Source organism: Hyla sarda, chromosome 5 (assembly GCF_029499605.1).
Source record: "Hyla sarda isolate aHylSar1 chromosome 5, aHylSar1.hap1, whole genome shotgun sequence".
Classification (NCBI taxonomy): Eukaryota; Metazoa; Chordata; class Amphibia; order Anura; family Hylidae; genus Hyla; species Hyla sarda.
Genome location: NC_079193.1, coordinates 329,046,799 through 329,118,887, shown reverse-complemented (window position 1 = coordinate 329,118,887; position 72,089 = coordinate 329,046,799). Strand labels below are relative to the sequence as shown.

At 40.3% G+C, this 72,089-nt stretch overlaps 1 protein-coding gene across 2 annotated transcripts; it reads right to left on the bottom strand.

Annotated features, from left to right (window-relative positions):
* Positions 1-59,767: 59,767 nt before the first annotated feature.
* Positions 59,768-71,019, bottom strand: OSR2 (odd-skipped related transciption factor 2). 2 transcript variants are annotated; one of them, XM_056518607.1, is made up of 4 exons: positions 70,690-71,019; positions 64,207-64,953; positions 62,229-62,328; positions 59,768-60,292 (listed from the first exon to the last, which is right to left on the bottom strand). In XM_056518607.1, exons 2-4 carry the CDS (start codon positions 64,860-64,862, stop codon positions 60,110-60,112), a joined length of 939 nt encoding a protein of 312 aa, XP_056374582.1. In that variant the 5' UTR covers positions 64,863-64,953; positions 70,690-71,019; the 3' UTR covers positions 59,768-60,109. The 2 variants fall into 2 exon arrangements, with proteins under 2 accessions (XP_056374582.1, XP_056374583.1); XM_056518608.1 differs by having other exon boundaries at positions 59,768-60,210.
* Between the last annotated feature and the right edge of the window lie 1,070 nt (positions 71,020-72,089).

Genomic DNA, 72,089 nt, shown 5'->3' with positions numbered 1-72,089 from the left:
CTACACATGAAGGAATAGCAGCTGTTAGGGAAGAATTATTAAAAGACTCTACACTTTGAAACTCGAAAATTGCCTTTATAGTCGATCTGCTGGAGATTATCCAACAAAAATAATTTTTTAGGTTTGGGAAAGATTTTTATTTACAGATACAGGGGACCTCGATGGGGTCCCCTGTTGCACCAAGTGTAGCAAATATTTTTATGCATAAATTTGAGGAAGCATTCGTACATTCAAGTAAATATGTACTTAAATGGACTTGATACGTGGATTATGTATTTTTGTTATGGGCAGGTTCAGTGGAACAGCTAGGTGAATATGTATAGTTACTTAATAGTCGAGTTCACAATGGAGGTACATCACCAGCTGATCCACTATTTAGATGTCGAGATATATAAAAATGGTGCAAAATTGGAGTCTACATTATACAAAAAAAACAAGCAGATAGAAACAATGTACTTTTGAGACAAAGCCATCATGCACCACAAACATTTAATGGGATTCCGAAAGGACAGTTCATAAGAGCAAGACGAATATGTAGTAACGATGAAAAATATGTGAGAAATAAAGAAATATTGATACAGAAATTTGTAGAATGAGGGTATGAGGAAAAGATAATAAGAAAAGTAGGAGAGGAAGTTCAAAAAATACCCAGAGAGAAATTAAGACAGCGGAAATATAAAAATAAAAAAGGAAATGAAGAGAAGAATTTTTCTTTCATATCTACATGTCACACACAATTAATTAGGAAGACAGTAAATAAATATTGGGGTCTGTTGCGTGCTGACCCCAAATATGGAAAAATGTTTGAAAAATTGCCGAGATTTATATACAAAAAAGTTAAATCATTAACCAATTATTGGTCCGGGCAGATATGAAAGAAAAAAGAAAAACTAAACAGTCATTTTTGTGTACAAAAAAGAAAGGTACCTTTTTGTGTTTGAGTTGTCAAAACTGTAACAGCTTCATAAAAACTGATGCAATTTGCCATCCTCTCATGGGCATGAAAATTCCAATAAAAGGCTGTTACAGTTGCAACTCGAAACACGTAGTTTACATGTTAAAATGTCCCTGTGGGCATGTATATGTAAGGCAGACAATGAGGAATGTGAAATGCCGGATTAACGAACATCGGTGCGCAATCCGGAACATGAAAAGTAATGAAGATCAAAGTCACAGGGAAATCTATCTAGTATCCTTAGGAACTGTCCAGAGCAGCATATTTTTGCTATGGGGATTTTCTCCTGCTCAGTTCCTGACATGGACAGAGGTGTCAGCAGAGATCACTGTGGCTTGTGACAAAAAATCCCAAAAGAAAAGAACTTCCTCTAGTAGTAGTATACAGCCGCTAATAAGTACTGGAAGGATTAAGAATTTTTTATAGAAGTAATTTACTAATCTGTTTAACCCCTTAAGGACCAAGGACGTATGAGTACGTCCTTGGTCCCGCTCCCGTGATATAACGCGGGGTCCCACGGTGACTCCGCATCATATCACGGCGGGCCCGGCGTCATAGTGAAGCTGGGACCCGCCTCTAATAGTGCGTGGCACTGATCGCGGTGCCGCACGCTATTAACCCTTTACTCGCGCGCTCAAAGCTGAGCCACGCGGCTAAAAGTGAAAGTAAAAAGTGCCGGTTAGGTCAGGTAGCTGTTTGGGATCGCCGCGGCATCCCGAACAGCTGTTCTACAGGAGGAAGGTCTCTTACCTTCCTTCCTGCAGTCTGATCGCCGATTGAATGCTTCAAGCCTGAGATCCAGGCTTGAACAATCGCCGAAAACCTTGATCAATGCATCCCTATGGAGATGCATTGAACACAGTTAAAGATCAGTAAATACAATGTTATAGCCCCCTATGGGGGCTATAATATTGCAAAAGAAAAGTGTAAAAAAATCATTAACCCTTTCAATTATCCCTTCCCCTAATAAAAGTTTGAATCACCCGGCATTTCCAATAATAAAAAAAAAACAGTGTAAATAAAAATAAACATATGTGGTATCGTCGTGTGCAAAAATGTCCGATTTAAAAAAATATACCGGTAATTAAACCGCACGGTCAATGGCGTACGCGCAAAAAAATTCCAAAGTACAAAATTGCTTATTTTCAATAGCTTAGGTCACTTTTTACATCATGAAAAGATGAATAAAAAGCGATCAAAAAGTCAGATCAATGCAAACTGAACACGGAAAAAAAAAAAAGTTATAGGGGTCAGAAGATGACAATTTTAAACGTATACATTTTCCTGCATGTAGTTATGATTTTTTTCTGAAGCAATACAAAATCAAACCTATACAAGTAGGGCATCATTTTAACCGTATGGACCTAGAGAATAAGGATAAGGTGTCATTTTTACCGAAAAATGTACTACGTAGAAACGGAAACGGTATTTTTTCAATTTTGTCGCACAATTATTTTTTTTCCCGTTTCGCCGTAGATTTTTGGGTAAAATGACTGATATCATTACAAAGAAGAATTAGTGGTGCAAAAAATAAGCCATAATACAGATTTTTAGGTACAAAATTTTAATAGTTATGAAAGAGTAAAAACCGAAAAACGTCCGGTCCTTAAGGGGTTAACTTTCTGGCATCAGTTGTTTAAAAAAAAAAGAGTTTTCCACCTAAATACCCCTTTAACCTGTTGGGGACCACGGGCGTATGAATACGGCCTTGCATCCTGGTACTTAAGGACCTTACGCCTGTGGAAGTTTCGATCCCCGCTGCCAGCCGGACAGGGATCAGAACGGGATGCCTGCTGAAATCATGAGACCCCCCCCGTCAATTCAGATCGGCAATCGTCTCTGATGACCTGATAGCCCGGAAAATAGGGGTGATCGGAGCTGTCAGAGACAGCCCCGATCACCCTGAAGGATAGGAGCGAGGTGGCGAGGTGCCCCCTCCTCCAATCCCCTGCGTTTGGCCAATTGGCGAATCACAGGGCAGAGGCACGGGGGGGGGGAACGTTCATTTCTCCTGCTCTGCCCGCCCCTGGATGTCAGGGCAGAGCAGAGGAAGATGGCAGTGATGTGCGGGGGCCGTTGCGGGAACCGGGCTCACGTGGCGACTGAGGACCAGGGACTGGCGGCTGACAGGAGGCAGCAGGCAAGTGGAGGCGGCAGCAGCGGTTTCCCAGATACAGCTGTGAAGATTGCCGTAAAGTGATCTTCACTGCTGTATCTACAAGTTTCAAAACTACAACTCCCAGCATGCCCAGACAGCCTTTGGCTGTCTGGGCATGCTGGGAGTTGTAGTTTTGCAACATCTGGAGGTCCACAGTTTGGAGACCACTGTCCTTCCAGATGTTGCAAAACTACCACTCTCAGCATGCCCAGACTGGCCAGGCATGCTGGGAGTTGTAGTTCTGTAACATCTGGCCCTTCAGATGTTGCAGAACTACAACTCCCAGCATGGTTGGACAGTCTCGGCATGCTGGGATTTGTAGTTTTGCAACATCTGGATGGGCACAGTTTGGAGACGACTATACAGTGGTGTCCAAACTGTAGCGCTCCAGATGTCAATTCAAAGCATGCCGAGACTGTCCAGGCATGCTGGGAGTTGTAGTTCGGCAAAATCTGGCCCTTCAGACATTGCCGAACTACAACTCCCAGCATGTCTGGGCATCCTTGGAGTTCAAGTCTTGCAACATCTGGAGGGCTACAGTTTGGAGACCACTACACAGTGGTTTCCAAACTGTTCTCCCAACATGCCCTTTGGCTGTATGGGCATGCTGGGAGTTGTAGTATTGCATTGTCTTTTTCCTAACTCAGTGTTTCCCAACCTGCGTGCCTCCTGCTGTTGCAAAACTATAACTCCCAGCATGCACAGTTGTAGTTTTGCCCCACCACACCCCCCCCTCCCCCACGTGAATGTACAGGGTGCATTCACATGGGCGGGGGTTACAGCAACTTTCCTGCTTCAAGTTTGAGATACGGCAAATTTTCTGCTGCAGCGGAAACTCACTGTAAATCTCCGCCCGTGTGAATTTACCCTAAAAACACTACACTACACTAACCCTAAATAAAGAGTAAAACACTACATATGCAGTGGTCCCTCAACATATGATATTAATTGGTTCCGGGAGAACCATCATATGTTGAAACCATCAAATGTCGAGTACATAGGTCTATGTAAAAATGGTAATTGGTTCTGGGGCCTTGGAACCATTGTATGTTGAATCCATATCTCTATGGGAAATTGCTAATTGGTTCTGGGATGACCATTGTATGTGGAGTGTATGGGGAGTGTTTAACAAACCAGGGTGCCTCCAGCTGTTGCACAACTACAACTCCCAGCATGCATGTACAGCCATTGACTGTCTGGGCATGCTGGGAGTTATAGTTTTGCAAGAGCTGGAGGCACACTGATAGGGAAACATTGATGTATGGGGTGTATAGTGTGTATATGTATTGTATGTGATGTGTGACATTGCATTCAGTACTGTACAGTTCTTTAAATACCTTCAGGGGGGACAGAATGTCCTCCATTATGATCCTGACGACTACAGCTCTATAGGAAAGGAAGGGGAGGGCAGCCAGCAGCTCATTGGATGCCTGAAGCAAGATGCTGCAGGCTATTGGCTATGGCTGCACTGGGGGGGGCTTACACGGAGCTCACAGTGGAAGCCTGCGTGAGTTAGCAGGACAGCATGTGAGTAACAGGAGGCAGAACGGGGCACACGGGGCACATTAAACAACTATCTGTCCGTTGCTGAAGTTGTCTGCGCTGTCAGATAGCTGTTTGTACGATGGCCCCGACACACAGCAGCATCATATGTCGAGGCTGCCCTCAACATACGATGGGCTCTGAGAGGCCATCATATGTTGAAATGATCATATGTCGGGGCCATCATAAGTCGGGGGGTCACTGTACACTATACCCTTACACTGTGGCCCCCCCCCCCCCCCCACCCAATAAAAATAAAAAACCTCTGTATGTCAGTATTTCCAAAATGGAGCCTCCAGCTGTTTCAAAATAACAAATCCTAGTATTGCCGGACAGCCATTGACTGTCCAGGCATGTTGGGAGTTTTACAACAGCTGGAGGCACCCTGTTTGGGGGACACTGCTGTACAGTATTTTTGGTGAAAATACCTAATTTAGGCCTCAAATGCACATGGCACTCTTTCACTTCAAAGCCCTGTCGTATTTCAAGGCAACAGTTTAGGGCCACACATGGGGTATCTCCGTACTCGGGAGAAATTGCGCTCCAAATTTTGGGAGGCTTTTTCTCCTTTTACCCCTTATGAAAAGGTAAACTTGGGGTCTACACAAGCATGTTAGTGTAAAAAAAAAATTTTTTTTTTTACTCTAACATGCTGGTGTTGCCCCATTCTTTTCATTTTCATAAAAGGTAAAAGGAGAAAAAGACCACCAAAATTTGTAACACAATTTTCTCCCAAGTAGGGAAATACCCCATATGTGGACGTAAAATGCTCTGCGTTCACACAACAAGGTTCAGGAGTGAGAGAGCGCCATGTACATTTGAGGCCTAAACTGGTGATTTGCACAGGGGTGGCTGCTGGTTACAGTGGTTCTGACATAAACACAAAATAAATATATACCCACATGTGACCCCATTTTGGAAACTACACCCCTCAGGGAATATAACAAGGGGTATAGTGAGCCCTATCACCCCACAGGTGACTGACAGATTTTTAAAACAGTGGTCCATGAAAATGAAGAATGTCATTTTTCATTTGCACAGCCCACTGTTACAAAGATCTGTCAAATGCCTGTGGGGTGTAAATGCTCACTGCACCCCTTGTTACATTACTTGAGGGGTGTAGTTTCCCAAATAGTGTGCCATGTGGGGTGTTTTTGGCTGTTCTGGCACCATGGGGGCTTCCTAAATGTGACATGCCCCCCAAAAACCATTTCACCAAAATTCGCTTTCCAAAAGCCCAATGTCGATCCTTCCCTTCTGAGCCCTCTAGTGCATCCGCAGATCACTTTACATCCTATGGGGGCCATTTTCACCTATTACTCCTTGTGAAAATGAAAAATTTGGGGTAACATCAGCATTTTAGTAAAAAAAATAAAAATTTTCATTTTCACGTACAACTTCAACGCAAAGTCGTCAAACACCAGTGGGGTGTAAATGCTCACTGCACCCCTTGAGGGGTGTAGTTTCCCAAATAGTATACCATGTGGGGTGTTTTTCGCTGTTCTGGCACCATGGGGGCTTCCTAAATGAGACATGCCCCGCAAAAACCATTTCAGCAAAATTCGCTTTCCAAAAGCCCAATGTCGCTCCCTCCCTTCTGAGCCCTTTACATCCACATATGATATATTTCCTTACTGGAGAGAAATGGTGTTTCAAATTTTGGGGGACATTTTCACCTATTACCCTTTGTGAAAATGAAAAATTTGGGGTAACATCAGCATTTTAGCGAAAAAAATGTTTACATCCAACTTTATTGAAAATTCGTCAAACACCTGTGTGGTGTTAAGGCTCACTGTACCACTTGTTACGTTTCTTGAAGAGTGTAGTTTCCCAAATAGTATACCATGTGGGGTGTTTTTCGCTGTTCTGGCACCGTAGGGGCTTCCTAAATGTGACATGCCCCCCAAAAAGCATTTCAGCAGAACTTGCTCTCCAAAATCCCATTGTCGCTCCTTCTCTTCTGAGCCCTCTAATGCACCCACAAAGCACTTTACATCCACATATGAGGTGTTTCTTTACTCGAGAGAAATAGGATGACATATTTTGGTATTTTGGGGGCTTTTTCTCCTTTTACCCCTTGTAAAAATTAAAAAATATGGGTCTATAAGAACATGTTAGTGTAAAAACTGAAGATTTGGAATTTTTGCCTCCACTTTGCTGCTATTCCTGTGAAACACCTAAAGGGTTAACAAACTTTCTGAATGTCATTTTGAATACGTTGAGGGGTGCAGTTTTCATAATGGGTCCATTATGGGATATTTCTAACATAAAGACCTTCAAATTCCCTTCAAAACTGAACTGGTCCCTGAAAAATTCAGATTTTGAAATTTCCTTGAAAAATTGCTGCTGAGCTTTGAATCCCTCTGGTGTCCTCAAAAAGTAAAAACATGTCAACTTTATGATGCCAACATAAAGTAGACATATTGTATATGTGAATCAATATATCATTTATTTGGAATGTTTATTTTCCTTACAAGCAGAGAGCTTCAAAGTTATAAAAATGCTAAATGTTTTCATTTTTCATGAAATTTTTGAATTTTTCACCAAGAAATGATGCAAGTATCGACGACAATTTACCACTTACATAAAGTAGAATATGTCACGAAAAAACTATCTCTGAATCAAATTCATAAGTACAAGCATCCCTGAGTTATTAATGCTTAAAGTTACAGTGGTCAGAAGTGCAAAAAATGCTCTGGTCCTTAGGGTCGAAATAAGCTTGATCCCCAAGGGGTTAAAGATTTCAATGGGGAGGTCAAAATCTAAAACAAATTGTATTGCTACAGATTTTGTTGTGGACTTTTTATGTATTGGCTTGTTTCTATTTACATATTGCACTAAAATCTGCAGCCGCAAATCGGCAACAAATCTGCAGATTTTTGATGGATTTGCTGCTATGTTTTTAATTGCAGAAACACCAGCATTTCCATCCCGTACCCTTACTTTGTTCAGATTAAAATTAAACCAAATCTACTTTGTAACATCTAAAAGTGTTCCATTAGTAATGGTGTAACTTTACAAGGCTATTCCAACAGCAATAAAGTATACAAAGGTACTTGTATTATACTGGCCTCATTATTAGCCCTACTCCGCTGCTGTTGTGCAACTCTCATTTAGGTTGCCTTCATGCAAATATTGCCTATGTTTTCATACAAACATACAGTAAATGTATAAAAAAAATACATAGCTGGAAGTGGTCCTTGATAATTGACTTCCTCAGTATCATACTATATTATAAAATAACAACAATGTAAAAAGTATTTCTTAAGTACCCACATAATTTTGCGGAGTGTTGCATGATTGAATTTGCAGCAGTAATCTGTCGGCAATATGAAAAGCAGTAAGTAGGATTTTTGCCATAATGTTCTCAATAACATGTGCTTTAAAATTGGCTTTTGACCCAAGTCTGAAAAGCTTTTAGTTTATACAGCTATAATAAACATTAAAAATGCTTCATTTACATTTGCCGGATCAGCTACATAATAAGGAATACTTTGGCTTAGCATTTAATTCATGGTGAAAGTCTATATGCTCAGGGGTTGCACTAAGCACTAAGTTTGTGCTGTGCAAAGCCATTAGTAATGTTTTATTTAAAAAAAAATGCACATAAAATAGGTCTTTTTTAAATGGTGATGCTAAGTACCTGAGATCCTCAAAGAATTGTCAGAATCACAAAACAGGCTTAACCCCTTAAGGACATAGGGGGGAATTTATCATTGTATATGGAGCTGTTTTGTGTCTATTTTTTTGCGCAAAAATATGCACAAGTGTTTTTTTACATCTTTTTTTTTTTGCTCAAATTTTGATAGAATTCTTCATCCTTGTCTACGGTTAAGTTTACCGTAGAGGATTTTCTACTGTAGAATAAATTTACTAACTGCTGTGGGGTGCGCAGTGTAGACGCATGTACTAACGGCGGTACATGCGTCTACACTCCGCACCCCGTCGGCTCCTATGTACATTGTCATAATTCATAATCCCCGCCGCCGGAACACGGGAGCTCTGATTGGTGAATAGCTATCGACCAATCAGAGCTCCCCTCTCCCGGCAGCGGGGATTAGGAATTATGACAGCTGTATATAGAAGCCGACGGTGTGTGCAGTGTAGACGCATGTACCGCCGGCTTTATAAATGCGGATCGCAGCGGATCTCTGCAGAATGACCCGGTGCGATCTGCACCTCAGCCCCTGGACTACAACTCCCATCATGGGTAGAGTCTGTCCATGATGGGAGTAGTAGTCCTAAAAGTCCCACAGCCGGGGGGATGTGCTAGTGCCATCCCTCAGCAGCGCCGCGTTACTACAACTACTCCCATCATGGGACAGACTCTGTCCCATAATGGAAGTAGTAGTCCAAGGGCAGAGGGGCAGATCGCAGCAGATCATTCTCTGGAGATCCGCTGCGATCCGCATTTATTAACCATTCAAGCCGGCGGAACATGCATCTACACTACGCTGCCCGCGGGCTCCTATATACAGTTCTTATAATTCATAATCCCCGTCGGGAGACGGGAGCTCTGATTGGTGAATAGCTATTGACCAATCAGAGCTCCGATGTCACGGCGGCGGGGATTATGAATTATGACAGTGTTTATAGGAGCCAGCGGCAGCGCAGTGAAGCCGCATGTACCGCCGGCTTTTACAGTTAATAAATGCGGATCACAGCGGGTCTCTGCAGAATGACCCACTGCGATCTGCACCTCAGCCTCTGGACTACAACTCCCATCATGGGCAGAGTCTGTCCATGATGGGAGTAGTAGGTCTAAAAGGCCTGCAGCCGGGGGATGTACAAGTGCCCTCCCTCAGCAGCGCCGCAGTATTACAACTACTCCCATCATAGGACATACTCTATCCCATGATAGGAGTAGTAGTCCAAGGGAAGAGGGACAGATCTCTGTTCACATTATGTGTTTTGCATAATGGGAACAGAGCCTTTCTGGCAGTGTGTTCCCAAACAGGGAGACTCCAGCTGTTGCTTAACTACAGCCCCCCTTGATGGGAGTTGTAGTTTAGCAACAAATGGAGGCTCCCTGTTTAGGAACACGCCTCATTATGTGCGCTCTTCCCAGGGGAGAGCGCAAAAAATGTACTAACCCATATTTCTTGTTTTTCTTTTCTTCTCATTTCAGATACCTGAATGCGGAGGACTACGTCAAATTCGGTGGACTGCGAGGATGACCAGCGTTTTTTTCATTTCAATATTTTCAATAGAACAAAATCCCTACATCCAATTTTCCTTTTTTTTGAGGTAGAGAAGGAGTGTACGGTAGAGCGAGGGCGGCATTTCAATATTTGCACAAGATTTGTCAAAGGATTGCACAGCCTTTGTAAATTCTGAGCAAGAGTGTAAATTAGACAAGCAGTGTAAAGGGGTAGATCTGTGTCTATAATAGACAAATTAATGATAAATCTCCCCCACAGCGTTTTCCGTTTTTGCACTTTTGTTTTTTCCTCCTTACCTTTTAAAAAGCATAACCCTTTCAATTTTGCACCTAAAAATCCATATGATGGCTTATTTTTTGCGCCACCAATTCTACTTTGTAATGACCTCAGTAATTTTACCCAAAAATCTAAGGCGAAACAGAAAAAAAATCATTGTGCAACAAAATGGAAGAAAAAACGCCATTTTGTAAATTTTGGGGACTTCTGTTTCTACACAGTACATTTTTCATTAAAAATGACACCTTATCTTTATTCTGTAGGTCCATATGATTAAAATGATACCCTACTTATATAGGTACTTTGGAAAAAAATCATAACTACATTCAGGAAAATTTTTACGTTTATAATTGTCCTCTTCTGACCCCTATCATTTTTTTATTGTCCCATGTACGGGGCGGTATGAGGGCTCATTTAGCGCCGTGATCTGACATTTTTATCGGTACCATTTTTGTTTTGATCTGACTTTTTGATCACTTTTTATAAAAAAAATTTATGTTATAAAAAGTGACCAAAAATACGCTATTTTGGACTTTGGAATTTTATGGGCACATACACCATTGACCATGCAGTTTAATTAACGTTATATTTTTATAGTTCAGATATTTACGCACACAGCGATACCACATATGTTTATTTTTATTTGCACTTTTTTTTATGGGAAAAGGGGGGTGATTCAAACTTTTATTAGGGAAGGGGTTAAATGATCTTTATTAACTTTTTTGGTTCACTTTTTTTTTTGCAGTGTTATAGCTCCCATAGGGGACTATAAGACTGCACACACTGATGTTTTACACAGATCACTGCAAAGCCATAGCTTTGCATTGATCAGTGTTATCGGCGGTTGATTGCTCAAGCCTGGATTTCAGGCTTGCAGCAATCAATCGCCGTTGGGACACACAGGAGGCAGGTAAGGCACCCTCCTGCTGCGTCCTAGCTGATCGGGACATCACAATTTTATTGCGATGTCCCACTCAGCCCAACTGAGCTGCCGGGATGCTTTTACTTTCACTTTTAGACGCAGCAATCAACTTTGATTAGTTCAGACTGTTGTACCTGCGCCTTCATACATTATTATTAATGGGTCATACTAACCTTTCTGCTGTTTCAAGTGTAATGGCTGTCTAAACCCTAACTACATGCTCCCCATGTGAACACTGATGGTACGGAACACTAGTTTCCTTGGTGTATCTGCCCCACAGTCATCAAATCAAGCAATAAATTAAAGGAGAACTCCAGCCAAAACTAACTCCACAGGATAGAGGATAAGTAGCTGATCTCCAGAACAAGACCCAGCTCTCAGTGAGGAACATGTGCTGCAGATAGCACATGCTCCATATGTGGTGACCACAGGGAGTTGCAATGGATGTAGCAGGGTCTGGTGGTATTAACCCTGGGGGCAAGATGTTGTTAACCCCTTGGTGTTCGTGACGCCAGGGTGTGGTTGTTTCGGTATAAAGACCGCCGACAACCAGCCCAAAAACGGCAATCAATGAAGGAATGTCCACAGCAAGGGTTTTGAAGTAACTGGAACTTTTACTTGCCATATGCAGGAAACAGTGTTTACAATAATGCAGTTTCCTCAGAGGCAACCGGGACACAGAAAACCTCGCAGGCTTGCTTGGACTTGTAGTTATGGTGAAAATGCAGCAGGCTACTGTGCTACTAATATATATCTTTAGCTGAGTAGTAGTCACTTGAATCATGGTTTAGAAGTGGCTGCTGGACTTTAGGTTTTGGCCTAGATTAGATGAATTTGCAGTATACAGGACTTTATGCTTGCATTTAGGTCCAGGTCTCAAGAGAGTGCAGGAACAAGAGAGTGAATCTGGAGACTACAGCCCCTTATATGCTAGGGGCTGGACTAAAGCCCATTGGTCGCTGGTTGCCTGGGGTACCTGTGCCCTTAGAACTCTGGGTATGTCATGTGACTGCAGGTGCTTCCCTTAAAGTGTTTTTCTGATTTAATAAGAAACTAACTGCTGCCTGTTAAAGCTAGTAATGAGCAGCATAGGCCATATTCAACTTCGTGATATTTAGCGAATATATGGACAAATATTCGTCATATATTCGCAAATTTTGCATATTTGTTAACTTTTTTTTCCAAGCGAAATGAACTTAGCAAAATTTGCATGCACGATTATATCTTTCAACACAAGCTAAAAGAAGGGATGGATCAGTGTTCTCTGGAAGGGCCGATATTCACAAATTTTCGCATATTCGCCTTCTTTGGACCACAAGCAGGAAGCAGGGAGTGAAGATGACTTTTTATTTACACAGTTCACATGATTGTGATGTGTACTGTGAAAAAAAAAAGAATATTCCTCATAACGAATATATTTAGTTATATTCTAAATATTCGCGAAATCGCGAAGTGACGATATTCGCGATAAAAATTTGCTATTCGAATATTCGCGCTCAACACTATTTAAGGCTGTAACATTGTATCTATACTGTACTCACCGTCAATTGGTTCAGCACAGCACTCTGGTTTGCCCCAGTCCCTAGACTTACTTCCTTTATCCTCAAGAAAACATCCATTTGAAGCCAATAGGACTTTGTATTTCTGCACCAAATCTACAATTACACACTAGTTTAGCACCAATTCTGCCTTGTCTCTGGTTCATTTCAGCAGAGAGAGGATTCCTAAACAGAATTTTAAAGAGAATGGCTAATGACTCATTTACACTACAAAAATCATGCACAGAATTTTCACAATAAAAAAGGTTGGCTTTAGGATAGTCCTTTACTGCCCTCAGTTATGACTGAACACATTCATTCAACAAACAACCCCCTGGTTTAATTATTCCCTTCCTCTGTACTGTCGCAGGTGGTGGCAGTTTCTGGCACACCTGTAGGGGCCGTGTGTGTGCATGTACCGTCCCTTTAAGGATTTGTGCATGTCCCTGAATCCGATGCCTGAGCAACAAGGTATTTTCTACAAGTGAAGGTTCCTGTCAGCATTGTTCCTGTGTTCGTGACCTATACCTGTTTCCTGACTCTGTCTCAGATCAGATCCTCCTGATCCTCCTTTACTTTATTGCCCTCATGGCCTTCCTGACCAGCTGATATTTAACAGGGACCACACTGTTAAATATTTATACCGGTCATAGTTTATGACACGGTCACCATTGGAGAAATAAGTGAGCACTTACTTGTATAAAAAACATAAATTTATTGTAAGCTTCTTGATATCATGGCAGACAGAATAAAACAAGAAATCTCATGTAAAAAAAAAGTCCTTGCATTAGTAGTACAGTAAGAAGGGTAGGTATGTCCTTAGAATTGTCTCACCAGCTGAGGTTTGTGTGAGCCGGATCCATCTTGGGAAGTCCTATGGTGGGCACCTCTGTTACCATCCTTCATCAGGCTTGCTTGGTCTGGTCTGGCCTGGTGAGGCTTGGCCCTGCCTTCCTTCCTCCTTGGTTAGCTTGGCTTGGCTTCCTTCATTAGTCTTGCTTCGTTGTAGTAGTAGTAATAATAGTGATAGCAATGGTGGTGCCCCCTTGTGTTGCAGACTCTTATATACCATAACCATGGGTGTGTTTACTATGATTGAAGTGTTTCCTTTACATATGAGGGTGTGTTTATCCTAAGTAAACCTGTGTCTTCTATCCATAAATATACCTATATAGTATATATCTCCTCCTAGTGGGTTGGCTTAATGTATATATGTCTTATGGGTGTATATCTTATGTAATGGCTACATTGCTATCTGATTGGATACTTCTAACCCTTCATATATGGTAGTTCTAGTCTCAACCTTTACTACGTGACTATTCTCCAAATAGTATATACTGGCTTTCTATCTAAAGGATTTCAGCTGGCTTAACTTCTAAATGTCAGGTCAGCTATCTTGGATTGTATAACCTTGTTTCACAGATTACAATTACCCTGAACCATAGATTACATATTGTATATTAAAAATACATAATATTTTACACACACTTGCAGTAGTCACCTGGTATCTTCCCTGCAGCAGAAGCCCAGCTGTCACATCCTGGAGTGGTGAAAGGGTGAAAATCAGGGGAATTCTAAAGTGTTGACCACTAGGTGTCCTCTGTGCAATCTGCTATTCACAGCCTGTTGGTCTCTAGTAAAAGAAAAATCCAGGACAAATTACAGGAAGTGAAGTGGGGATTGCTATATGCTCTGTGCAGGAGTGAGATTGAGTCTGAGAAGGCATGGGCTGTTAACCTACAGTCTGTGAGCCAGTCTGCCTGCAGAAGATGATCCACATTGTTCCTCCAAGTTATATCACAGCTTCCCTCTCATTGCCAACCACCCATAAAGTTCCTACTGCTGTATGTCCACATGCTGCAATGTAATCTCCCCTTCTCCTTTCATTCAGCTTCTTAGCAGCAACAGTAACTGTTTAGTGCTTAGTATAACCCTTTCATAGTTGCCACTGTTGTTTCTTTTTTTTCTGCCCACATAGCTGTGATGTCCGTTTATCTGTATTTAGAATTTTTCTGCTTTGGGTCCTGTTCAGACATTATGTTCTTGTCTGAACAGTTTATGAGTTTATTCTCCTTGGTTTGGGAAGAGATAGCCTTCAGCACTGAGAGTCTACATAAGGCCTCTTCAGGTGCTGCTCTGTGCTGGTAATTACACCTATTACTCAGACCAGGTTTTCATTATTTTGCTACGTCTGTGTGTGTGCACTAATGTCTTTAGTTAGCCATGGCTCTATGTCCTAGCTATTCGTTATAGAGTTTAGTTTGCCTTGTTTTAGTACTTATGTAGGGTTTTAGTATTCTTGCATTGTTCATTTCTGCTTGGTGTTGCCTTAGTCCGTGTTCACAATGTGCATTTGTCAGTCCTGTTTCGACCCTTGTATGACCCTGGATCTCCTAGGATAGAATTATGTCCTTGTGCTAATCTGTCAATCTAGGAGTGAGTTAGTCTTGTGTCTGTAACCATGTTTGCTGGTATTTATGATTTTTGTTTTCTCCTTGGCTAGTATCCTGTTCACCCTGTGCCCGCTAGTAAGGAGCCTATTAGACTTTAGTATTGATGTCCCTCCATGATCAAAGTGGGGTGATCAGTCTGTTCCTTGTTCAGAGTCCAGTATTAACAGTGCTCTTGATTTCCTGACCCGTTTAGTGTTCTGACATTCAGTTAACCTGTTCATCCCCTGCATCTCCTGGTTTTGTCTGCTGTAAACTTATCCTCATATCTACTCTTGTTCATATTATCATATCTGAAGTTAATCTTGATCCTGGTTCTTGAAATGTTTGTAAGTATGCTATATCCCGCCTTGTATATTTGTAGCTTTGTAGTATTCCCGTCATGTACAGTTTGGTTTGTTTTGTTTGACTCTTATGTCCATGCACTTTAGCACAGTATAGGGTCCTTCCTCGTGGTTGTCGATCCATCATTAAGGGTGGATGGGCAATAGGAAGGGAGAGCGGTTATATGGACAGTTAGGGCTCTCTAGCTCCCTACCATACCCTTAAAGGGGTTATTCCAGGAAAAAACTTTTTTTTATATATCAACTGGCTCCAGAAAGTTAACAGATTTGTAAATTACTTCCATTAAAAAATCTTAATCCTTTCAGTACTTATGAGCTTCTGAAGTTGAGTTGTTCTTTTCTGTCTAAATTCTCTCTGATGACACATGTCTCGGGAACCGCCCAGTTTAGAAGAGATTTGCTATGGGGATTTGCTTCTAAACTGGGTGGTTCCCGAGACACATGTCATCAGAGAGCACTTAGACAGAAAAGAACAACTCAACTTCAGAAGCTCATAAATACTGAAAGGATTAAGTTTTTTTTTAATAGAAGTAATTTACAAATCTGTTTAACTTTCTGGAGCCAGTTGATATTTAAGAAAAAGTTTTTTCCTGGATAACCTCTTTAATGACAATAGCACTTTGAAAACCCAGTGCATGAGTACCCCTCATCCACCCACATGCCATCTAGTACTCAATTGTCTAAACTATCTGCCCAGCACGATTCCAGCCTATTCTGGCCAGTGCCATGGGATGGACTCTCAGGGGCTTAATAACAGCAGTGAGAGCACTAAAACTACCTTGTCAGCACTCTTAAGTATTAATCTATCAAAACCATGCAGGTTTATAAAAAGCTTTTGAAACAATAGGGTTTACATTCTGTAAACAATGTTACAGCTGAGCGCTTGGCAGAGTTTAAGAGCCCCATAGAGAATGAATAGAGGACTGGGAGTGCATGTGCAGTACACTCTGTTTGTTCCAGGGAACATTTCACCTCTGTTTTCATGACCGTTGGGGTTCCAACAGCCACCACTCAGATAGTTATCACCTAGTCTTTGCATTGAGGATAACTTTTGATTGTGGTATAACCCCTTTTACACAGCAAGCTATCATTTTACATCAGCATTTGAGAGAAATCATAGCTTTAAAAGCCACATGGAATAGGGTAACTAGTCATCAGGGCGGTCCCATGCAACTGCTCCTCACTCTGCCGGCCTTGAATGACATGTCTCTCACTAAGGCTGGCTTCACACCACGATTTCACCTTCCGATGCATATATACGATTTCGGAAGCTCAAATCGCCTGAAATCGTATCTGTGTGGGGACAGGTACTGACAGATATGGAGCCATTAACTACTATGGGGCTGCAGACCTGATCGTAGTCTGCTAGTGACTACGATCTGGTCCTTTTCTCAGCATGTCAGATTTTTGACATGGACTGAAAATCGTGGCAGACCACGATTTTCAGTCTGTGTACAAAAACTGACATGCTGAGAAAATGACCAGATCCCAGTCACTAGCAGACTACGATCAGGTCCGCAGCTCCATAATAGTTAATGGCTCCATATCTGTCAGTACCTGTCCCTGCACAGATATGATTTCAGGCGATTTGAGCTTCCAAAATCCTATCTATGCATTGGAAGGTCAAATTGTGGTGCGAAGCCAGCCTAAGTGTGTATAGAAGGTATAAATCAAGGTCGAAGGGGCTAGTGGTTCGGGCAGCATGAAACAACTTTCAGGTTCCCTTTAATTTTTTTATGTTATAGGTTTGGTGAGTTAAAGGAAAACGGTCATCCCGTTCACCCACACTAATACACTGGGTTATGGTGCGGGTGAACAGGAGACCGATGCAAGGTCTCTGACTAATATAACACAAGAAGACAGACGTTATCCTGCACTCACCGCAATACTGGACCAGATGCTCCTACATGGACAATACCGGTGGAGTGGCTCCCAGAACCTCTGTGGGCGCTCAGAGGCAACTGCTGGCGGTTTTGCGCATCTGTGCTTCTTCCTGACTAATATACATACCTGCAGTCTGGTGCCCGGTCTCTCTGAAGATCTTCTTCTATCTGCACTCAATTGCACGCTGGAGGCGGGATTTCAATGTTCATGGTCGCTGGTCACGTAAGTGCTCAGTAGGCACAAGAGCTCACATGACCAGCAAACATGAATATTCAAATTCAGTCGGCTGGCCCGCCTCCTGTGCGGAATTCAGTACAGATAGAAGAGGATCTTTAGAGGGACCAGGTGCCGGACTGCAGGTATGTATATTAGTCAGAGACCCTGCATCAGTCTCCTGTTTACCTGCAATAAAACCCAGTGTATTAGTGTGGGTAAACGGGATGACCGTTTTTCTTCAAGACGTAATAACAATAAAACTATTGATAATAAGGGAAATAATTCTCCAATATTTTGTGACTCTTCACTGTGTCTTAATACTTTGGTGATTTCTAATATTTGTATAATATTATCTTTTCTTCTAGTGTTACCCCCTAAAAGAACCTTTTTTCCAAATCTAGCTGCTCCTATTCCTTGCTTTTTCTAGAATGTTTTTGCAAGATCTCTGAGCTTAGTTTTTATATTCTATTAAGTGAGTTTAGAATAAATGCATACTTATAAGGAAAGCGCAATAAACACATGACATAAAAACACATTTGAAGGACTGGATTTTATGTGTTACATGTATCGTGTGCAAAGGAGTAGACTTTTATGAACTGAAAACATTACTGAAATGATCTCTAAATAAAGTACACATTCTCAAATACATCCCCAAAAGCCAAGTATTAGGGTTGTAATCCTAAGTATCCGATTATGAGGCTAGTAAATGGAGGAAAAATGTAATTTTAGAGGGGGCAATACAAAAGTGTAAAAAGCGTAATAGAGATGAATTTGACTCTGAAAAGGAAGGAGAAAGAAAAACACGGGTTTCGGTTTTATTATCCTGACCACAGAATAAGTGAGCTGTTTAACCTGAGAAACTTATGGTCCAGCTCATATCTGTCTTTTTCAGCATACCATTAAGACCTGTCAGCAACACCAACATTAAATCATTCCACCATAATAAAGAATGTGGGGTGCTGATTGAGCTATGGAAACCAGAGAGAAAGGTAAAAAATATATATGTATCAAGCCAAGTGTGGGGGAAAAGTAAACCCGGCTATAGAAACATAAAATAACAAGGTGGAAGGGAAAATGTATACGACACAGTGGTCAGCTAATATGATCCTCTAGTGTTACAGTAACAAGTGGACCCTAACCGCAAAATCTCCATAGAACACAGTAAAGTATGTATTTTGTTACCTCTCCAGCTGTCTAACAGTTGACAATGTATTAACCATTTTAGACTGGATTTTCCTTCACCACAGTTGAAGTATAACATTCACCATAAATTATAAAATAATCTAATTTCAACCAAAGAGGCAGAAAGATGCATTTCTATAATAAATTCCATTTGCTTCACGTTAGGTTCTGTTCACATAAGCAATCTTAACTTTCCCCCAGGAGTTTCGGTACATTTGTCACCAAGAACAGCATAGTCTATAGCGTTATTGTTGCTGACAAAAATACCGGAACGCAATTGGAAACTTGATTGACCTCCTCATGAGTAAATGGAATTTATGATGACCTATTGGTATCCTTCTAAAAAATTATCTTATTTGCAAGGCAATAGTAGAGGAAGTCACACATAGGATGACAGTCAGGACACACCATAAAACCATATGATACTGCCTTTCTTCTTTTCCTTCACTACAGTTTTAAAAGTTGACCGCAGAACTTATACAGTTTCTTCTCTGTTTGTCAGAGGAGGACACTGCCATTGTGCTTGCTCAGCAGCTTCCCTAAAAAGCAGAGGACACTGCAGTCTCAGAGAAACTTTTCTGAACCCTCCACATCCAGGCCTAGCCCAGTTTATGCAGAGACACGATCAGAACTCCACAGGTGTTTCCATCTTGGCACCATTATGGAGGTGGACACACACTTTTTTCAGTGTTGCTTTTAGGAATACCATGAACATTTTTAATAGACTTTTTACAAGCATTTTTTGTGCGTACATGTTTAGGTGTTTTTAAAGTCCAATAGAGAAGCCTTTGAGAAAACCAGCAGAAAAAAAAACAGAGATACCAGAGCCTGTTGCTTTAAATGAAACAAAAAACAACAGACCATGAAAAAAAATCACAAATATGTACATTTGTGGAAATGTATTAAAGGGGTATTCCAGGCAAAAACATTTTATCCCCTATCCTAAGGATAGGGGATAAGATGTCTGATCGGGGGGGGGGGGGGGGCCGCTGCCGAGACCCACCGCAATCTCCCTGTAGCACCCGCATTCTATGCGGGGACTGCGTCTCTAGTTCTGGAAACCTCCGGGTTTCCGGGACTGGGGACGTGACGTCATGCCACGCCCCCTCCATTCATGTCTATGGGAGGAGGCGTGACGGCGTGGCGTAACATGGCTACAAGCACACACAAACAATGGGAGGAGAGAGGCAAGCTGCAAGCCCCACCTAAGTTGGCTAATATAGGTGCATGGCCTCACAGGTGCTACCCTAATGCTGCCTGGAAGATATTCAAGGCGCATTAACATATGGAGTTTACACACCTCCAAGTATAAAATTTAAACAAACAACAAAAAACGTGGTCTCAAATGGCTGGAGGTGCTCAACCCCAAATGCGGTTGTGCATTTATACTGGGGGAGCAGATCCTGCCCTTGTAGTCCGTTGCTAGGGGTGATCCCCAGCATAAAAATGCATACAATGGAGGATGCCTGCAGCGGACTACAAGTGCCACAATAGAATCCTACACCAGATAGACGGTGTGGATGTGTAACAATTAGAATAATACAATACAGGAATATGGGTGCACTACTGTGGTAGATGTATACAATGACATTGGCTAATCCCTCAACACTGATGTTAAAATTGAGACATTCGCCAGTATATCCTTGTATGAAGGACATACCAGAGCCTGCACACCAATGCCAAGGTTTCTCAAATGGCGCGGGACCTAATGCTAAACCTACCTGTGCGTGATAAGCAAAACAGGGGCCAGTGGGCAAATACGGCAGCATTCGGTTACTCTGGGAGTGCACATTTTTATGGTATTGTCTTTGGCATATAAAAAAAACTCGGTACTTACTTTAGGCAAAGGTAATGCGCCAAAATTTTGGTGCATGACATTTAGGCAATGCTTTTTTAACCTAGGCCACACCTCTTTCCAGTTAGCTCAAAACTCCTTGTTAAGCGAAGCGCATTTGCTTGTTATGTTCCACAATTTTGGCACATTTAGAGGCATAATTGTGCCACAAAAAGCATAGTAAATGTAGGCCACTGTGTGAACCTTTGCTTATGGCTTTGACCAATCCCAATCCTAGGGGTAATGTGACAGGTCAATCAGCTTGTACAGAAGGATCACAGCGTCAATATTATTTAATTCCTTTATAGAGTGCCGTCGTGTTCTGCATTGCTGTACATCACTCTTTATATACAGTGACCCCCCGACATGCGATGGCCCGACATATGATCAAATAGGCATACGATGGCCTCTAAGAGGCCATCGCATGTCGATGTCAGCATCGACATACGATGCTTTTATATGTCGGGGCCATCGCATTAACTGCTATCCGAAATGCTATCCAAAATGCTTAAGCTGCTGTCGGATAGCAGTTTAAGCATCCCGGACAGGTTCACTTTCCTATTCCCGCTGCTCCGGGTCCACTTCGCGATCCTCTGGCGTCTTCTGCATCTTCTCCGGGGTCCGGGCCTCGCATTCCGGCATTGTTATTATGTCGCTGCGCACGACGTCCCGGCGCAGCAACGTAATAACGTCACCAGAAAGCGAAGCCCGGACACCGGAGAAGATGCGGAAGAAGACGGAGGATCCCGAAGAAGACGCCGGAGCAGCGGGACAGCATCGGGAGCCCCTGGGAAAACATCGGGAGTGGTGAGGACACGGTCCGGAGCGGCAGGGACAGGTGAGTATTAAATGCTTTTTTCACATTGCACGAATCCCTCAACATACGATGGATTCGAAAAACGATGGGTCGTTTGGAACGAATTACCATCATATGTTGAGGGACCACGGTATATATATATATATATATATATAAAAAGAACAAAACAAAATATTTTAGACCCGTATTGACTAGTGGAAGAACAGAGTACCCAAAGGATCCTCACAAATATGTTGGAAAGCGATACAAACACAAAGTGGGCCCCAAAACAATGTTAGTTGCTGTGATACTCTTTCATCCATACATAGTAAATAACCCTGTTACTGCTCATATCTAAAATGTATTTGTAGCCCCTCGATAGTTTTGGATCTGTTTTTGGCCATATTTTTCTAGTGATTCATGATGATTTCATATACGGAATATAAAATTCTACTAACAAGCTCCATTTAACCCCTAGGAAAACAATATTTATAGTTTATTTACAGAGCTTTGTAGCGACCAAGCAACTGTGTTCAAAAGATTTAGTTCCTTATATATTACACACATTAAATAGTAAACCAGGATTATTTAAATAAGACTTTTCTTAGTGTTGGTGTTGACTTTCAGCGACGGGAAACAAGTTTCTGTAACCTTGCTGCGAATGCCAAATCCAGCATGTGAAAATTACATTCTAGGTTATTAGATGTCTTAGAGCTGCCTGTTTTGGCACTGGAAAGTATTCCGCATCCAGCAAGAAGCTTGTTTGAAATTCAGTGGCACATCTGAAAGGGGCAGATGTCATTTATTAGAATTTCCAATTAATATTCCAGAGGAAGACTGTGTGAGTGCCAGCAAGGATTCTCAAATCATGGCTGGCCTTAAAGAATTCTTAATGTGAGGGGAACAAGTTCTTCCACTCTTTACTTCAGTAATGAACCAAAGCAAAGCATCAGGACGGCACAAGAGCTCATATTCCCACTTATAACTCCTTTGAATTTTTACAGACTTATTCCTGCAAGTGTTAGAAAAGACGCATATGGTCAGACTGGCTTCAGGAAATTGGAAAAGTCTTCACAGCCTACATACTTCATGAGCCTGGCACCAAGTGGTTTCATGAACATATTCAAGTGCTCTGATTCACCAGTGTTTGGGCAAGTGCAGGAGCAAGTCAGTCTTTTTATTTTACGTTTGGCTGGCAGAATTCTACAAAATAAAACCCTGTAAAATCCTAGAGAATGGACAAAATGTGATTAGACACTAATACTTAAAAAAAATAAACTTTTTAAATGGTTTCCCTTATGATTCATTTTACCATTGCTGATTCTGATCATGGATGACAAAGCTCTTGTACTTTATTAGACGAGGTTCATATCTTCAGTAGAGGCTCAGTTTTGGGCCTTATCACAGATTTTGCTCAAGAGGAGTAAATGGAAACCAACAGATGCCAAAAGACTTTATTATGTTAAGTTTGAGTCTGATGCCGTCATTTTACTGTACTTTATTAGGACAGAAAAAATACTGCATGCAGCTATTTTCTTTTCTTGTTATCTAAACTGTATCTGCAACGAAAGCACCAAATGAAGCCTCTAATGCAGATGTGAACTTCACCTTAAAGAGGTTATCCAGTGTTTCCTAAAAAAATTATTATGTTGCTCGGGTGGAGGGATAATAGAAAAAAACTTATACTTACCTAGCTCCAGTTTCCCACTGGTCCCCCACAGTTCCAGTTCAGCTTCATTCGATCTCCGATTTTCTACTTTCTGCTTCCAAGATAAGCACTTTTGCCGGACCTGCCAGCTCAGCCAATCACTGGCCAAGACCAGACACTGCTGAGCTTTCATTTTGTATTCTGCTTTGGTTTGTTGCTATGGGCAACACAGACAGATGTTTTTTCTTTATACAGTTTTTGCAGAAATTGCAAATGCACCAGTCGACAGATTTAGCTTGAGCTACTGTGAAAAATCTGACTTATTCATAGATGGTCTAGTCTAAGCTTACACTGTCTAAGAATTAGGCCTTTCTTGTTTATCAACCTTGATTTTTTACTTTAGTGCAGTGTGGCACATTTGTTTGTCGGAGGGTGGGGGGGATTGGGGGATTGCCTTGCCAAGAGCTCCTCAAGGGGTGTCCTTATCTTTTACTTAACTTACCTTTTTACACAGATTTTTTTAATTATTACAATGTAGCACTTTCTTAGTAAACTTGTACATAAAACCAACTTTTTATTGCTTCTTATTTATTGCATCTTTAAAAATGAAGTAACTATGCAGATGGTCTTGATTGAAAAAATCCTACTTTTTGTGTTTTGCATCTACATTTCTTAGTTTACAATCACATCTGCGTGGGAGCTCCATTCGGAAAGCTCCGTCCCAGAATCTGTTTGAATAGTTGGACCTGAGCCATCAAATCCTCAAATGCTCAAATCCTGCTAAATAAACAGAGACCACATGGAAACCCAATGGACCCTATTAATGTCAAGGGATCCATTGGGATCCATTGTACAACTGACCGTCCAGCTCTATTTTTCTGCAGTTAAAGGACTCAGACCCAGAATTGAGCCTCTAACACAGATGTGAACAAGGCCTTATGCTGACCTATGTGTCTCCATGGTAACAAGCAACAAACAAACTTCGAGTAGTCTGAGCCTTCAGCCACACAGGCCCAGATTTATTAAACTGTGTGAGAGAAAAATTTAGAGATTTTTCCACGGCAGCCAATCACAGCTCAGCTAATGAGCTCTGGTAAAGTTAAAGCTGAACTGTGATTGGTTGCTATGGGAAAATCACTTAATTTTTCTCTCTCACACAGTTTGATAAATCTGGGTCAGTACAGTACTTTCTCTATCTCCTCCTACTTTTTAACCTTTTATTGCTGGTTAAGAAGAAATAGGGAAATAATGAGCAAGACTAGACAAGGTTTTGTTTGTAGAACATTAGGGCAAAGCCTGTTGGAGTAAGTTACCCCAAATCTATAAGTTTGTCACATGTGAGGTAGTCTACAACAGCAGTAAGCTTGTGTAGATTTCTGCTGCAATTTATGCCACTTTAGAACATAAGTTATAATAAATCTGTCAGCTTGTGGGATGCCATACCCCTTAAAGGGGTACTCCGGCGCTTAGACATCTTATCCCCTATCCAAAGGATAGGGGATAAGATGCCTGATCGTGCGGGTCCCGCCGCTGGGGACCCCCGTGATCTTGCATGCCGCACTCTGTTAAAATCAGTCCCCGGAGCGTGTTCGCTCTGGTTCTGATTACTGTTGATCACGGGGCCGGAGCGTTGCGACATCACGGCTCCACCCCCATGTGCCATCACGCTCCGCCCCCTCAATGCAAGCCTTTGGGAGGGGGGGTGTCGGCCGTCACGCCCCCTACCATAGACTTGCATTGAGGGGCAGGGCATGACGTCACACAGGGGTGGAGTTGTGACGTCACGCTGTTTCGCTCGCGTGGTCGGGATCCGAAGCCTCCAGCGTTGCCAGAAGTCGTTGAGGTGGGTGCAGCAGCCGAGATCCCGGGGGTCCCCAGCAGCGGGACCCCAGTGATCAGGCATCTTATCCCCTATCCTTTGGATAGGGGATAAGATGTCTAAGCGCCGGAGTACCCCTTTAAAGAAAGTGCTGTGAGCAGTGCAATAGTCAAGAAGTTGAAAAGTGTTGCCCAGCATGGTGCACTCTGCACATGTGGCATACAAAGTTAAATAAATTCCCCCAATTTATTTATTTATTTTTAGTTTTTTAGAACTACAAAATAAATTATTAAAAAGTATTCACATATATGTTATCCTATACCAAATACAGGGACATTGAGCATAATGAAATATTATCCTCACAGATGTTTTATTAAAATGGAGCAGCTTTTACTGCAAAATGTATTGACATTATTTATTGTAAGTAATTTTATAGAATAACTCCCTGTAATTTTTACTGTGGAAATAAGAAAAATTTCCTGGCTGTAACCCATGACTGCAGGGTATTCTGTGTGATTGTTGTTATTTTATATCTTTATCAGCTATGATTTCTCTTTATAGATATTTTCTAATTCCCACATATGTATTCACATGGTTACTACTCTGTGTTTATAAATGGACTCGGTACCTCGGATTTCTTATGTTACAAATATATGAAGCTCGAGCCAAGGCTGAAGCAACAGTCTGGGGTAAGCAATGCGCATATACAATAATATACTGCTATACAGGTAATACACGGTGGACAAACAGAGCTCAACTTGTTCCACCTATATAGTGCACACATACTGGAATTCATCGATGAAGTTATGCAGGCTATTGTTTATTCTTTAGTTCAATATTGGTTCAGGCTGGGCTCACACAGTATAAAACATAAAACTGTAAAATGGCCGTGAAGTAAGTATAAAAAGCGGCAGTCCTTTTTTCATCTAATAATGTGTTCTATAAAAATCTGTGGAAAAGCAATCAATGCACACATTATATGAAAAAAAGTCAGTAATTCTATTGCTGGAATTAAGGCCATTTTGTGCACTGATGGTCGCTTTTCCATATACTACGGAGTTTAAACCACATGTGATGGCCAAAGGCACCATGATGTGCTGGTAATACCAGTAAGATTGTGAAGCCATGAGGTCTCATCTGCAGTTGACTGTCACAACATGTCAGCACACTCTTTGGATTCCCCTTAATAGGGTGTGCCCCTACACAGGGTTAGGGCTAAATTACACAGTTTGATGCCCGATATTAGCACCAATTTCATAGTTTGGTGCTCGATTAATGAGCCTTTTACACGTCTCAGTATCAGGCAGCCAGAGCTGTATACCATTGGTTGCTGGATCATCGTGTAGTCCTTTACATCTCTCATTCATAGGCCACACATGCCCTATTACACAGAAGATGTCTGGCTGACAAATGAGGATTGAATTCAATGGGAGATGTTTTTTTAAATTGCATGGTTTTCGACATGGAAAGCAGTAAGGTCTCCGCTTCAAAACCCATATGGAACTTACTCTTATGGTCCCAAACCATGGCCAACTGCTGGTCTAATAACCAAAACTGAAATCGTTCTGAAGTGATCCCTATGTGACTTTCAGTTCAGGTTAATAGATCTATGGTATGTCCGGGACTTGCGAACCGAATATGGAAGCAAAAATGTGACATTCTTGCACATGGTCTAACACTGTGTAAGGATTTCTCCCTGGGGAAGCTCTGGGATTGTCCTTGACACCGCAACAGGACACGTTACTACTTCAATCAGCAGGCAAACAACAGTTCTTTATGCAAGTCAGGTCCCTAGCCAGCTTTATTAGACAGGTTGCAGCATAAATAAAAACATAATATAGGAACAAAACAAAACCCTAGACCGTCCAGTCACTAACTAAACAATCCAACGTGCCCTGTCCATCAACTGGTGGGCTTTTCCCAGCCAGTTAAACTTATTCCTCCTGCAACCTTCTTCTCACTGTTCACACACAGTGTTTGCAACATTTTGCTGTGTGTCTCGTCCACACTTGGCTGTTGGGACCACTCACAGCTCGGGCTGTGTGTTCCTCACCAGGACCCCTGCCTCTCCCTACAGCCACCTTGCTGTCTTCTGGGGAGAGCTCAAACTATTCTGTCTGTCTTCTTTTTAAAACAAACTTCCCCTTTCTGCTACCTAATTAATTAGGCCACAGGGGGAGGTTTATCCAGGGTGAATAGGAAATGTAAAATATGTGTAGCTCACTTAGGATAAAATAAATAATGTGCTTGAGGTTAAAGGTGTTGCCTTCACCCAAAAGGCCTAATGTAATATGTAGAAATTATAAATATAAAATATTTATGTGAACCAGTCCTCAAAAGCACAGGGGAGAGAAAAAGGAAAAGACTAGTGGAGATGGGATCCAAGAAATGGTCTTTATTATATAAAAAGGATATATATGACCAATCGCCTAGCAGGGCCCTTGCTAAAGGCGAATGGAATATACTGGGTAAAAAATAGATATAATAAAAAATACAGAATATAGTAGGATTGAAATGAAATAAATATGATGGGTAAGTAGCACCAAAGAAAATTCATTAATTAAATATCTGCTGCATATATCAGGAGAAAACGTTCTCAGTCCATGTAATTCATAGGGATATTTCAATGAAAAATCCACAAGAAATGTCTAGAATGAAAAGTCACAATTAGTTTGGGTGTATCCGGAGTAACGGTATATGGTAGTGAGTGTAGCGACAATAGCTACAATAGGAAATTCATGGACAGGTAATGCAGACAATGTGGCAAACACTATCAGCGATGAAGATGTCAAGTCTCGGTGCACAGCACCACTCACCCTCCTTTGGAGTCCTCAGGTCCGGGCTGGCACGGCTGAGTCCGGCACTCTGGATATCAATGCCTGCCTGGGTGGTATGCTGGGTGAATGGCTGAATCTCCGGGGGTCCGAGTGTCCTGGGCTGGCACGGGAGGCGTCCGGCCTTGGGGAGGATGATGTTAAGGAGTAACTCTGCCGACCGGGGCTGTGAGTGGATGCAGGTAACAGGTGGTGCGGATTGCACGTATGAATAAGGTGCTAACAGCGCGCGTTCAGCAGTGGTCCCGGAATCGCGGGCATCCAGCTGTTGCAATTGGAATATGGCAGATACAGTGTATTTTGAAGTGATATACACTTATGGATAAGGTGCAGATAATGGGCTAGACGCGTTTCAAGGCCGCGTCCGCGGCTACTGAAGAAAAGGCCCGCGGCCTTGAAACGCGTCTAGCCCATTATCTGCACCTTATCCATAAGTGTATATCACTTCAAATAGACTGTATCTGCCATATTCCAATTGCAACAGCTGGATGCCCGCGATTCCGGGACCACTGCTGAACGCGCGCTGTTAGCACCTTATTCATACGTGCAATCCGCACCACCTGTTACCTGCATCCTCTCACAGCCCCGGTTGGCAGAGTTACTCCTGGACATCATCCTCCCCAAGGCCGGACGCCTCCCGTGCCAGCCCAGGACACTCGGACCCCCGGAGATTCAGCCACTCACCCAGCATACCACCCAGGCGGGCATTGATATCCAGAGTGCCGGACTCAGCCGTGCCAGCCCGGACCTGAGGACTCCAAAGGAGGGTGAGTGGTGCTGTGCACCGAGACTTGACATCTTCATCGCTGACAGTGTTTGCCACATTGTCTGCATTACCTGTCCATGAATTTCCTATTGTAGCTATTGTCGCTACACTCACTACCATATATCGTTACTCCGGACACACCCAAACTAATTGTGACTTTTCATTCTGGACATTTCTTGTGGATTTTTCATTGAAATATCCCTATGAATTACATGGACTGAGAACGTTTTCTCCTGATATATGCAGCAGATATTTAATTAATGAATTTTCTTTGGTGCTACTTACCCATCATATTTATTTCATTTCAATCCTACTATATTCTGTATTTTTTATTATATCTATTTTTTACCCAGTATATTCCATTCGCCTTTAGCAAGGGCCCTGCTAGGCGATTGGTCATATATATCCTTTTTATAAAATAAAGACCATTTCTTGGATCCCATCTCCACTAGTCTTTTCCCTTTTCTCTCCCCTGTGCTTTTGAGGACTGGTTCACATAAATATTTTATATTTATAATTTCTACATATTTATCCAGGGTGAGCTAGGGAAATACACCCTTCCCTTGCCACAGTGTCACAACTGGTATAAGTCACCACTGGGTCTATTCAATGGGAATCAATACCCCCTGATATATAGTAACTAATTAGGAGACTCCCTTGAATAATAAAAACCAGGTCACTGAAGTATACTTCACAGCATCAGTTTAGTTAGGACTTTTAATATAACATACTGTATATAGTATACTAGGGAGAGAACCTAGTCCCTGAGCCAGCAATTCCATTCCGTCACACAGAAATTTTGAAAGATTTGCAAAGATTTCCTGAATATGAGTTTTTGCTGTGAACTTTATGAGTAAACTGTCCTCACATTTACTGCACTGACAGCACAATAAGTCCCATGCTTAGAGACATTTATAGAGCTGACACACAAAAATCCAGAATAATTGGGAGTTGTTGCCACAAAATTCATGCCTCCATTCAGATGTCTTACAGACTAAGATCAGCACCTACAAAACTATTTCCTGCCATGGTGAGACCTTACCTAAGAGGCATTAACCAGATACAGTTTCTCACGAGGCGAGAGAATTACCAGTATGAACTGCCAATATATGCAAGAAAATCTGCAAAATTGTGTAAAATGCGTAAAAACTAAACTGGAAAGAATTGACTGAAATAAGAGACTCTAACAGTCTACAGAGGCAGGGATTCTGAGTACCAGCATTATATTTTGTAAAGGGTAAATGTGTAATGCCTACACCGTACCTACCCTACCTACATGTCGAATTCATAATTCTGGCATATTCTTATATAGTCCTCCTTAGTCACTAGGACCACCCTTTATAGCTGTGCCTGTACTGACTGAAAATTCATAGAGAATGAACATTTGGACCTTAAAGGGGTATTCCGGTGATTTATTTTTATTTTTTTTCATATGTACTAGCTCCAGAAAGTTAAACAGATTTGTAAATTACTTTTATAAAAAATCTTAATCTTATCAGTACTTATCAGCTGCTGAAGTCCAGTTGTTATTTTCTGTCTGACAACAGTGCTCTCTGCTGACACCTCTGTCTGTCTTAGGAACTGTCCAGAGTAGGAGCAAATCCCCATAGCAAACCTCTCCTGCTCTGGACAGTTCCTGACCCGGACAGAGATGTCAGCAGAGAGCACTGTTCTCAGACAAAAAACAGAACAACTCAACTTCAGCAACTGATACATATCTGTTTAAGGGTACGTTCACACGCTAGTAACTAGCAGCAGGTTTCCCGCTGCGGAAAATCAGCTGTGAGTTACGCTACCATTCATTTGAATGGGTCCGTGGACATTCCGCAAATCTGACACTATTGCAGACTGTCTGTGGACCCATTTAAATCAATGATAGTGTAACTCGCAGCGGGATTCCCACAGCGGGAAACCTGCTGCTAGTAATAGCGTGTGAACGCACCCTCAAGGGATATTCCAGGATTTAAAAAAAATATATATATATTTTACTATCCTACAGGGGCTGTAAAGTTAGTGTAGTTAATAATTTAGTGTCTTTACCTGTGTGTGACAGTTTTCTCACAATTCTTCTGTGATTTTTCACCCCAATATTTATTTTTAACAGCATACAAAATGACTGTTGTCTCAGATTTTTCCCAGGTTGCAATGTGGCCAAGACCTGACTCACTAGTCAGCTGATGACAGGGAGCCTGTCTACTTCAATGGGTGGAGCTATCGCTTGGAAAGAGAGATCAATCTGCAACTAATGCAACAGCTGTAGGCACCCTGATTGAAAACCACAGGTCTTTTGAATGGATGGGGTGGCTGATGTGTGGGAGGGAGGAAAATGGAATTATGGGATTTGTAGGCAAAGAAGAAAACTCAAAAAGGAAATACCAGTTCACAAAAAGCTAGCCACAGTGTTATGGTAATCTCACAACATAGCCATTTAGCCCCAAGACAAGCACAGATCCTTCCTAAGCATGTCCATCACTGTCTGCCAGGTACGTACTAAAATCACCTTATGGTGGATAACCCCTTTAACTTTCTGAAGCCAGTTGATATGAAAAAAAATTGTTTTTCTCCGGAATACCCCTTTAAAGGTATCTTCCACTTTTGGATGATATCCTGTATCTAAAAAGTCCCCTTGTCATTGAACTGATCACAAAGTGTCCTCCTGCCAGAGATCAGCTGTAATCTGTGGGGAAACTTGGCAGTAAGTGTTTAATTTCCCTAGTAAGTATTACAGAGTGTTCCTTCATATCAGTGGGTTGCCCCTGTAATGCAGGATAGGATATGCTCTCCAGAGAGGAAGACACTACACACTTTTTGTAACCTTTCTACAGTCTGGCTGTAGAAGGGTACAATAGAGTGTATTGTAGTGGATTTTCTAACAGGACAGACCCTATGTATTTATGTCATGGGGCTGGTAAGAATGTATGGAGCTGGATCCTAACTCCACCCAGTTCCATACCCAGCAGTCCCCCCAGCTGATTTCAGTAGCCAGGGGTTAGGCTAATAGCAAACATATGGCAATTAATCCTATAAATGACCGAAAGGTTGGTAGAGATCTGATGCCCTGGCAGCCAGGCTTACCAGGCTCTACCAATAGAGTGCAGATATGATGGATCAATGCAAGCCATATGTCCCATATAGTGATGGCTTATTCACATCCCCTTGGGGACTAATAAAGTGTTTTTAAAAAAAAAACACAGCAAAGGTTTTACACATATAAAGTGGGAATATTGACAGACATTTATCAAGCGATTTAGTTAAAAAAAATTACTAAAAATGTCGCACAAATGTCGCACCTGCGACTATGCGATTTTTCGTGCGACATTTTGACTGGAAAGCAAGAAAAGCAAGTTTTTCAAAACATAACTACGTAGTAATAATCTTAAAATGGACTACGGGTAGTCTGGTATTTATTAACTGCGACAGTCGCAACTGAGCAAGAAAAAGTCGCAACAAGGTTAAAAAATGACTAAATTTACTCCAGCTCAAACATGGAGCAGAAAAAGCTACTACCAAAGTAAAAAAAAATTAAAATGCTTACGTGAAAGAAAATTATCAACAGGCTGAAACCAGTTGATAAATAAGTCACACATAAGCAAAAAAAAAAAAGTAAAGAATAAAGTACTAAAAAAAAGGAATACATAAGCAAACATTGATAAATGTCCCTCAATAAGCCTAAATCAACCCCCTTTTTCCATTTTCCATATAAAAGAAAGTAAACTAAATATAAAATAACCATATTTGGTATTGCTGCATGTGGAATTGTCCACATTATTAATAAATATATAATATATACTAATATATATAAATATAAATATATATATATATATATATATATATATATATATATATATATATTGATCCCAGATGGTAATTGAAAAAAAAAGCTACTAAAAGCCAGAATTGGTTTTTTTTTTTTTTTTTGGCACATCACGTCTCAGAAAATGTATTATGAAAAGCGATCAAAAGTCCCATCTAAACACAAATAGTACTAATAAAAACTACAGATCATAACACAAAATAGGAGTCGTTATATGGTCAGTATATCCAGTATATCAGTATGTATGAGATATCCTCAAATCATGACCTGTTAGGGGTACTTGAGGACTGTTCTTGGGAAACACTGGAATAGGACAATTTTAAGCATACTTATTTTATGAACAAAAGTTAAAAAAATTTAGTGTGGTAAAATACCACAAAAACCCATATACAGTGGGGAGAACAAGTATTTCATACACTGCCGTTTTTGCAGGTTTTCCTACTTACGGGCATGTAGAGGTCTGTCATTTTTATTACAGGTACTCTTCAACTGTGAGAGACGGATAGATAGTAATCCAGGTAAAGTTCCTAAATAAAAAGTCCTTCCTCAGACTCTAAACCCACTGAGGAAGGGGCTAGTACACACTTGTCCATGCCCCGAAATGCGTTTGGCCTACCTACCCTGTCTGAACAAGGTGCTAAGGAAGGACTTTTTATTTAGGAACTTTACCTGGATTACTATCTGACCACTAATAGATTGAAAATTCTGCCACTCCTGCCGCCACACTGTTCCAACTACCTCCATCTGTGTACCCTGCCAGGTACTACTCCAGCTGCCTCCATCTGTGTACCCTGCCAGGTACTGCTCCAGCTGCCTCCATCTGTGTACCCTACCTTGTACCCTGCCAGGTACTACTCCAGCTGCCTCCATCGGTGTACCCTGCGAGGTACTATTTCATATGCCACCGCATACCACTGTGTGTGCTTCCATCTGTGTACCCTGCCAGGTACTACTTTGCATACCACCGTGTGTCTCCAGCGCTTCAAAATCACCAGTGCTCTGCAGCTGCTGGCCGCAGCAAAAACAGCTTACCAGTTACACGCGCCCGGTCTGGAGCACCTTGGCTGTATACTGTTCCCGCAGCATCGCAATATTATTTACTGTACACCGGTAATGTTTACATACATCAGCGGATCCTTTACAGAGTGGTGGATGACGATTATTCTAGGAGCGGTGAGCGGCACATAGTACCATCAGTTATTCAGATACCGCATTATTGAATATGAACTGCTATTGAATGTGAATTGCGGTCAATCACTATTGCAGTTTTATAAATATATATATATATATACATATATATATTTATATATATTTATGAATCTTTACAAACATCCATCGTACAACCTTTTTGGCTGAGGTATTTGAGGACAGGGAACTCTTATTATTTTACATTCCATTGTCATTTCACCTGAGGGTACAGGTGTACCCAGTTAACCTCGTACAATTTTTGTTGTGAGCTGTCCATCTATTTTGATAGATTTGTAAATTACTTCTATTAAAAAATCGTAATCCTTCCAGTACTTATTGTCACGATTCGGCTTCCAGGTAGTGGATCCTCTGTGTCAGCGAGGGATTGGCGTGGACCGTGCTAGTGGACCGGTTCTAAGAGGCTACTGGTGTTCACCAGAGCCCGCCGCAAAGCGGGATGGTCTTGCTGCGGCAGTAGCAACCAGGTCGTATCCACTAGCAACGGCTCTACCTCGCTGACTGCTGAGAAGGCGTGGGACAGAAGGACTAGGCAGAGGCAAGGTCAGACGTAGCAGAAGGTCGGGGGCAGGCGGCAAGATTCGTAGTCAGGATGGATAGCAGAAGTTCAGGTACACAGGCTTTGGACACACTAAACGCTTTCACTGGCACAAGGCAACAAGATCCGGCAAGGGAGTGCATGGGAGGAGATCAGATATAGCCAGGGAGCAGGAGGAAGCCAATTAAGCTAATTGGGCCAGGCACCAATCATTGGTGCACTGGCCCTTTAAGTCTCAGAGAGCTGGCGCGCGCGCGCCCTAGAGAGCGGAGCCGCGCGCGCCAGCACATGACAGCAGGGGACCGGGACGGGTAAGTGACCTGGGATGCGATTCGCGAGCGGGCGCGTCCCGCTGTGCGAATCGCATCCCCGACGGCCATGACAGTGCAGCGCTCCCGGTCAGCGGGACTGACCGGGGAGCTGCAGGGAGAAAGACGCCGTGAGCGCTCCGGGGAGGAGCGGGGACCCGGAGCGCTAGGCGTAACAGTACCCCCCCCCTTAGGTCTCCCCTTTTTTTTGTCCGGTGACTGCCTCCCCTGGGATGAGGACACCGGGAAGGAATGGATGGTTTCCTCAATAGCAGGCAGTACAGCAGGAGTAGGAATGGGGAGGGAGGGCAGAGGGTGAAGCTTGGCACGGGGCAGGGAGACACAAGGACGGGAGCCATGAGGGGACACAGAGGCTTGCCTGATGGGACTGGGAGGGGGGGAGAGGCACTTCCTGTGGCAGGCAGAGTCCCAGTTCTTGATCTCCCCGGTGGTCCAATCAAGGGTGGGGGAATGAAGCCGGAGCCATGGCAGACCGAGGAGGACCTCAGAGGTACAGTTGGGGAGAATGAAGAACTCAATCCTTTCGTGGTGGGGTCCGATAGACATCAGGAGGGGTTCTGTGCGGTAATGCACGGTGCAATCCAATCTGGCTCCGTTGACCGCGGAAATGTAGAGCGGCTTGACGAGACGGGTCACCGGGATGCGGAATTTATTAACAAAGGACTCCAAAATAAAATTCCCAGAGGCACCAGAGTCCAAGCAGGCCACGGCTGAGAAGGAGGAGTTGGCTGAAGAAGAAATCCGCACGGGCACCGTGAGACGTGGAGGAGCAGACTTGGAACCAAGAGACGCCACACCGACGTGAGCTGGGTGCGTGCGTGGAGGACGGATAGGGCAATCCACCAAGAAATGCTCGGCACTGGCACAGTAAAGACAGAGATTTTCTTCCCTACGGCGATTCCTCTCTTCCTGGGTCAGGCGAGACCTATCCACTTGCATGGCCTCCTCGGCGGGAGGCCCAGGCGTAGATTGCAACGGATACTGTGGGAGAGGTGCCCAGAGATCTAAGTCTTTTTCCTGGCGGAGCTCTTGGTGTCGCTCAGAAAAACGCATGTCAATGCGGGTAGCCAAATGGATGAGTTCTTGCAGGTTGGCAGGAATCTCTCGTGCGGCCAGCACATCCTTGATGCGACTGGATAGGCCTTTTTTAAAGGTCGCGCAGAGAGCCTCGTTATTCCATGATAACTCGGAAGCAAGAGTACGAAATTGGATGGCGTACTCGCCCACTGAAGAATCACCCTGGACCAGGTTCAACAGGGCAGTCTCGGCAGAAGAAGCTCGGGCTGGCTCCTCGAAGACACTCCGGAGTTCAGCGAAGAAGGCCTGGACTGTGGCTGTGGCAGGATCATTGCGGTCCCAGAGCGGTGTGGCCCAAGACAAGGCCTTTCCTGAGAGAAGGCTTACTACGAACGCCACCTTAGACCGTTCTGAAGGAAACAAGTCCGACAACATCTCCATATGCAGGGAACACTGAGACAAAAATCCACGGCAGAGTTTAGAGTCCCCATCAAATTTGTCCGGCAGGGACAAGCGGAGGCTAGGAGCGGCCACTCGCTGCGGAGGAGGTGCAGGAGCTGGCGGAGGAGATGGTTGCTGCTGTAGCAGAGGCAGAAGTTGCTGTAACGTGGCGGTCAACTGCGACAGCTGCTGTCCTTGTTGGGCAATTTGCTGTGATTGCTGAGCGACCACCGTGGTAAGGTCAGCGAGACTTGGCAGCGGCACCTCAGCGGGATCCATGGCCGGATCTACTGTCACGATTCGGCTTCCAGGTAGTGGATCCTCTGTGTCAGCGAGGGATTGGCGTGGACCGTGCTAGTGGACCGGTTCTAAGAGGCTACTGGTGTTCACCAGAGCCCGCCGCAAAGCGGGATGGTCTTGCTGCGGCAGTAGCAACCAGGTCGTATCCACTAGCAACGGCTCTACCTCGCTGACTGCTGAGAAGGCGTGGGACAGAAGGACTAGGCAGAGGCAAGGTCAGACGTAGCAGAAGGTCGGGGGCAGGCGGCAAGATTCGTAGTCAGGATGGATAGCAGAAGTTCAGGTACACAGGCTTTGGACACACTAAACGCTTTCACTGGCACAAGGCAACAAGATCCGGCAAGGGAGTGCATGGGAGGAGATCAGATATAGCCAGGGAGCAGGAGGAAGCCAATTAAGCTAATTGGGCCAGGCACCAATCATTGGTGCACTGGCCCTTTAAGTCTCAGAGAGCTGGCGCGCGCGCGCCCTAGAGAGCGGAGCCGCGCGCGCCAGCACATGACAGCAGGGGACCGGGACGGGTAAGTGACCTGGGATGCGATTCGCGAGCGGGCGCGTCCCGCTGTGCGAATCGCATCCCCGACGGCCATGACAGTGCAGCGCTCCCGGTCAGCGGGACTGACCGGGGAGCTGCAGGGAGAAAGACGCCGTGAGCGCTCCGGGGAGGAGCGGGGACCCGGAGCGCTAGGCGTAACACTTATCAGCTGCTCCACAGGAAGTTATTTTTTTTTAATTTCCTTTGTGCCTGATCACAGTGCTCTCTGCTGACACCTCTGTCCATTTTAGGAACTGTCCACTGTAGGATCAAATCCCCATAGAAAACCTATCCTGCTCTGGACAGTTCCTGACATGGACAGAGGTGTCAGCAGAGAGCACTGTGGTCAGACAGAAAGGAAATTCAAAAAGAAAATAATTTCCTGTGGATCATACAGCAGCTGATAAGTACTAGAAGGATTAAAAATTTTAATAGCAGTAATTTACAAATCTGTTTAACTTTTGTGCGCCATTTGATTTAAAAATAAAATGTTTTCCAGTGGAGTACAGCCCTCCTGTTCACCACTTAATACCTGTATTAACTGCACCTGTTTGAACTCATTATCTGTATGAATGACACCTGTCCACACACTCAATCAAACAGACTGCAACCTCTCCACAATGGCCAAGACCAGAGAGCTGTGTAAAGACATCAGGGATATAATTGTAGACCTTCACAAGGCTGGGATGGGCTACAGGACAATAGGCAAGCAGCTTGGTGAGAAGGAAACAACTGTTGGCGCAATTATTAGAAAATGGAAGAAGTTCAAGATGACAGTTAATCTCTCTCGGTCTGGGGTTCCATGCAAGCTCTCACCTCGTGGGGCATCAATGTTTATGAGGAAGGTGAGGGATCAGTCCAGAACTACACGGCAGGACCTGGTCAATGACCTTAACCCCTTAAGGACTCAGCCCATTTTGGCCATGAGAAATCAGCAAATTTTATTTTTACGTTTTCGTTTTTCCTCCTCAACTTCTAAAAATCATAACTTTTATATTTTCATCCACAGATGAGTATGAGGGCTTGTTTTTTGCGCCACCAGTTTTCCTTTGTAATAACATCACTCATTTTACCATAAAATGTATGGAGCAACCAAAAAAATACTATTTGTGTGGGGAAATTAAAAAGAAAACCGCAATACGATTAAAATGATACCCATGATTATATACTTTCCTATTATTGTACCGCTTTAAAAAAGAATTTAAAATTCCTCTGTTTTGCTGACCTATAACTTTTTCATTTTTCAGTATAAGCAGCGGTATGAGGGCAAATTTTTTGTACCGTGATCTGAACTTTTTATTGATACCACATTTGCATATATAAACCTTTAATACATTTTTTTTTACTTTTTTTTTTACTTTTATTTTTACACTTATAACAATAACTTGATTGCTAATACTGTTCAGTGCTATGAATATGGCATAGCACTGATCAATGTTATCGGTCATCTTCTACTCTGGTCTGCTCGATATCAGACCAGAGCAGAAGACCCATGGAGACGGACGGAGGCAGTTAAAGGGACCTCCGTCCACCATTATGGATGATCGGATCCCCACGACAGCGCTGCGAGTGATCCGATCATTTATTTTAGTGACCGCACTGCCACAGATGCCGTGACCTGTATTGATCACAGCATCTGAGGAGTTAATGGCATACATCAGCACGATTGCTTGATTGCATGATGTGCGCCGTTACCGGCGGGTCCCTAGCTATTGAAAGCAGCTGGGACCTGCCGCGCATGACCCGAGCATCGGTCCGATGCTTGACGTCATGTACAGGACGTAAATGTACGTTCTGGTGCACTAAGTACCACAGCACAAGGACGTACATTTACGTCCTGCGTTGTTAAGGGGTTAAAGAGTACCTGTCACCAAATAAAACTTTTAATATAGTGTTCCTTGTGCAAATAACAGACACTCCCATTCACTTGCTTTTACAAATATCGACATAAATATGCTTAAAATGTCATAGAAAAACGTCCACTAGGTGGCTCTGTTCTGTTCCCTGCCGTAATTAATATAGGAAGTTTGGTCTCTTCCCTACCTGGCAGGAGACCAAACTCAGGAAGTGTTTCTCTGCACTGAGCTTGAGTGACAGCTGCACAGAAAGTGAAAGCTCCACAGATTCTCACAGACTGAAACCTGCAGGACAGCCTCACTGATAGCAACACCGACTTAAATATGCACAGAGCCTGAGGTCTTCTATTCATCACAGCACTGCAACCATATGAGGGCGGAAGTAGTCCCTCAGCAGGCTTCAGTGATGTCATTCCTGCTGGGAAACGTCCACTTTCTTCTGCTGGGAGATTGCACTATGTGCGCAAGAATAAAGGTATGGTACAGAGCTTTTTAAGAGTGGGAGGGGTGTTAGGAGTAGTAATGGAACACAGCCTGAGTTAGTTTAATTTTTTTTATTTGGTGATAGGTACTTTTTAAGAGAGCTAGGACCACAGTCTCCAAGAAAACCATTAATAACACACTACGCCGTCATGGATTAAAATCCTGCATCGCAGGCAAGTTCCCCTTGCTCAAGCAAGTGCATGTCCAGGCCCATCTGAAGTTTACCAATGACTATCTGGATGATCCTTAGGAGGAATGGGAGAAAGTCATGTGGTCTAAACTCCACTCGCCGTGTTTGGAGGAAGAAGAATGAGTACAACCCCAAGAACACCATCCCAACCGTAAAGCATGGAGGGGGAAACATTACTTTGGGCCTGCTTTTCTGCAAAGCAGACAGGATGACTCTACCATATTGAAGGGAGGATGGATGGGGTCATGTATCGCAAGATCTTGGCCAACAACCTCCTTTCTTTAGTAAGAGCATTGAAGATGGGTCGTGGCTGGGTCTTCCAGAATGACAACAACCTGAAACAAACAGCCAGGGCAACTAAGGAGTGGCTCCGTAAGAAGCATCTCAAGGTCCTGGAGTAGACTAGCCAGTCTCCAGACCTGAACTCGATAGAAAATCTTTGGAGGGAGCTTAAAGCCCATATTGCCCAATGACAGCCCCAAAACCTGAAGGATCTGGAGAAGGTCTGTATGGTGGAGTGGGCCAAAATCTCTGCTGCAGTGTGTGAGAATATGTTGAAGAACTACAGTAAACATTTGATCTTTGTGATTGCAAACAAAGGTTTTTGTACTATAAATTAAGTTATGCTTTTCTCATGTATTAAATACTTAGGTCATGGAATAAAATGCAATGTGATTTTCTGGATTTTTGTTTTAGATTCCATATCTCACAGTTGAAGAGTACCTATGATAAAAATTAGAGGAATCTACATGCATTGTATTAAATACTTGTTCTTCCCACTGTAAATTGGGTATCATTGTAATTGTGTTGACCTACAGAATAAAAATAACATGTTACAGTAAAGTGCAATGTATAAAAACAAAACCTCCCAAAAGTAGCTAAATTGTGTTCTTTTTTTTTTCATAAATAATTGTTTTTGGTTTTGCCATAGATTTTATGGTAAAATATGGGATATCTTTACAAAGTACAATTGGTATTTTCACTGAGGGGTTAATGTGCTGTAATCTGCAATATTTACTGTGGAACAATTACCATTTAATGGCCAAACAATGACAAATATACAAATATATGTATATACAGTAAGACATAGAAACATATGAATATTATGTACCCAAATACGAGTACAAGGAGCAACACATTCAGATAAATATTTGTATACTTTTGGGTACTTGCAAAGGATATATATAAATATCTAAAAGTAGAGCAAATACGTCATAGCATACATCCAATGCCACGTCTGCATACAAACATTTTAGGATATATGAGATTCAGTTTAATAAATAAACAAAATGTCAATAAACAAATGTTTTACAAAATGTCCTCCATTGAGCTATGTTGAATTTTTATTTTTGAAATATGTCCAAAATTCTTTAGTGATTTTTTAAAAGATTTTTATAGCAGCATTGGAACTATTTTCTCATACGGAGCTTTAAATCTCCTGCTTTGTGGCTAAATAAAAGGAGCCTGAATTTTATTAAGAACACTTACATGAGAGACAGCATGGGATATTTTCAAATAACTAGAAGGCAATAATAGAGGATCGGAAATACTAAAGGAATTTATTTTAATGTATATTAAAGGAAAACTGTCAGCCTTTTCACTCACAGTAAAACCACTGGGTTATAATGTGGGTGAATAGGAGTCCAACGAGGGGGTCACTTACTTAACTCCTTCACGACCACGGACGTAAATGTACGTCCTGGCATGGCGGGACTCCCCGCACCAGGACGTACATTTACGCCCTGTGTATGACCGCGAGCATCGGAACGGTGCTCGCGTCATACATGGCAGGTTCTGGCTGCAAGCACTCGCGCGGATGTCCGCCATTAACCCCTAAGATGCCGTGATCAATACAGATCACGGCATCTGCGGCATTGCGGTACTTTGATTGGATGATCGGATCGCCCACAGCGCTGCCATGGTGATCCGATCATCCAGCATGGCAGCCGGAGGTCCCCTCACCTGGCTCCGGCCATCTCCCGGGGTCTTCTGCTCCGGTCTGAGATCGAGCAGACCAGAGCAGAAGATCACTGATAATACTGAGCAGTGCTGTGTCCTCTGCATAGCACTGCACAGTATTAGCAATCAAAGGATTGCTATAGATACTCCCCTATGGGGATATAAAAAGTGTAACAAAAAAAAAAGTTGAAAAATGTAAAAATAAAAAGTAAAAAAAAGTGAAACATCCCCTCCCCCAATAAAAATGAAAATTGTCTGTTTTTCCCATTTTACCCCCAAAAAGCGTAAAATATTCTTTTAAATAAACATATTTGGTATCGCCGCGTGCATAAATGTCCGAACTATCAAAATATAATGTTAATGATCCCGTATGGTGAATGGCGTAAACGTGAAAAATAAAAAAAATGTCCAAAAATGCTGCTTTTTTGTCACATTTTATTAAAAAAAAATTTATAAAAAATGATCTAAAAGTTTTATATATGCAAATGTGGTATCTAAAAAAAGTACAGATGACGGCACAAAAATTAGCTCTCATGCCGCCCTATATACGGAAAAATTGTTATAGGTGGTCAAAATAGGGCGATTTTAGATTACTGATTTTGTACAAAAAGTTTTAGATTTTTTTTAAGCGGTAAAAAAATATAAAAGTATCTAGCCATGGGTATCATTTTAATCGTATTGAGCCACAGAATAAAGAACACATATCATTTTTACCATAAATTGTACAGTGTGAAAACGAACCATTCCAACATGTGCAAAATTTTGGTTTTCATTTACATTTCCTCCCTAAAAAAAAGTTTTTGGGGGTTCGCCATCCATTTTATGGTAAAATGAGAGGTTTCATTACAAAGTACAATTGGTCACGCAAAAAACAAGCCCTTATATGAGTCTGTAGATGGAAATATAAAAGAGTTATGGATTTTAGAAGGCGAGGAGGAAAAAACGAAAACACTAACATAAAATTGGCCAGGTCCTTAAGATGAAAATGGGCTTGGTCATTAAGGGGTTAAATATGTCCAGTAGGTCCTGAGATATGTCCCCCAGAAGATCCTCCGATAAATTCAGTGAATCGGGCACAGGGGACGGGGCTTCTTTACTAAGATTTAAGATGTGGAGTCACAGACAATGTATATGTAAATTGAGTGGGCAGAGCCCCGCCTCCTACATGCAATTCACTGAATTCAGATAAATATTTGTATACTTTTGGGTACTTGCAAAGGAAATATCTAAATATCTCTAAGTAGAGCAAATATTTTTCCTTTAAAGGGGTACTCTGGTAGAAAACTTTTTTTTTAATCAACTGGTGCCAGAAAGTTAAACAGATTTGTAAATTACTTCTATTAAAAAATCTTAATCCTTCCAGTAATTATTAGCTGCTGAATACTACAGAGGAAATTCTTTTCTTTTTGGAACACAGTGCTCTCTGCTGACATCTCTGTCCATTTTAAGAACTGTCCAGAGTAGGAGAAAATCCCCATAGAAAACATATGCTGCTCTGGACAGCGAGGTATTCACAGCTCAGAGGCAACAGGATATGGTGCGACGTTTCGAGGGGCACGCCCCCTTACTCATGCGTTGAAACGTCGCGTCATATCCTGTTGCCTCTGAGCTGTGAATACCTCGCTTTGATGTAAATGTTGCATACTGCACTTTATTGAAGAAAGAGAAAAAATAAAGAAGACCGGCTGGTCATTTATACTCTACTGGAACAGTGAGTTTATCTTTTTCATGTGTATACTAGCACTGCCTTTGCGTATATAGCCCAGGAATCTTGTATACTGCATGTTTGGGAGCTAAGAGTGGAGCTCCGCACCTGGCGATTGATTGCAGCACCATAGAACTTGGCTCATCGAGATATGTCAGCAGAGAGCACTGTGCTCGTGATGTCAGCAGAGAGCTTTGTGTTCCCAAAAGAAAAGAATTTCCTATGTAGTATTCAGCAGCTAAGAAGTACTTGAAGGATTAAGATTTTTTAAGAGAAGTAATTTACAAATCTGTTTATCTTTCTGGCACCAGTTGATAAAAAAAAAAAGCTTTCCACCGGAGTACCCCTTTAAAGATTCTTCATACGTCTTTTCTTTTTAGAGTTCAATTGTATTGATCTATATAACATGACTTATTATTGCAAATTGATTTTGTATTTGTCCTGTACTGATGCAGAGTCATAGGGGGAAATTTATCAAAACCAGTGTAGAGGAAAAGTTCGCCAGTTGCCCATAGCAAGCAATCAAATCGCTTCTTTCATTTTTGAGGGACCCTGGGAATTGTAGTTTTGCAACAGCTGGAGGCACCCTGGTTGGGAAACACTGGTGTACAGAGTCAAGTGATTGCTCCAGGTCTCAGGCAACCTTGCGGCGTTGTAAACTTGCATCATGTCTATTCAGGCTGTGTATACATTTACCCAGAGTTTTACTGCCGGTCTAGTACGGGGCTGTATCAGGAATTTGTGTACTCAGAAAAACTGACACAGCTTCTTAATCAGAATCCTTATCTCTATCTATTCTCACACTCCTTCTGTTCAATGCCACACAGTCATTAAGCACTTGCGGGATTACTAGATTTAATACGTCTTACAGATCAAAGTATTTTAATGCCGTATTTATGAGTATTGTCCAGATTACATATCTGCTGGAATTCTTCTTGAAACAATGTAATTTATGTTCATTACACACCTCCTGGCTGGATAAATCACCTGTGTGCTGTAGGCAATTCTTTACATAAGGAATGCCCTTTCAAGTTATTTGTGGATTGGTGTCCTGTATCTCTAAAGAGGAAGATTCAACCCAAGAATAAAGCTGATTGTGAAATGTGGAGATTAAATAGACCTAGTATAGTAAATGGAGGTGAACAAACTATTAGGCTAGGTTCACACTGTGGAATTTCTGGGCAGAATTTCTGGCGGAGATCAAGCAAGCGGCACTAGGACCGCGCGGACTACATTGCCGTCCCCATAGATGGCAATGCATTTCTGAGCAGATCTTCCAAAAGATCCACCCAGAAATGCATTGCAGTCTATGGGGGCAGCAATTCAGTCTGCTCGGTCCTAGCGCCGCTGGCTCGATCTCTTGCAGAAATTCTGCCCAGAAATTCTGCAGTGTGAACCCAGGCTTATACTTAGGCCCTTTCACATATATCAGCTGTCTGCCATAGTTTTCCTCCACTGTGCACCTGAGGGAAACTGATGCTAGAACTGATCCTATTCATTTGAATGAGACAGTTTACAATGATCCAGAGTCTCAATTTTGATGCTGGATGGGTGGACACGCCGGACGGCACTGGACAGAGGAATGCAGCTTGCTGTGTTCCCCTGTCTGGCGTCCAGAAACAATAGACGCCGGGTGCCATGCAACTGATGACAACTGATGCACCTTGTCATCAGTTGTGGCATCAGTTGTGCCGAGATCTAAGCTGAGTCACCTATGCGGATGCCGGACATATGTGAACCCAGCCTAAGCAGGAAAGGAAAACAGACCTAAAAATAGATATACAATCAGAAAATAAAAACATTAGAAATAAAATATGTAGGTGATACATTCCCATAGTATAGTGTTTATTATAGCATATAAATGTTTACCACCTCAAGAACCATCCTGTTCTCCACTTAATAATGTAAATACAACTTGCAACAATGTAATGTATTTTTTTTTCTTTAAGGATAATTAAAAAAAATTGGCCATATTTTCTGCAGACCATTCTAAACTATACCCATATGTTTGGATCTGTCCTCCATTTAAAAAAAAAAAAAAAAGTTCTTTAACAATTTTTTTGTGTTTTTTTTTTTAAATATAAAATAGCATATACTTTATGTACTTGAACAAGCAGTCTGATCTGGAAAACACTGATATATACCTATAGATATTGATACTTATGCTGCTGTTTTAGTTTCCTGTCATTACGTGACAGGGGCCAATCTCATTGATGCTGTGGGGTCCTTTAGGTTCTAGTTAAACCTCTGTATATACTGATACATTGCACATAGTGATATATGGCTACATTGTACAAAGACTGATATACAACATATGAACACATACAAACAGGTCAGGATCAATGTTGTTCCTGTTTATAAAAATGACTTGGAAACAAGTATTAGTTTGTAAATCATTTTAGTGCTATACTTAGAGATAACAAATAACTTCTGCATTTATCATACAGAGGGTATTGAACCTATTCATTAGTTATCAGTGAAGTGTATACTAGAATTCACGATGGGATAGCGTCCTGGGAGTTGTAGATTTGCAACAGTTGGAGGCCCTTTGGTTGGGAAACATTGCATTACACATGGATTTTGTTGCATAGGGTATAGAACCTTTTCACTAGTTATGGGTAATGTGTATAATAATATTTATAAGAAAATCTGGACTCATTTATCAAGGTCCTGATTGGCCTACATTTATCATGTGACTTTCGTTGGCTAATCAAGTGGGCATTTTGTGGGTATGGTTTGGGCCTGGCATCACTGATCGATGACATATGACTTTTGCAAAATTTGCACGTTTTTTCACAATGGCCACTCCAGACGACTTCAGGTGCAGGCAGCCATGCCAGGCTAACTAACAAGTGCGCTTTATATTTGTATCTATAGTGTATGTTCAAACTAATAATTTAGGTCATATCTATCCATCCATCTCATATCTATCTGTCTATTTATCTAATATCTATGGGGGAGATTTATCAAAACCTGTCCAGAGGAAAAGTTGCTGAGTTGCCCATAGCAACCAATCAGATCGCTTCTTTCATTTTTGAAAAGGCCTCTGAACAGTGAAAGAAGTGATCTGATTGGTTGCTATGGGCAACTCAGCAACTTTTCCTCTGGACATGTTTTAATAACTCTCCTCCTATCTCATATATATCTCCTATCTATCTATCTATCATCTATTTATCTATCTATTTATCATCTATCTATCTATCTATCTATCTGTCTGTCATCTATCTATCTATCTAAACAAAAACAAGGATAGGTTGGCCAGCACATACTGATACCGAAACTACTGCATGGACCCGGCATACAGGTGCACGCTGCTAGGCTAATATACATAAACAGGAGAATACAGCAGCACACTGCTAGCACAAAGATACAGATAAAACACGAAATGCTATGTTGCTACAATGCAATCATTTATCTATCTATCATCTATCATCTATTTATTTATTTATCTATCTATCATCTATCTATCTATCATCTATTTATCTATCTATTTATCATCTATCTATCTATCTATCATCTATCTATCATCTATTTATCTATCTATTTATCATCTATCTATCTATCATCTATTTATCTATCTATCTAAAGCAGTGATACTTTTACACTTCACATGTGATAGTTTTTTTTCTCTCTTTTTATCTAGTATAAATACCTACACGATAAACGACTTTGAAGATCCCAGAACAGGGAGCAGCCATCCAAAAGCAACACAATGATGCGAGGATTGCACGAAGACCACACTTCTGGGAAACATAAGATGGCGATGACTTACATGTTGGAACTATAGGATTGTGAAGTATTTCACAAGGTGCCGACGTCTTGTAATATGTCCAAGGGATATCTCGGACATCCTGCTGTATGGCGTAAAAAGATAGAAAGTCAACACCAGACCGTGACAACATGCTCTTTCAACAACTTGTCTATTTTCATCCCAGAGATGTAGACTGTGAAAAAAGATCCAACATGGTCTGAACATGTTTATTTATATGTTTTGTATATTTAATAATATCTAAATAGAATGCATTTCTTGTTATGTTGTTTTTGCTGCAGTTTTTGTTTTAGTACAGCAGCCAGAACTGCAATAGTAACATTTAAATGAACCTCATATACAGAGCGCAGCAGTTTAGCATTGGTTTAGATCTGGAGTTTCCAACCTGTGGATCACTAGTGGTTGCAAAACTTCACCTTCCTCCATTCCTAGACAGCGAAAGGTTGTGTGACCCGTCCTCATCTAACTGTGGATATAACAATATTTTCTCTTCTCTCAGTCACAAACTGTCCCAGACAACCCATGGCTCTTCCCTATAATATCTGTTGTGTAAACAGTTTTTTTCTGGTCACACATATTTATTATCGGTTTTACCCTGTTTTTTGGGGGGGTAAATTGTTGCAAATTTTTAGACTCTACGATTAAGCAGCCGTTGGCTGTCCGTGCATGCTGGAGTTGTAGTTTTGCAACATCTGGAGGTCCGCAGGTTGGAGACCACTGCACTAGCCCATTAGTTCCCTATACCATTAAAGAAGGGAGGGCTCAATATTTGCGAATATGCGCATATGCGAAGAGCAGAGAGGCATGCAGTGATCACTGTGATGAGTACTGTGAACCAAAAAAAAGTGAATATTCGTATTTGCGAATACAGTGGTCCCTCAACATACGATGGTAATCCGTTCCAAATGAACCATCGTTTGTTGAAACCATCGTATGTTCAGGGATCCGTGCAATGCAAAGAATAGGAAGTTGTACTCACGTGTCCCCACCGCTCCGGACCGTCACCGCTCGTCACCACTGCCCTGGATGTCGCCCTCCATCGCTGTCGCCGTGTCCCTGTGGTGTCCCCGATGCTCCGGAACGTCTCTGCTGCCTGGGATCGTTGCTCTCACGTTGCCGCCATCACGTCACTACGCACGCCGCTCCAATTGGATGACGGGACAGCGTGCGCGGCGACGTAATGACGACGATGGAGAGCGCCGGCGATGGAGGGGATCCCGAAGAGGATGCTCCGGAGCCCTGAGGACAGGTGAGGGATGGTCAGCGGACCACACGGGGCACCGTAAACGGCTATCCGGTGGCAGCTGAAGCAGTCTGCGCTGCCGGATAGCCGTTTATGCGATGGCCCCGACATACAAAAGCATTGTATGTTGATGCTGCCTTTTCAGAGGCCATCGCATGTTGAAATTATGGTATGTTGGGGCCATCGTAGGTCGGGGGTCACTGTATATAGAGCTATATTCGCAATATTCGTGAATTCGCAAATATGCGATATTCGCGATTAAAATTCCAATTGCGAATATTCGCGAGCAACACTAACTGTGATCTGCAAGGATTTTTTTCAGCAGTGTGTAAGTTGATGTTTTTATTCCCAGTTTACTTGCAATGTCCTGTGCTTATCTGAACCTAGCCATAAAGTCTGTTTAAAGTTGTTCTTTTTATTTTTTTTCTTAGCTTTTATTTAGAAGAATAGCAAAACTGTAAGATTTTAGGTGGGACATATACCAACCCGTGCCAGATAATCCAATTAATCTTTATATACCATGTTGGATTCTTCAGATATTACTTCGGGTTAAATATTAAACAGGTATTCCATTCTCAAACATTTATGGCAGATCCACAGGATACACCGTAAATGCCTGATAGACGTGCGCCCTTCTCTGGGACACTTACATCTATAACAAAGCTTATCTGGCCTGCTTGTTGCAGACAAAGGTGGCCAAATCCTGAAGCACACTTTGCATACCTTCTATAGATGTTAGTGGGAGTTGCATAAACAGCCCAGCTTGTGTTGCTATCTTTTAGATATGCCATTAGTGTTTGAGATGTGAATACTCTTTTAAAGTGTACCATATCACAGAATAAACAAACAATGCTTATATATGCTACTAACTAGGTCATGCAGATGCTTTACATGTCTAGCTTCTGTATTTGGCTCAGAAATACTTCAGTTCTTCTGCCCACTCATTCTGACATCAACTGCTCAGGAAGGGGCATGTCCAAGGCAAGCACTGAGCCAGCCCTCACTCACCAAGCATTCACTTCCTCTCTGAGTCTGTTGTGCTGTGCTGGATCTCTTCATCCAATCACGGCAGGCTGCTCTGGAACCCCATCCTCTCTGTTTTTTTTTTTTTTAATTCAATGTTTTATTTTATTTCAATAAAAAACATAACAAACCAACACGCGCACCATTTTGTGCGAAGATACATAAGAAACTGACAGATAATGCAATAACACGTTCCTATCAATGGTATCAAATAGCAGCAGAGTCTAAAGTATCAAGCAGGAAGTGCAGCAATCGGTAGAGAATCAACAGAATTGCAAGGTATCAGGAAGGGAGAGTCATCCACCGTCAAAAATAAGGAGAAGGAATAAATACAGGTGATAAAACCAGCAGGGGGAGAATAGCCCACCGAAGGGGGCAAATGGGATAAACATAACAGCGGACAAGGAGTAACCAGCCAGAAGTAAGGCGAAAAGGGAGAAAGAGAGAAGCCAGGCTGGGAGACCAAAGCGTAACAGACCGGGGAAGACGACTCGGCAACACAGACTAGAGAAGTACAGGGGTATGAAGACAGAGACCAACACCTACGAGACGTACACGGAAGGGCAGAACAGAAGGGGGGACCGGGGAAGGGGGGAATACAGGGGTGAGAGGGGGGAACCAATGGAGGGGAGGGGGTAGAAGCAACCTATCATGGGGCCGTAGGGGGACACGAGGCCAAAAGAGCAGTAAATCGGGGAGAGGACTGAAATATGAGCCATTCCAGCCATGTTTGGGAGTATCTATCGTATTCCTCCGGGGTAAGGGCAAGCAAGTCCTCCATACGCTGGGTGGTAGCAATCTCCTCCAGCCAATCGCCCAAAGAGGGGGGTACGGAGGACATCCTCTCTGTTTTCATGCTGCAGTCTAAAAGGACAGGAGTGAGCACAAAGGAGTACTGGTCCCGCCATCAGTTCCTGGACTTTGTCCACAGCCTGTGTTTGGGGACGCCTACTGGTCTTTTTATATGAGACATGATTTCTATAAAAAGGAAATAACATTTTTTCATGGAGTTTATTAGAAAGGTTAATGTTTTGCCAAGATGTACGACATATAATTTCTTTTTATTCTGACAGTGCCCATTTAAGTTAAAAAGATCGGGCAGAAGATAATGGTTGATCAGGTGTTATATTAGCTCCATTCTCTTTGTTTATCTTCTTAAAGGGGTTTACAAAAACTTGGTTGCATGGAACAACAAAAGTTTCCTCAAAATGGAAATTCTGTGTTAAAATTGCTTATGTAATATTTACAGGATTGGGAATAAGTGTCAGATCGCTGGGTCCCTCCTGCGATCTCCAAGACAGGACCCTAGGTCTTTGTTATAGAAGGAGTCGTGAGTCACGAATGTATGCCATCTCTCAATTCATTCTCTATGAGAGCTGCTGAAGGTAGACAAGCATTGCACTCGGCTCTCTTTGGCAGCTCCATCCTCACCATCCTGTGGTTAAGTAATGTTAATACAAAAGTTCCCAACCAGTGTGCTTCTAGCTGCTGCAAAACTAAAACTACCAGCATGCCTTGCTGGTTGGGAAACACTGCCTTAATAGAATACAAAATGTAATAACATTCAATAAAAAAAATATATAATTACCGGTAAGGAAAAAAATTATTTATTATTAAAACAAATTATTGCACATAAATTACATAAAGACACATATTAGGTAGCCACACATCTATACAGCCATGTAAATAAAAAAATTATAATTAAAAAAAAAAAAAGTTTTGGCTGTTAAAACTCAAAAGTGCTAAAAGTGAAACGTTAAAGGGGTATTCCAGGGGGAAAAAAACTTTAGTTTTTTTTTTAGATCAACTGGCTCCAGAAAGTTAAACAGATTTGTAAATTCCTTCTATTAAAAAATCTTAATCCTTCCAATAATTATCAGCTGCTGAAGTTGAGGTGTTCTTATCTGTCTGATAACAGTGCTCTCTGCTGACATCTCTGCTTGTCTCAGGAACTGCACAGAGCAGAATAGGTTTGTTATTAGAATTTGCTTCTACTCTGGACAGCTCCCGAGACACGTGTCATCAGAGAGCACTTAGACAGAAAAGAACGACTCAACTTCAGCAGTTCACAAGTACTGAAAGGATTAAGATTTTTTTAATAGAATTAATTTACAAATCTGTTTAACTTTCTGGAGCCAATTGATATATATTTAAAAAAAAAAAAATCCTGGATAACCCCCAGGTCATAAAGGCCCTTTTAGGCCTGGTTATTATATTGGCAATGCAGAACACTCCTTCTATGAGTTTAGTAAAATTAGCCTATGTTTCCACACAAATTGTTTTTGGCATATTTTTGACTTAAAAAAAAAAAAAAAATAAATAAATAAATAAATGAATGAAAATAAAATCTCCTATTATTTTGCACCTTTATTCTGGGCTAAATAGTCACGTGAGCGGTCCTACTCAGTGATTGACAGCTCTCTATATAAAATTATACAAAGATCGTTGAATACAGTAGTAACATGCCATAGTTGTATTCATTCTAAGGAAGGGTGCCACGTGTAATACTGTCGAGTGTGCTTGTTTTAAAAAGTAACACCCTGTCTGCCTCCCCCCCCCCCCCCTTCTATGAGTCAGGACAAAATTTGGGTGACTTTAAAGGGGTACTCCCCTGGAAAACATTTTTTTTAATCAACTGGTGCCAGAAAATTAAACAGATTTGTAAATTACCTCTGTTTAAAAATCTTAATCCTTCCAGTACTTATCAGCTGCTGTATGCTCCACAGGAAGTTCTTTTCTTTTTGAATTTCCTTTCATAGTGCTCTCTGCTGACACCTCTGTCCATGTCAGGAACTATACAGAGCAGGGGAGGTTTGCTATGGAGATTTGCTCCTACCATGCACAGTTCCTGGTCAAACAGAAAATACATTTAAAAAGAACTACCTCTGTCGTATACAGCAGCTGATAAGTGCTGGAAGGATTAACATTTTTAAATAGAAGTAATTTACAAATCTGTTTAACTTTCTGGCACCAGCTGATTAAAAAAAAAAAATGTTTTCACCGGAGTACCCCTTTAAATGATAGCCATAAGTTTGAATGTCTGCCATGCAAGACTACTGTACATTTCCTCTGTAGAGATAAATAGTTTGCTGGCCACAACCATAAAAATCATCTGTTTCGAAGGGCTGAATGATCAATTGGAATCTTTATTTTGTTGTAATTATAACATATATTCAACAATCGTGAGTCATGAGCCATAATTCACTATGAGACACATACCGGGCCAAGAGCTTCAGCGCAAGATGAAATGTGTATACGATCTCCCAAAGTAATGATTAATCCCATTGTTTATAAGACACTCAGTTACTTTGAAACAATCTGCACTGACCGAAAAAAAGAAAAAAAAATACTGGAATGTTACTATAAAAATAAAAGTACAGTGTAACAGAGAGTATGTAAACCAGTGTTTCCCAACCAGGGTGCCTCCAGCTGTTGCAAAACTACAACTCCCAGCATGCCCGGACAGCCTTTGGCTGTCCGGGCATGCTGGGAGTTGTAGTTTTTCAACAGCTGGAGGCAGCCTGTTGGGAAACACTGATATAGACTGTATAACAGCGTTGATATCCCAGTACAGTAGTCCCTCAAGTTACAATATTAATTGGTTCCAGGACGACCATTGTATGTTGAGACCAGAACTCTATGGAAGTCTGGTAATTGGTTCTGAAGCCCCAAAATGTCATCCAAAAAATAGGAAAAAGTGAGGATTAAAGAAAACTAAGTAGATAACTAATACAGATAAAGCAAATCCTTACATATAAAAGTGAGAAAGATCTGCTGGGAGCTGTAAATCACTGTCTATTTCAGTGTTTCTCCCCCAGAGTGCCTCCAGATGTTGCAAAACTACAACTCCCAGCATGCCCGGACAGCCTTCGGCTGTCCGGGCATGCTGGGAGTTTTAGTTTTGCAACAGTTGGAGGCACCCTGATTGGGAAACACTGGTCTATGTAGAGGACAGAAGCTTCTTCAGGGTCCTGTCCAGTACACACAATGTCCTAAAAAAAGTAAAATGGAGCCGCTCTCACCTGGTGTCCAAAGGAACAGTTAACCCTGGTACAGGTAAAGAGTACAGAACATGTAATACCTCCCTGTACTGTAGGGGGCACTACCAGACACCAGTCAGTGCATGCACTTTAGGAATACAGGGGGTTTTACCAGTGAAATATCCATTCTGATTGGTCGGTTCTTCCAGCCATTGACACGTTGTGCAGATTCCATAGCATTGTATGTTGAGTCTGTTTTCAAGTTACAATGGTCCAGAAAAGACCATTGTATGTTGAAACTATTGTATGTTGAGGCCATTGTAAGTTGAGGGATCACTGTATAACTAGTATGGAGTGACTGGAGAATAACGGCAACAATGCAGAACACTACTTCTATGGGTTTAGTAAAACTAGTCAATGTTTACTTATTTTTAAATATTTTTTATATTTTTAATAAAAATAATATTTAATGTTCTAATATTAGAAGTACCCCTTTAATCCTTCCAGTACTTATTAGCTGCTGAAAACTACAGAGGAAATTATTTTCTTTTTGGAAGTGTTCTCTGCTGACATCATGACCACAGTGCTCTCTGCTGACATCTCTGTCCATTTTAGGAACTGTCCAGAGCAGAATATGTTTCCATGGGAATTTTCTCCTACTCTGGACAGTTCTTAAAATGGACAGATATGTCAGCAGAGAGCACTGTGCTCATGATGTCAGCAGAGAGCTCTGTGTTCCAAAAAGAAAATAATTTCCTCTGTAGTATTCAGCAGCTAATAAGTACTGGAAGGATTAAGATTTTAATAGAAGTAATTTACAAATCTGTTTAACTTTCTGGCACCAGTTGATTTAAAAAAAAAAAAAAAAAAAACGTTTTCCACTGGAGTACCCCTTTAACCTAAGTGGCATTTTTTTTTTTTTTTTTTGCCTCCTTTTAGAAGTCTATGGCTATGTTTACACAGCGAAAAATGTTATTATTCCGCTCTACTTCAGCTCAAAAAAATCAGACTGTGGAATTTATGTGAGTTCTGCCGAAATTCAAAGCCCGGCTGACTGCAATGGGATTCCTGCGTAGAATGCTGCAAAATTGAAGACAGAATCTGGAAAGCAGAATTTCCATGGCAGAAATGTTGCTGTGTAAATGGGACCGCGGAATCCTATTGAACATAATGCACATTACATTTTGGCAGAATTTGTGCAAGAAAGGCCAAGATATATTGAAAAAAGTAAGAAGAAAATGATGCACTCACCCACTTTCAGTTTCACTTACAAAAATGTTCACAGAATGGGGAAGACCTTAGGGGCACACTGACAAGACAACAGCCGTTTCGTGCAGCCTTCGCACATCCTCGGTCCTTCTCTGTGGTGTTGTGTTATTTAACAAAAATGCCACTGAGCCAAAAAATGCCAAAGAAAAGAGAAGAATACAAAAGTAAAAAAACGCCAAGTGGGTTAGGAATAATTCCCCATTGACCTTCAGCTAACATCTAGACACAGCTACTTTGCTCCAAAAATACCATGCAACAATGGCAGAGGAGAACTAAGGATAACAAAACAATAGTACAGAATACCAGATATTATATAATTGCTGGTCATAGATAATAAAACAATACAAGCCAATCTTTTTTCTCTTCCTTAAAAAAAAAGTAGAAGAAGAAATGAAATAGTTTAGAGAAAGTGTGTCTGGCTATGGCGTCCACCCCTATCCCTCCTTCTGGGGACTGCTTTATGGATCTGCTGAGGTTTCCTCTCACACATTTTATTTCTTAATTAGGGGAAGTCAGGATATTAACATTCTCCCTTTATTTTTCTTTAACCAAATCCAAAGTATACAATGAACCGTATCCAAATTTATTTACATTGACTTTTTTGTACTGTAAAAAAAATGAAGAGTATTCAAATAAATGAAGAGATATGAGATAGATAGATAGATAGATAGATATGAGATAGATGATAGATAGATAGATATGAGATAGATGATAGATAGATAGATAGATATGAGATAGATGATAGATAGATAGATATGAGATAGATGATAGATAGATAGATAGATAGATATGAGATAGATAGATAGATAGATAGATAGATATGGGATAGATAGATAAGAGATAGATAGATATGAGATAGATAGATAGATATGAGATAGATAGATAGATAGATAGATAGATAGATAGATAGATAGATAGATAGATAGATAGATATGAGATAGATAGATAGGAGATAGATAGATAGATATGAGATAGATAGATGATAGATAGATAGATAGATATGAGATAGATAGATAGATAGATAGGAGATATATAGATAGATAGATAGATAGATAGATAGATAGATAGATATGAGGTAGATAGATAGATAGATATTCACAAAATTCCAACAGAGCAGCACATCCAGAGGAATTAAAGAGGTGCCAGCGGCAAAGTAGCCCGGTCCAGGCGGTCACACATCCAACATAGTATCCGCAGCACTCAAAGAGTAATGTGCAAAAAATAAAAGTGCTTTATTCCATACTAATTCATAGCAATGTTTCAGCTGCCATGCAGCCTTTCTCAAGCCTAGATAGATAGATAGATAGATAGATAGATATGAGATAGATAGATATGAGATAGATTAGATAGATATGAAATAGATAGATATGAGATGGACAGATAGATAGATAGATAGATAGATATGAGATAGATAGATAGATAGGTAGATAGATATGAGATAGATAGATAGATAGATAGATAGGTAGATAGATAGATATTGTAGAAGAAGCGAGCAGCACTGCGGTATGATTTGGTGCTGGCTGGTAAACCCGGTCACAGGTCCAGTAAATCCAATGAAGAAACAGCAGCACTCCGGTTCCATGGAAATAGTGAATGGCTTTTATTCAACCAAACATCTAATGAGCGACGTTTCCGCCATCTTGGCCTTTGTCATGAGTTGTTTGGTTGAATAAAAGCCATTCACTATTTCCATGGAACTTGAGTGCTGCTGTTTCTTCATTGGATAGATAGATTAGATAGATAGATAGATAGATAGATAGATACTTAGACCAGATAGATAAACAGACAGACAACAGGTAGGTCATGGTGTTTCTGGCATATGGTTTCTAAGGTTAACTTTCAGAAAAACAAGTTACAAAAACAAGAGTCATGTAATACCAAAACAATGCAATAATGTCACTTGGTATAAATGGAGGCACCTATGAAGTAAATAGATCGATAATATATTCCAAAAGAACAGTACAACCACTTCAGGTCTGGTTATAGAGAGGTGAAGCCGTCATCTGGTTCCTGGTCACACAATCCAAGACTTCAATCCAAATAGACAAGACCAGAGCACAGACATAATGAAAGACCAGGGGATTATATTCCATCCTCAGCAGAGTATAGTGCAGGGATCTGTGGTCTCACCCCACCATTATCAGTGATCACTCCTCAGGTACTTATATACCCGCAGATACTTACCTGCCTGATAATGGTGGGGTGAGACCACAGATCCCTGCACTATGCTCTGCTGAGGATGGAATATAATCCCCTGGTCTTTCATTATGTCTGTGTGCTGCGGTCTTGTCTATTTGGATAGATTTACATACGATATATATATATATTAGATAAATAGATTTATAGGAGGCAAGCAGTACCAATATTATACCAAATAATATAATGTGATGACCTGGACATGTATTGTAAAATAGCTAGGTAAATGATAAATAGACAAAATAGACGGATAGATATGAAATAGATGAATAGATAAATAGATAGATATGAGATAGATAGATAGATATGAAATAGATGAATAGATAAATAGATAGATATGAGATAGATAGATAGATATGAAATAGATTAATAGATAGATAGATATAAGATAGATAATTGATAGATAGATATGAGATAGATAGATAGATAGATATGAAATAGATGAATAGACAGATAGATAGATAATAGATAGATAGATATGAAATAAATAGATAGATAATACATTTTCTAATGTTAACTGAAAAACAAAATAAGGAGGCACATACCTAGTACCAATACTATGGAAATAATATAAGTGATAACAGGACATGTATGAGATAGCTGGGGAGATGGTCATTACATTCTACGGTACTATTTGTTTCTGTATTTATAAGCAATAATCAAATAGGTCAGCACAAATTCTACTAGTGTGGATCAGTTTATTATTTACTTTTAAATGTTCTTTTTAGGACCGAAAATAAATACTTTAATTTTCATAAATATTAATAGAACATTTTGAAATTGTAATTTTTTTTTTTTTTTTATCATCTCTTTTTTGGAAAAAAACAAAAGGAAAAAAAACAAACTGGCACTAATAAGTATAGAAATGTACTAATCATCAATCTGTCTATCTTTATGTCTGTCCACGTATCTGTCTAATTATGATGGTAAAATGACGTAGAGATGACATCATCACTCCAATCTCAATAACCCTGGACACACACCAAGTACATTATCCTATGGGGATATACCATGTACTGTGACGTGTATATATACTGTATATATACATCTATCTTTTCATTCCTTGATGGTGCAGCTATCTATAAACATTGTCCCCGATCTGCTATAACCAGTCACATTCTGATTTCCATTATATTAATATTTGTAGCATAATGTTGTAAACCTCCACCCCCAAGAATATCTGGTGAATGGAACAATCGGGGCTGTGCAATCTGCAGGAGTCATTATAGATCCATTATAATCCATTAGAACTATAGAATAAGCCCCACACGATTACTCTGACATTTTACTTTTCTATGTCCTTACCTGGAGCTTTAATAAAAAATCCTACGATTAATAAGAACAAAATATAGAATAATAATAATTAAATAAAAAAAATTGCATATTTACCTTTGTGAAAATCATATCCAAAATTTCTAATTTATTTTTATTATTTTCAGCATTTCAGCATTTTATTATTAGTTCTAAAAAAAAATCCTCATTTAAAACACATAAAAATCTATTGTATAAATCTGCAGTGACACTTTATTTTCTTACCCACTGCCTATCAATGATCCGTCTACAGTCTATAACGCCTTTACATTGCATTGATGTATTTCAATATTTATTTGATTTTGATGTATTTCAATATTTATTTGATTTTGTAAATGTAAATAACGGCCACTTTACTGAATTTCTACAAAGGAGATTTTTTTCTTTTTCTTAAAATAGTGATAAATAAAATTAAATTTTTAACCTGTTACGTGTAAAATAATAAATAAAAAATAAATAAAAAAAAAGCTGTAACATTGCTAATAAATTATAGAATTAAAGTATGCATGGATTAGTCAATAATAAAATGCATTCATGTGGGAATAAACAAAATAAAGACATTAGAAAATAGAATATAGACCAGTGGTCTTCAACCTGCGGACCTCCAGATGTTGCAAAACTACAACTCCCAGCATGCCCGGACAGCCAACGGCTGTCCGGGCATGCTGGGAGTTGTAGTTTTGCAACATCTGGAGGTCCGCAGGTTGAAGACCACTGATATAGACCTTCTATCCAGAAATTGATAATATGATAATAATATGAAATCCTAAATTTCAATTCCTTTTATATATATATATATATATATATATATATATATATATATATATATTTACTTATATTATAATATATCGTATAGTAATATACATAGTAAATTACTATATAGTAATGTACACATTTTTCTAAGGTAGGATAATAGAAACAAGAAACGCCTGAAATAATTTACATTTGTTTTGGTCCACTTATTCTAAGTTATTCTCTTATTTTCTTAACACATAACATAAAATGGAATTATATATACACACACACACATATATATATATACATACATACATATATAAATATAAATATATATACACATATATATAAATATATATGTAGTATATATATATATATATATATACATATATAAATATATATATATATATATATATATATATATAAATGTGTGTGTATGTATCAGTGTTCCACAACCTTTGACTCTCCAGCTGTTAAAAACCTACAACTCTTTTCTTTGTCCGGGCATGATGGGAGTTGTAGTTTTGCAACAGCTGCAGAGCCCCAGGTTGGAGACCACTGCTGTACATTACACACCACCTTCTATTCCCCTCCTGTCACATAACCAGTATATTATTGCAGCCCCTCATAGCTAACACAAAGCCCACTTGATATCCATTAACCCTTCTATGGCTCCCAGGATATTATGGGATAGATGGAGATTTCTCCTCTCCATGTGTTTCATAAACGAAGTGACTAATAGAAGAGGCTCCACAGGGAGTTAATAAAACTTGTTCTGCAAAGTAGTGGAAATGAAATCTCCATGTTGGAGGGGTCTAGTATTTCAGTATAATATCTCTGTAAATGTAATCAGACCCTGTATAAGGGAGATGGAGGGAAGGATTGCTACATTGTATACATCGAATTTGTAGCAATTCAAAACACAAAAAGGAAACTTTACCTAAAACATTTTAATAAAAAAAAAAAAAAGATGCATCGTAGAACTACAAGTCCTAGCATGCCAATGCAGGTTCCATTCTGGTTGATCTATCATTTTGTTGAACGATGTGAACGTGCTATTTTTTTTAATGTTTTTATTATTATTATTATTATTTTTTGTAAGATTCTATTGTGATATGATTTATGATATTCTATTGCGATATTTTGATGACAAACTGGACACAGATCTGCCACAACTACAAGATCCCAACACAACAGCGACTTGATGAGGCTGGAATTCCACTTGTTTTATTTTATTTTATTTTATTTTCTGCAAAAACGTCAAGAAAAACGCCAGACGCAGGACATTGCACTGGCGTTTGTTTTTTTCAGGCGTTTTTTTAATCCCAAAAAAACGCAGCACAAAAAAAAAAAATAAACAAGTGGAATCCTAGCCTGACTCCTACCAGTTAAAATGAAACAATCACTAAAAAAAAAAAAAAAACAACATTCGAAAACTTTCCTTTCACACATCAGACACCAGCAGAAAAATACAAGACTTGTTCACGATTCAAAAAAAATATTGAAAAACATTAGATTTTTATTTTTGAAATACACTTTTTATGGTATTTTCTCCAGAGCAAAAAAAAAACAAACAAGAACAAAACAAAAAATAAAATAAAATAAAAAAAAAACAAACACAAAAACAATCTTTCCCACTGTGCATCAGAACATGACAAACATGACAATATTAATAATAAAAAACAAAAATAAACCTTATTTACACAGCTCTAAAATGAGCTTTATATCTGTACAAGGAGTGAAGGCTGGTTGGGTTGTAAAGTCCAGTCCTTTAAGGCAAGTCCTTTGGTGCAAGCAATATCTCCTTCCCCCTATGCTGGGGAACTGGGGTGTAAGGCTGGGGGTGTGGGTAGGTAGCTGGATTTGGGGGGTGGGTGTCCCACTCTAGTAGTCCTGCCTGGGGCTGTGGGTTAGGCTGTGTCTCCGAAGGTCGCAGTTTCTCCTGAATACTTTCCCGCACTGCTCACAATTGTAGGGCTTGATGTCTGTATGGGTAAGAAGGTGAGTTTTCAGGTTACTTCTTTGATTAAATGTTCTTCCACATGTGGGGCATTTGTGGGGTGATTCCTGTTCAGATTTGAAGCAAGCAAAGGATTAATCCTTTACACCATCTCTCCTTGACTATTTGTTGATAATATCAATTCTATAGGGCAGGGTTTGCAATCAGGGGGCCTCCAGCTGTTGCAAAACTACAACTCCCAGCATGCCCGGACAGCCGAAGGCTGTCCGGGCATGCTGGGAGTTGTAGTTTTGCAACAGCTGGAGGCCCCCTGGTTGAGAAACACTGCTATAGTGTATTAGTCTTAGGGTGTAAAAACCCAACTAGGCCCCTGGACACTAGGATTTCAGGACAGTACATGAAAGGGATTTCATGTCCAGTAGAATAGTGAATTAGCAAACATGAAAATATAAAGTATCTGGGAATGGAATAAAAGGGCCCAATGTAAATTTTGGAATAAGGCCCTCCTAACCTACCATGTGCCTTTTATAATTATGGGGAATATGGGCACCCTCAGGCACCAGATCTTAGGTACAGCTGCTGCCTCTGGGCCCTTAAATCTATGAACATAAATAGGGTATAGTATTACACCACCCCATTAATGATCTTGTAACAAGGGGCAAGGATGACACATTACTTCACCTTAGCTATCTCCTCTATCCTAAACATTTTTTTTTTATTTATGTGGAATTTATTTTTATTTTTTTAGGAAAAATAAATAACTAATATCTTTAATATAGGTAAATTAAACAAGCTTAGGGTAGGAGATGGATAGGAGTAGCAATGGTATGTTGTTAAAAAAATATATATATATTTTTTAGCAACATTAAATTATATATTGGAATATTAAGTTTCTAATTGAAATTAAAGTGGATCATTTAATCCTATTTCCTATTTTATTTAAATACTATGGAGTTAATGTTGTAGGGATGAAGGGTGGATGGTAAATGTTCAGCTTACACTTCAAAGGGGAATATATATATATATATATATATATATATATATATATATATATATATATATACAGATGCAAATCAAAATGTTGCAGTATCTTGTAATACCTTTTTTATTGGACTAACAGAATTTTGTAGAGACAAGCTTTCGGGCTTCCTCCCAAATCTAAGCTCACAAGCAGAAGACACAGGTTACATCTCACAAATATTATTTATTTGTTAATTTATCTATTAACATATATATATATATATATATATATATATATATATATGTGTGTGTGTTAATAGATACATTAACAAATAAATTATATATATATATAATTTATTTACTTGTATGTATGTAAATATATATATATATATATATATTTTAATAGATAAATTAACAAATAAATAAATTATATATATATAATTTATTTATTTGTATATATATATTAATAGATAAATTAACAAATAAATAAATTATATATATATATATATAATTTATTTATTTGTATGTATATATATTAATAGATAAATTAACAAATAAATAAATAATATATATATCTAATTTATTTGTATGTATACATATATATTAATAGATAAATTAACAAATAAAAAAATTATATATATAGATATATAATTTATTTATTTGTATGTATATATATTAATAGATAAATTAACAAATAAATACATTATATATATCTAATTTATTTATTTGTATGTGTATATATATATATATATATATTTTAATAGATAAATTAACAAATAAATAAATGTTATATATATATATATATATATATAATTTATTTGTATGTATATATATTATATATATATACTTTTTATTAATCTGTTTATCCATAAATTTATTTTGCACATAGGAAATTTTATGCATAAAGGTCACATATAGCAGCTGTGGTTTACAGTGTGTATAAAACCTATTCCCAGGGTTAACATTATTATTTATAGAAAATAATGATGTAATATAGTATTATTAAAATAAATAAGTCTTCCATCTGATGGGTTGCTATGGGTTGTAATGTGTGTGTGTTTGTAAAGAACAGAATCATGGTACCTGCATGTGTAAGGTTTTGTGCACTGCCAGGGTCCTCGATTGACAGAATCCCTTTCCACACTCCTGACACTTGAAAGGTTTTTCTTTGGAATGAATATATCTGGTGGGGGAGAGAAAAAAAAAAAAGAAGAAAAAATCAATGATGAAATCTGTGTTTAATCATTATGAACACACACAGCAGCCACCATAGAGGCCTACACAACTCTGTCCCCCTCCTCAGATAGTACTGTGTGCAGAGCTGAGCTGGACTCACAGAATGGGTCATTTGAAAACAGATCAGAGATCCTGATCAAAGAGGGATTGCTCAGTGCTAGGAGATTAAAATGCAGGAGTGTGACAGGCAAACAGTATACATTGTCCTAATATTATCTGCAGAAGAACAACGACCTTCACACAAGGCCTTATCTCAATAGCTCCTGTAAATACATTCTCAGTGTGAGGTTACTGCAACAGTTTCCCTTCACCTGGGCAATAAACCTGCACAGATCAGCCTGGTACATGGACTATTTACTTTAGTCCTGACTAAAAGGAGAGATTTACCACCCCATTGAGTAGCACAATAACACCCACATCATACACCCCACATCATATGTCATATTTTGTCATGGGGAAGTGCAACCATTGGCTTTTCTGGCATATCAGAGGAACAAAAAAAAAAACAAAAAAAACTAAGGCATGATGTTGAAAGAAAGAAAGAAATGAGATGCAGGTAGAATGTAGAGTTCAGCCATAAAGGATTATAGCTTGTAGATGATTTATGGAAGAACTACATCATCACTATAATCTATCTATAGCTGTCATAACTTGGAGTCCTATAAGAAACCTTTAGCCAATGCTTTAGTGAGTGTGTGAACTGGTGGTGAGATCCTTACATCATCATGTACTCTCAGTAGCTGGTGGAAATTATGGTAAATAATACAGAAAATATATTTTTTAATTAATAAATATGTATAACAGATATCATCTAAGTGAGTGTTTCCCAACCAGGGTGCCTGCAGCTGTTGCAAAACTACAAATCCCTGCATGCCCGGACAGCCTTTGGCTGTCCGGGCATGCAGGGAGTTGTAGTTTTGCAACAGCTGCAGGCACCCTGGTTGGGAAGCACTGACTTAGATGAAACCTTTAGCCAATGCTTTAGTGAGTGTGTGAACTGGTGGTGAGATCCTTACATCATCATGTACTCTCAGTAGCTGGTGGAAATTATAGTAAATAATACAGAAAATATATTTTTCAATTAATAAATATGTATAACAGATATCATCTAAGTCAGTGTTTCCCAACCAGGGTGCCTGCAGCTGTTGCAAAGGCTGTCCGTGCATGCTGGGAGTTGTAGTTTTGCAACAGCTGGAGGCACCCTGGTTGGGAAACACTGACTTAGATGAAACCATTAGCCAATGCTTTAGTGACTGTGTGAACTGGTGGTGAGATCTAGAGATGAGCGAACTTATAGTAAATTTGATTCGTCACGAACTTCTCGGCTCGGCAGTTGATGTATTTTCCTGCATAAATTAGTTCAGCTTTCAGGTGCTCCGATGGGCTGGAAAAGGTGGATACAGTCCTAGGAGACTCTTTCCTAGGAATGTATCCACCTTTTCCAGCCCACCGGAGCACCTGAAGGCTGAACTAATTTACGCACGATAAGTCATCAACTGCCGAGCCGAGAAGTTCGTGACGAATCGAATTTACTGTAAGTTTGCTCATCTCTAGTGAGATCCTTACATCATCATGTACTCTCAGTAGCTGGTGGAAATAATAGTAAATAATACAGAAAATATATTTTTCAATTAATAAATATGTATAACAGATATCATCTAAGTCAGTGTTTCCCAACCAGGGTGCCTGCAGCTGTTGCAAAACTACAACTCCCTGCATGCCCGGACAGCCTTTGGCTGTCCGGGCATGCAGGGAGTTGTAGTTTTGCAACAGCTGGAGGCACCCTGGTTGGGAAACACTGATCTAAGTAGTCTACTGTCAGTACCTGTGGTCTCTCAAATGGTCCTGTCTTCTAAAGGCCTTGTGGCAGATGTCACAGGTGTAGGGTCGCTCATCTGTGTGGGTTCTTTCGTGGATGAGTAAGTTGTAGGACTTGGTAAAGTGTCTTCCACAAAACTTGCAAATAAATTCTTTTTTAGTTTTAGATGGTAACCTCCCCCTGGAAGGTTTCCGGTCTGGAGACAACTTGCTGATCTCTGATATAGGACTACCCAACCCTGGGCTTAGTTTGGAAAGATCACCTATCTTAGGTGGGTCCTCTTGGGTTGCAGCAATGGCCAAATTGGCAAAGTCAAACCTAGGTCTGTCTTTGTGCAAGGCTGGGATCACATGGGTTATGGTGCCCTGTTTGGGGTGAAAGAGATGAGTGGCAAAGGGTAAAGCAGGGAAGGAAAATCTGGCATCCATCAAGCCTTGAGCAGCTGCCATCTCAGTGATGGTGGACCTTGTGATCCCATGTACATTTGGGTACCCCAAAGTCCAATGATTCATATGCATGGTCTGTACAGCACTTAGTCCATAGAGTCCCTGAAGATGGTCCACAGCTGCTGGAAAGGTATTGACTGCTTGTAGGAAGGAGTAGTTGGTGAGCTGTAGGGAAGGGTGCAGGGGAATTGGAGCTGGTAGGGCCTTGCTACCCATCTTCCAAACTCTTCCAAATCACAGAACCCAGCACCTTGTACTGTGGATTGGGCCCGCTCCAGAGTAAGGATGCTCACGCCACAATGAGTTTCTAAGGAAGAGGGAAAAAAAAAAAGAGGGAAAAAGTAGATTTATTCACAATGTGTATTTCATTTCCTCACATATTTTTTAACACAAAGTGATTCAAGACGTGGGAAGAATTCATTTGGCTGCATTGTTGTAGAGAGAGCCCTGGTCTCCAGAACAATGTTTTCCAAAGGACTTCACCTCTCCTAATGAGAACCAAAAGGATGAAACAGCCTCTGCTTCTTGTGCTCAGACTGAAATGAAGAGTCCTGGGAGGCTGTGCCAGATAACTGAGAGATTATTTGTAGGGGGAAGTCTATAAACCAGCCACTACACTGTATGGACACCAGGCCTAGGCAAGGGTGGCTCCACCAGCTGGCCCTTCCACTACTACAGTGATCCCTCAACTTACAATGGCCTCAACATACCATGGTCTTTTCCGGACCATTGTAAGTTGAAACCAGACTCAACATACAATGCTACAGACAGTCCAGATCTGTGAAACGTGTCAATGGCTGGAAGAACCGACCAATCAGAATGGGCATTCACTGGTAAAACTCCTGTATTACTGAAGCGTATGCACTGACTGGTGTCTGGTAGCGCCCCCTACAGTACAGGGAGGTATTACATGTTCTGTACTCTTTACTTGTACCAGGGTTAGCTGTTCTGTTCTGTACTCTTTACTTGTACCAGGGGTAGCTGCTCCTTTGGACACCAGGTAAGGGCGACTCCATGTTACTTTTTTAGGACATTGCGTGTACTGTACAGGACCCTGAAGAAGCTCCTGTCCTCTACATAGACTGTTTTTTCCCAAGCAGGGTGCCCCCAGCTGCTGCAAAACTACAACTCCCAGCATGCCTTTGGCTGTCCGGGCATGCTGGGAGTTGTAGGTTTGCAACTGCTGGAGGCTCCCTGCTTGGGAAACACTGACATCGACAGTGATTTACAGCTCCCAGCAGATCTTTATTACTTTTATATGTAAGGATTTGCTTTATATATATTAGTTATCTACTTATTTGTCTTTAATTCTCACTTTTTTCCTATTTTTGGATGACATTTTGGTGGCTTCAGAACCAATTACCAGGTTTCCATAGAGTTCTGGTCTCAACATACAATGGATTCAACATACAATGGTCGTCCCGGAACCAATTAATATTGTAACTTGAGGGACCACTGTATGTCATCCACATCTGGAAACTTCCATCTCGCCTATCACCTTTGCCAAACTCTACAGTCACATGAAGTAACAAATGAGAAATAATCATTTAGAATTAGTAAGATTAAAATGTATATTTCAGTAATATACAGTACTGGGAGCCTAAATCCTACATTGAGCCTGGGCAGGGTATACAACGTATAACAAGCTGCAGAATAGAACCTGCATTGGGATGATTCTGAGATAACTTGCTGGAAATTCTAGTTGTCAATGGGTTAAAATAAGTCCAAACTAGGGAAAAGGAGGAGTTTAGATGAAAGGAGTGTAGATGAAGCCCACCTATTTATCTTCATCCAACAACAACTCATTCATCAAGGCAATTGGGGGAGAGAAAGGACACACTTTCCTCCAGCACTGCAGGTTCTAAATAAATCCACTTTACAGCAGATCCCTTCCAGATGGTCCTTGAATAGAAAGCCACACAGAAGGGAGACTGCCACTGCTACATGTGCCCAGCTGTCACTGACCAGGGGCACCGACTCCTGCACCCCTAATGCACCCCCTATAGCCACATTATGGAGAACACCCAGTTACTGCACTACTGAAACCCCCAGCATGCCCTTGTAATCGAATTACTAAAATTTGCTGAGACTTGTAGTTCTACGAAGGGAACCACCGATAGCATACGATACAAGCTAAATTGGTGGGTGGATAAAAGGAAAGATATAGATATATATGAGATAGATAGATAGATGGATATGAGATAGATAGATATGAGATAGATAGATAGATAGATATGAGATAGATAGATAGATAGATAGATGGATATGAGATAGATAGATAGATATGAGATAGATAGATATGAGATAGATAGATAGATAGATAGATAGATATGTGATTGATAGATAGATAGATATGAGATAGATAGATAGATAGATAGATAGATAGATAGATATGTGATTGATAGATAGATAGATATGAGATAGATAGATGGATGGATATGAGATAGCTAGATAGATATGAGATAGATAGATATGAGATAGATAGATAGATATGAGATAGATAGATAGATATGAGATGGATAGATAGATAGATAGATAGATAGATAGATATGAGATGGATAGATAGATAGATAGATAGATAGATAGAATGACTAGATACATTTTCTGTATTTTATTGATTTATTTTAGTATTAAACACTCCACAGAAATAATAGGTACTCTACCCTGTGCAAGCTAAAAAAAAAAGAATTGTAAATTCTATGTAACACTAAATTCTATATTTATCTTAATTCCTGATCTACCACTTGTGTCAAAGTTCTTAGTATTAATACAAAATCGTTTAATAGTCATAAAACAAGATCTATTCGGATGTGTATAAATACTACACGTATATCAGACAGAGTATGTACCCTGTATGATTATACATCATCCATATATTATAGCACAATATCACAAGTCAGTGTTTGCGGGGTATTTTTCTTTTCATTTTTATATATTAATGCAGGATTTACCTTTACTTTATTATAACTTCATATGATTCTATTATTTATGCAAAAATCGCTATTCTCTTTATCACAAGATTTTGTTGCACTACATATTCGCATCGGTCGTGGTGAAAACACTGATGGACTTTTAGTAATTCTACACAATTTCTAGTGGATATTTCACAGGTTACAGAAAGTTATATTCGGTAAGAGCTCTGCTCATAATACACATATAGCTGGCTAAATATTCGTCGTATTTATTAAGAATAACACGAATTTAGTCCTACACATAACTTACATTAAAAAATAATAAATAGTACACGAACCACTATAAAGACAATTATACAACACACTATTATGTTATGTCCCTTCATTATTCACACTTTGTAGATCACATAGATATTCCAATATTATTAAACTCCAAATATTTCCAATAGTCCATTTTCTTACCGACTATATATATATCTATATCTATATCTATCTATCTCAGTGTTTCCCAACCAGGGTGCCTCCAGCTGTTGCAAAACTACAACTCCCAGCATGCCCGGACAGCCTTCGGCTGTCCGGACATGCTGGGAGTTGTAGTTTTGCAACAGCTGGAGGCACCCTGGTTGGGAAACACTGATCTATATATATATATATATATATATATATATATATATATATATATATATATATATATAATTTCTGGATAGAGAACATGATTTCTGGGCCCACACACTTTTACTACAATAAATAAATACGCATTAAGGTTGTGTTCACACTGAGGTTTTTAATTGCAATTATTGAATCCCCAGCCAGCAATGGATTTCTAAAGATAACTTTCTATTTTCCTTTATAGGTGTCCTCCATGGAGGCTCGGTTTCTGTCCTTGTATTCAATGATCGCAATGTATTACTCAGATTGTAAAGAATATATGAGATAGATGGAAAGGATAGAATGTCAGGTAACAGCCGGTAGATGGTGTACATACCTATAGGGAGTGTATGTAACCAGATGAAAGGCTTTATCAGTCACGAGGAATAAATATTTTGCTTAAAAAGTAACATAGACCATTAGTGATACATTGTAATCTTCTCTGGTGTAAATGTATACAAAGGGGAGGTGGGAAGTCAAGATCTGTGCTGAAAATATACCGAACAGATATAGAGTACTAGGACATTAATAAACTAATATATTATTTGATGATGTAGCAGAAATGATCTTGTGAATTATCAGTGATAGAAGAAAAGCAGTTTTTCCTATGTAGAGTAAAATATAACCTAATCTAATCTATCTATCTATCTATCTATCTATCTATCTATCTATCTCATATCTATCTCATCTATCTCATATCTATCTCATATCTATCTCATATCTATCTATCTATCTATCTATCTATCTATCTATAGCAATGTAAGATAGTCGCAGCACTCCAGGTATAGAAAAATAAAAGTGACTTTATTCACAAATACAGGTGCAACGTTTCAGCTGCCCATGCAGCCTTTTTATCTATCTATCTATCTATCTATCTATCTCCTATCAATCAATCTATCTATCTTATATATATATCCAATAGCTGTAATTAGTTGTTTTGATATAATATCTATATCTCTTATATATATTTATTATCTATTTGAAAACTTTTATTGATGTATCTTCTCTCTCTCTCTCTCTCTCTCTCTCTCTCTCTCTCTCTCTCTCTCTCTCTCTCTCTCTCTCTCTCTCTCTCTCTGTATCTATTATTATTAGTTAGAATAATGATATATATCCATTATCTGTCTAACTATCTCATATCTATCAATCTCAAATCTATCTACCTATCTATGTCATATCTATCAATTTATCTATCTATCACATATTTATCATCTATCTCATATCTATCTATCTCATATCTATCTATCTCATATCTATCACATATTTATCGTCTATCTCATAGCTATCTATCTCATATCTATCTATCTATCTATCTCATATCTATCTATCACATATTTATCATCTATCTATCTCATATCTATCTATCACATATTTATCATCTATCTATCTCATATCTATTATCTATCTATCTATCTATCTATCTCATATCTATCTATCTATCTATCTATCTATCTATCTACCTATCTATCACATATTTATCATCTATCTATCTCATATCTATCTATCTATCACATATTTATCATCTATCTATCTATCTATCTATCTCATATCTATCTATCTACCTATCTATCTATCTATCTATCACATATTTATCATCTATCTATCTCATATCTATCTGTCACATATTTATCATCTATCTATCTATCACATATTTATCATCTATCTATCTCATATCTATCTATCACATATTTATCATCTATCTATCTATCTATCTATCTCATATCTATCTATCACATATTTATCATCTATCTATCTATCTATCTATCTATCTATCTATCTATCTATCTATCTATCTATCACATATTTATCATCTATCTATCTATCCATCTATCTATCTCATATGTATCCATCTATCTTTTTCACAATACCCGCCAGGTCCCCACAAGCTATTATTTGCATGTCTCGGTGCTCCCCGCCTCCATACATTGTTTTTCTTGTATGTTTGTGTGTGAATTGACTTTCCTCACCATTTGGTGCCCACACCTTGCCCTCTGCCCCTCCAGTCCTCTACTCTTCTTCTTCCTTCAGGTGATTTGCACTAAGCAGGTAACACGGCAAATGTCGCACACCGTCCCATGCACATAACACTTCTCTCGGGTAATCCAATTTCTTGTCATAATTAACCCCTTCCTTGCCGCAGCGATTTCTTTTTTTTCTTTTCTGCAAACAGTGGCTCTCCGACTCTTGCCAATACTACAACCCTGCAACCACAGCTGTTGTAAAACTACAACTCTCAGCATGCCCTGACAGCCGAAGGCTGTCAGGGCATGCTGAGAGTTGTAGTTTTGCAACAGCTGGACTCTTCTATAGAGGGGATCTCTCTGACATGACTGCTCTGACCTCTGTGCTGGGTCCTATACACAGTCCTGCAAACCTTCATACAGCGATCGCCTTCTGCAAGGGTTATTTTCCTGTAATCCCCAAGGCCATGTCATGTATCCCTCCCACCCCCCCCCCCCCAAACTGGTCACAAGTTCACTTACCTATAGCACAACTCTCTGCTCCCAGGGGCCACAGTCTCCACAATAGATCCTCCTCAGCCTTCTAGCTGTCTTTGCATTAGATCCACACAATTGTCCACCATGTAAAGAAGTCAGTAGAGCCAGTCCATGCCTGCTCCAGCAGCAGGACTCATGTTTGGAGCAGTACTGACCTGGGAGTGCAGTGATTGCAGTGAGCCCCCCCTCCAGTGCTCACTGCTTTCCTTTCCCCCCTCTTCCAACTCCTCTCCTGCTTTCACTCTTTGCTAAGTTTGGTGCAAGTCTGAGATCAGCCTCTCAGATCCATCACATTTCAGCCCCTGAGTCGCTTGGACTTTCTGGCCCCGCCCCGCCCAGCTGCAAACATCTCCCTTCTGGCCACGCCCACTCGTAGAACGCTCGCAATAGTAACATTCTGTCCCCGCCCAACGGCCACTCCCATTCATGGAACGTTAGAAGTTGTAAAACTCTGTGCTACCGCTGGCCACGCCCCTTTAGAACTCTCCGGCTTCACTAATGGCTCGCTGTGTTTACTTCTGTTTGGATAGCAACTAACTCTTAAAGGGACCGTGCTTTTTTTTTTTCAATTTTTTTTAGAAAAGCTTTTTTTTTTCCCCCCTTTTCTCTTTCTTTCTTTGCTGCAGTACACAGTCTAAAGTAGCCTTTCCTGGTAATACTAAAATACTTTTTTTTTTTTTTTTTTTTAAATCCCCCTTCTCTATAACGCTGATCACTTGCTGCCTGCAGCTATTTATAACTTGATGCTATTATGATTCTATGGCATGACAGCTATCATCCGGAGGAGAATGTGTTATGGAGAACTGGGTATGTGTTACTTTTGGAGTCTTTTAGCATTATCCCTGAGGTGTGTAATTATTATTTTTTTAACTAGTAGTAAGATCTATGATGCTGATCTTATTTTTTATCTTTTTACCTATTGCACCCCCCCCCCCCCCATTAGATCCCATTGACTTCAATTGACCTGGGTCAGGTACATTGCAAGTGCATAGTCAGCTCCTCATAATTATTTTTTTTATATAAAAGGAAGCAGAGATCTTTTGTTTTGTAAGCATCATCGTGTTCAATCCTTAAAAGATCAGACTGTCCCTAGAGAGTGGGAGCAGCCTTATCCTCCTTCCAAAAGTGAAGCTGATACAATAATAAAGGGTCATCCTATGGAAAACACCAGCACAGGGGGGAAAAAAAAGTGTTGTAAGTATTGTGCTTGTGGATCAGATCCCAGCTTTAATACAATTTCTATCCCAAAAAATTCTATCATAACTCGTGGCATTAGGATGTGTTCACACCTTCAGGTTTCTAGTTGCAATGATTGAATACAGGAACAGATTATACATGTAGGAAACGTATAAAAGAAAGACTGGGACTGCTCTTCTTATATCCAT

Excerpts from the sequence above, each read along its gene's own strand:
- OSR2 (XM_056518607.1), bottom strand. The coding sequence starts at position 64,862 with ATGGGTAGCAAGGCCCTACCAGCTCCAATTCCCCTGCACCCTTCCCTA. Across the intron at positions 62,329-64,206 it reads GACCATTTGAGAGACCACAG|ATATATTCATTCCAAAGAAA; the intron begins GTACTGACAGTA and ends CTCCCCCACCAG. Across the intron at positions 60,293-62,228 it reads ACAAAACCTTACACATGCAG|GAATCACCCCACAAATGCCC; the intron begins GTACCATGATTC and ends AAATCTGAACAG.